The sequence below is a fragment of the Arachis ipaensis genome, chromosome B9, assembly GCF_059453495.1.
Source record: "Arachis ipaensis isolate K30076 ecotype BB chromosome B9, ASM5945349v1, whole genome shotgun sequence".
NCBI lineage: Eukaryota > Viridiplantae > Streptophyta > Magnoliopsida > Fabales > Fabaceae > Arachis > Arachis ipaensis.
Window position 1 is genome coordinate 87,535,840 of NC_142444.1, and position 72,089 is coordinate 87,607,928.

Here is a 72,089-nt window from a genome sequence, read left to right on the forward strand (position 1 = left end):
CTCCACACCAAAAGCTCTCCGAAAACTCTCTATCAAAACTAAAGTAAAAGCTCTCCAAAAACGTAAATCCTATGCTATTTATACACTTTCTTCAAATGGTCTTCAAACCTTCAATTGGGCCTTTGCTCTTGATGGAATTGGGTTGATAGAGGCCTTGGTTGATTGCTCTTGGAGTTTGGAGAAGAACCGAAGTGAACCGGGTTTAGAATCATGTAAGCTTGAGTAAAAGTTTGAGGCAAACTTTTACTCAAACTTTTCATATCAGCCACCCCATCCTTGTTGCTACCAACGTTTGAGCCAAAGTTTGGGGTCAAACTTTTGCTCAAACATTGGCTCCCCCTTGCACACTCATGGCGCCAACGTTTGCCAAAAAGTTTGAGGCAAACGTTGGCGCAAACTTTTTCTCTCCAGGGTGTGTTGTTCATGGCGCCAAAAGTTTGCCAAAAAGTTTGAGGCAAACTTTTGCTCAAGATTTTTGCCCAAAAGTTTGCCAAAAAGTTTGAGGCAAACTTTTGCTCAAGCTTTTTGCCCAAAAGTTTGCACAAAAGTTTGAGGCAAAGTTTTGGTCAAGCTTTTTGCTCCCTGGTTCGTTTTCGCTTATTCCAAAAGTTTTAGCTAAAGTTTGAGGCAAACTTTTGCTCAAACTTTTTGTCCTCTCTTCCTCCTAGCCATTCCTTCTTGCTTCAACCTTTCTCCAAGCTTTCTTCACCTATCATTAATAAACCAAACACATCAAAGCTATGCTCAAAATCATGAGATATTCATTCTTTCATAATATGTGACAATTATAGCATAAAACCTCATGAAATTGTATTAATTCATCTATGGTTGATTAAATCAAAGGAATCATGAAAATCTACCCAATTGGCTTGCTTATGGCTTAAGAAAGTGCATAATTCAATTGAAAACAAAAGAAAAAGGCTAGTGAAACTAGGCTAAGATGACTTGTCATCACAACACCAAACTTAAAGCTTGCTTGTCCCCAAGCAAGAAATGAATTTTGCTCAAAGGTTCTTTCAATTAAGACGGATTGAAAAATAAATTGTAAGGTCCTGTGAGTGAAGTGATTAAGTGTCAGTGGGGTGAACTCTAAATCATATGCTCATGCAAGGGCTTCAGTGCTCACTAGTCCTCACATATTGGGAGTCTTAGGTCTTAGGATTTTCATCCAAATGGTATCATGGAGATCTCTTTATATGTAATCACCTTGAAGCAGCTTATAGTTTCTTTGCTTTGGCCTTGACTCTAAGTGTCATGTCTCACAGCGGCTCTTTAGATAAGCTTTCAATCAATACTCCTAAACCAGTTGGTTTTAAGGTATTAGGTGTTAAAGCACCCCTAAGAATTTACTTGCTCAAGCCTCTTTCTTTGACACAACTCAACCACAAGCATTTACTAGGCTAATAACTCTTTGAGTTTTGTTTCTTCTTTCTTTTTCTGCCTAGTAATTGATGCTCAGAGCCTTGGGCCATGTTCTTTTTGCTTTTGTATTTTCTTTATTTTCTTTTGTTTTGTTTGCTGCTTCTTGGATCAATAGATTTTTGAGAATCTCCACAATACTTCTTTGAACTTCATGTCGTGCCTATGAGCTCCCATGCAAGTTTTCACAAGCATGCAACCTCAATACATAATCATACAACTAGAACCGCCACTTCTCCTAATCTTTTGCTTGCCTCAAAATTGTTTAATTCCTCAATCCTTCTTTTCAAAGAACTTTCATGTGATGCATTTTTGAAGTATTGAGTGCAAACAAGTGTGAAAAGTGTAGTGTTGTGAATAATCAAGCATCTTAATTATTGAATTACAGAAAAACTATACTATGCAGACAAGCAGGGGTATTATATCACTTTCAATCGTAGCAGTATCTGATATAAAACAATTACTGAACAATACAACCTTTTGGAATCTACTTGCTATCCTCCTCCTCATCATCTTCATTGCTGGTTTTAGCATTCCTCTTTCATTTCTTTGGGTGATGATGCTTAATCCTTCCAAAAGCTTGTATGACACTCTGCAATGATATTGAAAGTTGCTTGTTCCCCAAGCACTTGAAAAATGGTTAGCATGCATGATTTATTTGTGGGCTTTTGTACTTACTTTGGTGTGGGAACACCAAACTTAGTACCTTGCCAATGGTTCTTGTTCATCAAACTAACCAGATGTGAAACTCTTTTTTCTTTTTCGAAAGTGACAAAACTGGAAACTTAGGAAACGGCAGCATAGTTAACCAGTTTATCTAAATGCTTGAAGCTAGCATTATGCAGAAAGTGAGAATGTGTTTTATGATGAAATTTTGGTGGAACACCAAACTTAGAATCCTTCATTCAGATTGTTTTGGTGTGCAACACCAAACTTAGCTTCTTGCAATATAGATAAAATTAATTAACCTTTTTATTAAAATAGCTATGAAAAAAAAACTACCTCAGGTTGGGTTGCCTCCCAACAAGCGCTTATTTATTGTCACTAGCTTGACATCCTCCATTCTTTGATCATGGAGGCTGGAAATCATAATGCCTCAGTTTTTCTCCTCTTGCTGTAGGATTCCTTTCCTCCATGACCTGCACAATCACAAACAATCCAAATGAAAATTGGATATTCTTATGCCAGAATGTAGTCAGAGGATTAGTTGACACAATGTGTCAAACAGTTAATAGGCTTGAAAGATTAATAAAAGAAAGTTGCTTCTCTCTTATATTCAACAGGCAAAACCATAAGAATCACACAATGCCAGAGAAACCAGGAAAACTTCAATCTATTGCAAGAGTGAAGTTTTAGTTAGCTTAAGCAAAAATTCAAACAGTTAGTGGGTTAATCCAAAATTAGAGAAACAGAAAAGAAAAAGTGCTTGATCTAGATCACCACCTCACTTAATCATTGTCAATCTAATCAATCCCCGGCAACGGCACCAAAAACTTGATGTGCGGAAAATGATCCGACACAAAACTCACCGGCAAGTGCACCGGGTCGCATCAAGTAATAATAACTCATGGGAGTGAGGTCGATCCCACAGGGATTGAAGGATTGGGCAATTTTAGTTTAGTGGTTGATTTAGTCAAGCGAATCAAGATTTGGTTGAGAGATTTGTGATTTGCAGAATTTAAATTGCATGAAATTAAAGAGAACTGAAATTTAAAGTGCTGAATCTTAAAGAGCAAGAAATTAAAGAGCAGAAGCTTAGAACGCAAGAAATGTAAATTGCAGAATCTTAGAGTGCAAGAAATGTAAATGGCTTGAATTGTAAAGGGAATTGGGAATTGGATTTGAAGAAATTAAACAAGGAAAAGTAAAATTCAACACACAGAAGAGTAGAAGACGGCTTGGATTGAACTGGATCTAAAACGGAAATGTAAATGAGCTTGAAAATAGTAAACAGAAAATGTAAAATGATAATTCAGATCTCAGGACCCAAGAGACTAGATAACCAAGTCTAGATCTCAATGCCTTCCTAGATCCAACAAGAACAATTGCAAAGGAAATGTAAATTGCAGAGAAAGTAGAAGACAGAAGCAATTAACCAAATGGAAATTCAATTATGCAGTAAAATGAAACAGAAAGATCTCAGGATGAGATTGAAACAGAATTCCTTCAATTCTCCAACCCAAGATCCAAGACAATTGTAATTGAAATTGAAAGCAAGAAAACTAAGAGGAAGGGAATTCAATTCTCCTTCCCCGAGACTTAGAAATTAAATTCACTCCACACCAAAATCTCTCCGAAAACTCTCTATCAAACCTAAAGGAAAAGCTCTCCAAAAACATAAATCCTATGCTATTTATACACTTTCTTCAAATGGTCTTCAAACCATCAATTGGGCCTTTGCTCTTCAAAGTTTGAGCAAGAGGCAAACGTTGGCGCAAACTTTTGCTCTCCAGGGTGTGTTGTTCATGGCGCCAAAAGTTTGCCAAAAAGTTTGAGGCAAACTTTTGCTCAAGCTTTTTGCCCAAAAGTTTGCCAAAAAGTTTGAGGCAAACCTTTGCTCAAGCTTTTTGCCCAAAAGTTTGCACAAAAGTTTGAGGCAAACTTTTGGTCAAGCTTTTTGCTCCTTGGTTCGTTTTCGCTTATTCCAAAAGTTTGAGCTAAATTTTGAGGCAAACTTTTGCTCAAACTTTTTGTCCTCTCTTCCTCCTAGCCATTCCTTCTTGCTTCAACCTTTCTCCAAGCTTTCTTCACCTATCATTAATAAACCAAACACATCAAAGCTATGCTCAAAATCATGAGATATTCATTCTTTCATAATATGTGACAATTATAGCATAAAACCTCATGAAATTGCATTAATTCATCTATGGTTGATTAAATCAAAGGAAGCATGAAAATCTACCCAATTGGCTTGCTTATGGCTCAAGAAAGTGCATAATTCAATTGAAAACAAAAGAAAAAGGCTAGTGAAACTAGGCTAAGATGACTTGTCATCACTAATTTATTATGAATTATGGTAAAAATCGGTTGCTGAAAAGACTGATAAACAGGTAAAAACAGAGAAAGAATCTGAAGAATTTACGAAGAACACGAAGAACACTTTGAGTGTGATGAAGAACATTGAAGAACACCTTTTAGATCTTAAAAAGGGCAAAGTAGTAATTAATTTGGTGTTTGGGGGGGTTATTTAGTAATTTCTGAAAGTTAGGGTGGTAAAAGTAGAAATATTAAAAGTTACGGGTGGTAAAAAGTGAATTTTAAAGGTTAAAAGTAAAAGTAAGTTAATTTTCGAAAATTTAATGATAAAATAATAAAAAATAATAAAATATTAAAAAATAATATTTAATTAAAAATAATATTTTAATAAAAATAATAAAATAATGCGAAAAAGACAGTTTCCTGTAAAAGCTTTAGAAAGACAACTTTAAGTGCAGAATCTCATAATTACCTTCATAAAACACTTAGGGAGTGGTAATAACATGATAGTGAGGCAAAGATAAAGAAAAGATAAAAAGTTATAGAAAAGATAAAAACCAAAGAAAAAGTCTGTAAAATTTTAATGACAAAAAAACAGACAGAGACTAGTGAACGAACTAGGGCAACTTAGTTAGTACTTGAGTTGCGACTAGGGTTAGGTGTTATATGAAAAGTTAAACTGTTTCAGTATAGACTTAATGAACCTATACTTGGGACAGGCTAATTATTCATATCAAAATTTACATAAGCTTTAAATACATATGTTATGAAGAGAAATCAAAGCAGAGTAAAGAAACACAGAGATTAGAGTAACCAGAGTAGAATAAAGGGATACAGAGAAAAGAGTAATCAGAGCAAAGTAAAAAGACAAAGAGAAAAGAGTAATGTGATAAAGAGAAATGGTTTGAATTAAGATATTGTAAAAGTGAAAGATGTAAAGTTTGTACAGTATGATTGAACAGAGAAAGAAAGAGGTACTGCATAAAAATGTGAAAATGATGATGAATAATGAGAATGATGATGAATGATGATAATGAGAATGATTATGTGATGATTTGTTGCTTGAGGCAACCCAAGAGATATTTATTTGTTGCTTGAGGCAACCCAAGAGATGTGTTTATTCATTTGTTGCGTTAAGGCAACTCCAGATATACTTGTATGATCATCTGCGGCAGTGAGGCAGTCAGATAGATAATGGTGTGATCACTGAGAACGCTTTCCTACGTTACAGATCCATATTTTATTTTTGTAAGGCAGAGGGGTTATTTCCTGCTACAGAAGTACCGTGACCACCTGTTCCATTTCTATAGTGGCAGAGGGGTTATTTCCTGTATACAGAAGGTGTGTCGGCGTACATCCCTGCAGTGGCAGATGTGTTATTTCCTGCGTGCAGTGGACCCTGTGGTGGTAGAGGGGTTATTTCCTGTACACAGGGGTATAGCCAATAGGAAAGCCTTATCCAGACAGAGGTTGCTGGATAACGTCGGGAGCGGGTTAGTAACCGACAGATGAGCTCATTACCTGCACTAGGGATAGACATGCATCATACTTGGTTGCGCATTTCCTTTGTTATGTTTGTGGTATGAATGTATGCTTTCCTTGTTTGTATTCCATTCTCTGCGCTTGTGATATTTTATTGTATTCTTCTGTTTGTGTTCTGCTATCTGTTTTCTCTATCTTCTCTACTTATCTGTGTTTTTTAATTACTGTTTCCTTGTATTATGCTAATAGTCTGCTAAACAACATAGAATTAATGAACGTAACTAATAACCCCGACCCTACTAAGAACTCCCCATTTCTTACCCCTTCTCTCTCCCTTCCCCCTTCAGATGGAAGTAAGAGTACCTTACCATAGTTCGCTGATGACCGTTCGCAAGAAGAAGATTCTGCTCTAGATAGTCTTCTGAGTCTAAGGTGAATACCGTTCTCTAATTATATGTAAATACTGTGAGACCAGCCAATGTCTGCACCCCTTCGTATGCGCACTTTAACCTAAATCCTGTGTATGAGATTCCTATTTTGTGGATACTTCATGAGGTACCAGAGAGACGTCCTGTGGAATAGTCTGATCGTGCAGAGGAGTAGCAGATGATGTTCTATCATTTGATGACGTTCCACCTGACTTGAGTTGTGAAGACTTAGAACGTACTTTCCCTCGCTTTAGTAGTTTAGAGGGACTAGGTGAGTATAGAGTCTAGGCTAGCCTAGCTGCTAGCTTACGGACCTCTTGAATAGGTCAGGACCTGGGATGTTGTATGTATGTATATGTATAAAGTTATTATCTAGCTATACCTAGGGGTGTTCTAACTAAAGGTCTATACTCTAATAAAGGCTGGATAACTGAATATTGCTAGCTACTTCTGATGTATTTATGTGTGGTTGCTTATAACTGTTTTATCTGTTATCAGCTGTGAGTTAATTATAAATGATTCTGTCTATTAATCCAAATGTTTTCAAAAAAAAAGAAGTACCTCGCTAACTAACTACGCTTTTAATAACAAATCAGGCTCATATAATAAATAATAGATAATATATAGGATGACAAAGGGTAGCACTCAGTTTCTGGTATGTCCTAGGCGTACTGAAAATTGGGTCGTTACATAACGGCATTCACTCTAGACTCAGAAGACTACCTAGAGCGGAATCCTCTTTGTAGAACAGTCATCAGCAAACTACGGAAGGGTACTCATGCTTCCATCTGAAGGGGGAAGGGAGAGAGAAGGGGTAAGAACTGGGGAGTTCTTAGTAGGGCCGGGGTTATTAGTTAAGTTCATTAATTCCGTGTTGTTTAGCAGATAAATAGCAGAATACCGAGAAGCAGTGAACAGAAGAAGCAGAAAACTAGAGAAAACTGAGAAAATAGAAAGCAAAACAAAAACAAGAGAATACAAGAAAATAAAACACAGACACAGTGAATAGAATACAAACAAAGAAAGCATACATTCAAACAACAACTTATGCAGTATTTCCTTCTTTCTCTGTTCAATCATGCTATATAAACTCTACAGCTTTTACTTTTACAACAACTTAATTCAAACCATTTCTCTTTATCACATTACTCTTTTCTCTTTGTCTTTTTACTTTGCTCTGATTAATCTTTTCTCTGTATCCCTTTATTCTGCTCTGGTTACTCTGTTTTCTGTGTTTCTTTACTCTGCTCTGATTTCTCTGTTTAACGTATGTATTTAAAGCTTATGTAAATTTCGGTATGAATAGTTAGTCTGTCCCAAGTATAGGTTCATTAAGTCTATACTGAAATAGTTTAACTTTTCATATAATACCTAACCCTATTCGCAATTCCAGGACTAACTATGTTGCCCTAGTTCGTTCACTAGTATCTGTCTGTTTTTCTGTCATTAAAATTTTACAGACTTTTTCTTCGATTTTTATCTTTTCTTCAACTTTTTATATTTTATTTATCTTTGCCTCACAAATATGTTTTTACCACTCCCTAAGTGTTTTATCAAAGTAATTATGAGATTCTGTACTTAAAGTTGTCTTTCTAAAGCTTTTACAGAAAACTGCCTTTTCTGCATTATTTTATTATTTTTATTAAAATATTATTTTTAATTAAATATTATTATTTAATATTTTATTATTTTTTTATTATTTTATCATTAAATTTTCGAAAATTAACTTACTTTTATTTTTAACCTTTAAAATTCACTTTTTACCACCTGTAACTTTTAATATTTCTACTTTTACCACTCTAACTTTCAGAAATTACCAAATAACCCTCCAAACACCAAATTAATTACTTCCTTGCCCTTTTATGAATCAAAAAGGTGTTCTTCATTGTTCTTCATCACACGCAAAGTGTTCTTCATGTTCTTCAAAAATTCTTCAGATTCCTTATCTGTTTTTACCCGTCTTTTATTCTTTTCAGCAACCGATTTTTACTAGAATTCATAATAAATTAGCAGCCACTAAAATCCCATCTTTTCTACATGATTTTAACACAAATTGAACCTCAATTTAAGCTCTAGGGTTTCGTTTTCCAGCAGCCACAAGAACACACATTCATAGCTTGAATTTCATCAAATTTCATCAAATTTTCACCAAAATTTCAACAAGAATTACTCATACAAACAATCAATTTCAAGCACAGCCAAACCATATCATAATCACACAACTCAAACACACTCAATAAAGATTAAATTCGTCAAACCCTACCTTGTTTTGCTGCTCCTAATTCGGTTAGACTTTCAGGTGGTCCTTAAGCACTTTTTCCTCCTAAATCACATCAAGAACAACTTTAAATCCAAAAACCCTCAACTAACCAAATCTCACTCAGCATGTTAGGAAGTGATTTCTAACCTTATACTTCCTGTAAATTCACGTTTCTTGGCCCTCACGTCAAGTTAAGCATGATTCCTAAGTAAAAACATCAAGAAAACACATGTTTTGCATGGTTTTCCTTGAAAACCGAATTGAAGAGGGAGGGAGACAGCCATCTCACCTTATTCCCAGCCTTGATAAGTTACATGGTTATGTAGAGGAAGAAGAAAGGATCACTTTGGTGAAATCGGAGTTTTGATTTGAGTTTTAGTTCAGAAGAAATCAAGCTTTGAAGATTAAGTGTTCATGAAAGTTTCTCTCTTTTCTCTCTTGTTATTTTCGTCCAAAATGAAGAAATGAGACAGCCTTGGAGGTCTTGGGGGTGTAAGGTGAGTTGTGATTGGTTGGCTTGGAGGTGGATTAAAATAATATTAAAAAATCTCTGGTGTACAACTACTAAAACTAGGTGTATCGGAACACTCGTAAAAACATCTCTAAAAATTATTTTCTAACCTACTAGCATAAATGACACTAGTAAAATATTTATTATGATAATAGAACATGTATAATGAGGCCTTAGCATTGCTAAATTCATCAGAGAGTGCTGGTGCTAAGCTGCACCAGTAAATCGTAAATCCGGTTAAACCGATTTTCTGATTTAACTAAAACAGACCAGGTAACCTTATAATATTATTCAAGAAGCTTCTAATAATAATATAATTATAATATCATCCTATTATCTCTCTTCTCTCATAAATCGAGTCCAGTTTGTCACAATGAGACTATTTACGAAAAACCGAATCAAAACTCCTAACCGATACGGTTCAAAAACTAGGTTCTTCGTGACTGCGTTATTGAGCTTGCCTCATAAAAGGTTCTATCTTAAATATGACATAATGACAATGAGGATTGAGATACTTGATGATATATCAGAGGTTCTCCCCTTACTGATCTTCCGGAGGATTCCGTGCCTTCAAAAAATATCTCGCATACTCGAAAATCAGGGTTGTTACAGTAAGCAAGGTGAAGATGCAGCAGGTATCATGGACAGCACACATATGACAAAAGCAATAAAAACAAACATTAAATTCTAATGATTTAAACTAATGAGTAACTATTAATCAAAGGCACCTTGGGACTTCCAATTTTTTAGCAATTCAAGTATATGGAATTAAGTAACAATACAACCTTTCGGGTGATGGTTTCTAGCTGTCCCCTTGTTGTCATCATCCATAGTTTTTGCTCCTTCACTTCCTTGGATGATGGTGCACCATTTCCTCAGAAGGCTCCTGCAAAGTTATTGGAAGTTGCTTGTTCCCAAAGCACTTGAGAAATAGTTAGCTTGCATGTATGCTTGTGAATTTCTGAACTTAATTTGGTGTGTGAACACCAAACTTAGTTCCTTGCCTAGTACAACAGATTGCATACTTGCAGAGAGCCTCATACGTTGTTATTAACTAAGCAACTATTAACTAAAGACTAAACTACTCCTAAGTGGTTCCCCTGATTAGTTGGAGCTAGCATTTTGCCATTGGAGTGTAGTGTGATTCTAACTAATATCTTTGGTGGAACACTAAACTTAGAATTACACTTTCACTCTTGGATTGTTTTGGTGTGAAACACCAAACTTAGCTCCTTGTCATACAGGAAAAACAACTTGTTGTCTTTATTCAAATGACGATAAAAAAAAGAAACTACCTTAGGTTGGGTTCCCTCCCAACAAAGTGCTCTTTTAGCGTCGCTTGCTCGACGATCCCTCCATTACTTGAGATGATACTTTACTTTGGGGTTTTCCCCCATGTTGCCCATATAGTGTTTGAGCCTTTGTCCATTCATAGTGAAAGTCCTCTCAGAACTTTCATCCATGATTTCTATGTGTCCATATGGGGAGACTTTTGTGACAAGAAAGGGTCCTGACCACCTTGATTTGAGTTTTCCTGGGAACAGTCTCAATTTGGAGTTGTAGAGGAGTACTTGCTGCCCTTTTGTGAAACTCCTGGGTGCTAGATGGAGGTCATGCCTTCTTTTCGCCTTTTCTTTATAAATCTTGGCATTTTCATAGGCTTCGGATCTAAATTCCTCCATCTCTTGCAGTTGCAGAATCCTCTTTGCACCAGCAGCAATGCTGTCAAAATTTAGTATCTTGAGAGCCCAGAGAGCTTTGTGTTCCAGCTCCAGTGGTAGGTGACAAGCTTTTCTATACACCAGTTGATATGGGGACATCCCGAGTGGTATTTTGAATGCTGTTCTGTATGCCCAAAGAGCGTCATCCAGCTTCTTCAACCAATCCTTTCTTGATGCTCCCACAGTCTTTTCCAAAATCCTTTTTAGCTCTCTGTTAGATATCTCAGTTTGCCCACTTGTTTGGGGATGGTAAGGCATTGTAACCTTGTGTTTCACCCCGTATCGTAGGAGAAGAGCTTCTAGTGGTCTGTTACAAAAGTGGCTCCCTCCATCACTGATGAATGCTCGTGGGACTCCAAACCGGCTAAAGATATTTTTCCTGAGGAAGTTCATGACCACCTTGTTATCCTTTGATGGGGTTGCAATAGCCTCCACCCACTTGGAAACGTAGTCCACTGCCACCAAAATGTACTTGTTTGAATATGAGATTGGGAATGGTCCCATGAAATCGATTCCCCATACATCAAACAGTTCCAGGTTTAAGATAAAATTTTGTGGCATCTCATTTCTTCTAGGAAAGTTTCCAGCTCTTTGGCATTCATTGCAGTTCTTTACTAGTTCTTTGGCATCCTTAAAAAGGGTGGGCCAAAAGAATCCGCTTTGTAACACCTTGGCTGTAGTTCTGTCCCCTCCAATTTGGCCTCCACAGCATGAGCCATGGCAATTCCACAGGACCTCTCATCCTTCTTCATCTGAAATACATCTTCTCAAGATTCCATCTGAACACTTCTTGAAGAGATATGGCTCATCCTAGACAAAATATTTTGCATCATTTATGAGCTTTCTTTTTTGATGTTTGTTGATCTCTGGAGGTAAAGCCCCGGTTGCCTTGAAGTTGGCAATGTCTACAAACCATGGTGCTTTGTGAACTGTCATCAACTGCTCATCAGGAAAGAGCTCATTTACACTTGTATCATGTGCTCCACCTTTATCATGAGGGATTCTGGATAGGTGATCTGCTACCTTGTTCTCCACTCCTTTCTTGTCTCTAATTTCAATGTTGAATTCCTGCAATAATAGGATTCAACTTATTAGTCTTGGTTTTGATTCTTGCTTGGCAAACAAATATTTAAGTGCTGTGTGATCTGTGAAAACAATCACTTTAGCACCAATGAGGTATGATCTAAACTTGTCAAATGCAAAAACTATTGCTAGCAACTCCTTTTCAGTAGTTGTATAATTTCTTTGAGTGTCATTGAGGACTTTGCTAGCATAGTAGATCACATGAACTAAGTTATCTTTCCTCTGCCCTAACACGGCCCCAACTGCAAAATTAGATGCATCACACATCAATTCAAAAGGTAGGTTCCAATCAGGTGGGGAAATGATAAGGGCAGAGGACAACCTCTGTTTCAATTTTTCGAATGCTAGGATGCATTTTTCATCGAAGACAAATGGTGTATCAGATACAAGGAGATTGCTTAAGGGCTTGGCTATCTTTGAAAAATCTTTAATAAACCTTCTGTAAAAGCCAGCATGCCCTAAAAAACTCTTAATTTCCTTGACATCACTGGGTGGGGGAAGTTTTTCAATAAATTCCACTTTAGCTCTGTCAACCTCAATGCCTTGGTTAGAAACCTTATGGCCAAGGACTATTCCTTCAGTTACCATAAAGTGACATTTCTCCCAGTTCAGGACCAGATTTGTCTCTTGTCACCTTTTCAATACCAAGGCTAGGTGACTTAAGCAACTAGGAAAGGAATCTCCGAGTACCGAAAAATCATCCATAAAGACTTCAATGAATTTCTCTATCATATCCGAGAAGATAGATAGCATGCAGCGTTGGAAAGTTGCAGGCGCATTACATAGCCCAAATGGCATGCGCCTCCACTCCTTTCTTGTCTCTAATTTCAATGTTGAATTCCTGCAATAATAGGATTCATCTTATTAGTCTTGGTTTTGATTCTTGCTTGGCAAACAAATATTTAAGTGCTGTGTGATCTGTGAAAACAATCACTTTAGCACCAATGAGGTATGATCTAAACTTGTCAAATGCAAAAACTATTGCTAGCAACTCCTTTTCAGTAGTTGTATAATTTCTTTGAGTGTCATTGAGGACTTTGCTAGCATAGTAGATCACATGAACTAAGTTATCTTTCCTCTGCCCTATCACGGCCCCAACTGCAAAATTAGATGCATCACACATCAATTCAAAAGGTAGGTTCCAATCAGGTGGGGAAATGATAAGGGCAGAGGACAACCTCTGTTTCAAATTTTCGAATGCTAGGATGCATTTTTCATCGAAGACAAATGGTGTATCAGATACAAGGAGATTGCTTAAGGGCTTGGCTATCTTTGAAAAATCTTTAATAAACCTCCTGTAAAAGCCAGCATGCCCTAAAAAACTCCTAATTGCCTTGACATCACTGGGTGGGGGAAGTTTTTCAATAAATTCCACTTTAGCTCTGTCAACCTCAATGCCTTGGTTAGAAACCTTATGGCCAAGGACTATTCCTTCAGTTACCATAAAGTGACATTTCTCCCAGTTCAGGACCAGATTTGTCTCTTGTCACCTTTTCAATACCAAGGCTAGGTGACTTAAGCAACTAGGAAAGGAATCTCCGAGTACCGAAAAATCATCCATAAAGACTTCAATGAATTTCTCTATCATATCCGAGAAGATAGATAGCATGCAGCGTTGGAAAGTTGCAGGCGCATTACATAGCCCAAATGGCATGCGCCTGTAAGCAAACACTCTATTTGGGCAAGTAAATGAGGTTTTCTCTTGGTCTCTGGGGTCAACCACTATTTGGTTATATCCTGAATAACCGTCGAGAAAATAATAGTATGAGTGTCCTGCGAGTCTTTCCAACATCTGATCCATGAATGGAAGGGGGAAATGATCTTTTCGTGTAGCTTCATTTAGTTTTCTGTAGTCTATGCACATCCGCCATCCTGTGACGGTCCTGTTGGGGATTAGTTCGTTCCTCTCATTGGGAACTACAGTGATTCCTCCCTTTTTCGGAACAACATGTACGGGGCTGACCCAGGGGCTGTCTGAGATCGGGTAGATTACCCTTCCCTGCCACAACTTCATAACTTCCTTCTGTACCACTTCCTTCATGATTGGGTTCAGTCTCCTTTGGGATTGAATAGATGGTTTGGCATCATCTTCCAACGGTATTTTATGCACGCATATGGCCGAACTGATCCCTTTCAGGTCAGCGAGGGTCCATCCAATGGCATCTTTATGCTTTCGCAATACTTGGAGCAGTTCATTCTCTTGATCTTGGCTGAGGGATGAGTTTATGATCACAGGGTAGCTTTCATTCTCGCCTAAGTATGCATATTTGAGAGTGGGTGGCAATGCCTTGAGTTCAAGTTTTGGTGCTTCTAACTTTTCATTCTCTTCCTTTGGTGCACCATGTATATGAATTTCTGCTATTGCGGCTGATGCACGGAAAACTTGTCTCGCAACAAATTTCCTTCGGCAAGTGTACCGAATTTGTCGTCAAGTAAAAACTCACAATAGAGTGAGGTCGAATCCCACAAGGATTGATTGATCAAGCAACTTTAATTAGAGGAATGTTCTAGTTGAGCGAATTAGAATTTGAGTTGAGAATTGCAGAAAATTAAATGGCGGGAAAGTAAATAACAAAAAAGTAAATGCTAGAAATAGAGCTGAATGTAAATGACGGAAAGTAAATTGCAGAATCTTAAATGGAGATGGGTAATTGCTCATAAAAATAAATGACAAAAATTAAAGAGAATGGGTAAGATCAGAAATGGGGAGTTCATTGGTCTTAGGAGACGTTGCATTCTCCGAATCAATTTCATTTTCATCTCTTCCTCAATCAATGCACTCATTGATCTCCTTGGCAATCTTAAGTGATTGAATTACAATTTCTTGTAATTCAATCTCTCAAATTTTAATCAATAGCCAATTCCTTGGTCAATTGCTCATGAGAAGAGATGAAGTATGGTCACTGATTATACCACATGCATTTCCCAAATCAAGTGTTGAGAGGATTATAGTCACATATCCATCCAAACTCAATTTGGTCCAGCATGGGAAAGCATTTCTAGCATGATCTCTTCATTCCTCTTTCAAGGTTCAGAAGAGATCCAAGTATGAATAGCTTCTTTTCCAAGATAACTACCCAATTGGATGAAGATCGAAAGATTTCAAGTAAAATCAAGAGAAAAGATAGAAGAAGAATAATGAAAACTAGTATTGATCCATCAAATTACAACAGAGCTCCCTAACCCAATGAAAGGGGTTTAGTTGTTCATAGCTCTGGAAAATGAAAACAAAGATGGAGAATACATGATGAAACTAGAAGTGCAGAGAAAGTAAATACAGAGAGTAATTCTATGCCCAGAGGCTCCCTATAATTTCCAACTCCCTTTTTAATTCAAAGCTACTCCTATATATAATACTCTTCTGTTCTTCTAGTTGGCTCTTCAAGTCTTGGGTATGGGCCTTTGGATCTTGAGTTTGAAGCAGTTCTCTTCTTCATTGGGCTTGGCTTTGCTTGCAGAGAGAAAGTGTGAAGTGGGAAGAGACTTTAGCTCAGGACGTTAGGGGTGTTAACGTTCAGTGAAAATATGGGTTCGAGAACGTTAGTGACAATCACCTTTTTCACTAACGTTCCTCACCAAAGTAAGAGCCACGTTAACTTCAACGTTAGTGGCACAAACGTTGCCACTAATGTTGCCCTTTATCCTTCGCACACGTTATTGGGACTCACCTTTCCCAATAACATTGAGAAATCTCCCCCTTCCCTACGTTAGAGTCCATGTTAACTTAGTTAACGTGGCTCTTTTAACGTAGGCTTGCCAACCTTCGAGAACGTTAGTGACACTTACCATTGTCACTAACGTTCCAACGTGCCCCTATTTCTCACGTTAGAGTCCACGTTAACTAGGTTAACGTGGCTTCTAACGTGGCCATGCTAGCCATCTCCAACGTTAGTGACAAAGTTGAGTGTCACTAACATTGGCTCATCATTCCCTTATCCACGTTAGCTTCCACGTTAACTAAGTTAACGTGGGAGTTAACGTGGCTCATGGTGGCATGTGTGGGCTCCTTCCAACGTTAGTGACAATGTTGGGTGTCACTAACGTTGGCGTCACCTCCCTTCTTCACGTTAACAAAGTTAACGTGGGAGTTAACGTGGCTTATTGGGGCTTGTGTGGGTTCCTTCCAACGTTAGTGACAATGTTTGGTGTTACTAACGTTGTCGACCACCTTGTTTCCTCACATTAGCTTCCACGTTAACTAGGTTAACGTGGGAGTTAACGTGGCTTAATGTGACTTGGCCAACGTTAGTGATAGTGTTGAATGTCACTAACGTTGGCTTCCCCCTTTTCTTCTTAACGTTAGAGGCCACGTTAACTAAGTTAACGTGGTGACTAACGTGGCCACTTATGAGCTTGGTCCAACGTTAGTGATAATGTTAAGTGTCACTAACGTTGGCTCCATTTCCTTTCTTCCACGTTAGAGTTCACGTTAACTTAGTTAATGATGGCTTCGAGAGCGTTATTGGCAATTACTTTTCTCATTAACTTTGCAAGTTATTCCCATTCCACGTTAGTGTTAACATTAGTGTAACTAACGTAGCCACTAATGTGGTTCTTCTTTGCTTCCTTTGTCCTGAAATCAAGTAATAAAGTGCATCAAAGTTCTAGTCCAAGTCATGGGAAATGCAACATCTAATTTGTCCTTAAATTCATGTAAAAATCCTCATGAAATCATGTAAAGTGCACAATGTATGCTTGAATCATAATGTAAGTGAATATCTACCCAAAACTAGCTTATTTCCTAAGGAAATGCATGAAATTACCCTAAAAACAGTAAGGAAAAGGTCAGTGAAACTGGCCAAAATGCCCTGGCATCACAACACCAAACTTAAAGCTTGCTTGTCCCTAAGCAAGTACTAGAACAAGAGAATGATGAATGGAATGCCAAGAGAAATGAGTCATTCTTGTGGAAGTCATGTCCCTGGTTTTATGGTGGTTTCATGTATAGCAACTTAGGTTCATTCCTGGCTTTCAGACCTCTATCATGTCCTAGAATACTCACTGTGATTGCATCCCATGAGACTTTTATTCATTGATCCTTTTGTTGTCATTTCAGGGCTTATTTTTGTTCTTAGGCTAAGTGCTCTGTAAGGGGGGAACTCTTTAAAATAAGCTTTCAGCCAACACTCCCGAACCAGTTGGTTCAAGGTGCTAAGTGTTGAAGCACCCCTAAGGACTTACTTGCTCAAGTCTCTCCCCCATACATACATACCACAGGCACATAGTTTATTTATTTTCTTTTCTTGAGACCTTGGTGTCCAGCACCTCTTTGGGTTACTAAATGCTCTGTATTGAGGGTTACTCTTGATAGTGGACTTTCAGCTGATAATCCCGAGTTAGTTAACCCAAGTTACCAAGTGATAAGGCACCCCTAAGAGCTTATTCATCCAAGTAGATCCCTCACACAGGAGCACCACAGACACATGCCTCAAGATTAAAACCATTAGTGCCTAGCCTTATTGCTTACTCTTTTTCTTTCATTTTTCAACCTTTATTGTTCTTTCCCTTTTTCTTATTAGGATCTTCTTATTTAGCTAGTCTCATGAGGTGTTTTTCAAGCACAGTATTCATGACAGATAGTTGTCCTCCCACCTTTTGGTTGAACCAACTTAGCTAACTTATGATCACACCATAAACTCATGAACTCACTCCATAGTATGAACTCCTCTCTGGTCTTTAAAAACACTCATTCTCTTTTCATTTGATTTAAAGGGACAAACATACAAGTAAGCAAAGTAAGGGTGCAGTGACATAAAGACCAGCAAGTATAGAGCTCTTCAACACAAAACTTAAGAGGCAGAATTGAAAAAGGTTCCAACTACGAGTAACTATTAATCAAAAGTGCATTCGGACTTCCAATTTTCAACAATTCTGAGTATAATGGAATTAAGTAACAATGCAACCTTCGGGTGATGATTTCTAGTTGCCCTCTTTCTTTGTCATCATCCTAGTCCTTGCTACTTCACTTCCTTGGGTGAAGGTGTACTATTTCCTCATAAGATTCCTGCAAAGTTATTGAAAGTTGCTTGTTCCCAAAGCACTTGAGACATAGTTAGCTTGCATGTATGCTTGTGGCTTTTGAACTTAATTTGGTGTGTGAACACCAAACTTAGTTCCTTGCCCAGTACAAAACATTGCATATATGCAGAGAACCTCATATCTTGTTGTTAACAAAACAATTATTACTAAAGTCTAACTACATCTAAGTGGTTTCCCTTGATTGGTTGGAGCTAGCAATGTGTTTTGGGAGTTGATGCTAGGGCATTTTGGCCAGTTTTACTGACCTTTTCTTTACTATTTTTAAGGTAGTTTCATGCTTTTTCTTGGAAAATAAGCTAGTTTTGGGTAGATATTCACTTACATCTTGATTCAAGCATACATTGTGCACTTTACATGATTTCATGAGAATTTTGCATGAATTATATGATAAATTGGATGATGCATGATCCCATGATTAAGAGCAAGACTTTGATGCACTTTGTTTGATTGATTTCAGGCCAAAAGAAGAAGAGAAGAAGCCACGTTAGTGGCTACGTTAGTTACACTAATGTGGGCACTAACGTGGAAGGAAGGAAAGCCCCAACGTTAGTGAGAAAAGTTAGTGGCATTAACTTTGAATAAAGGAAATGGAGCCAACGTTAGTGACACTTAACATTATCACTAACGTTGGACCAAACTCATAAGTGGCCACGTTAGTTGCCACGTTAACTTAGTTAACGTGGCCTCTAACGTTAAGAAGTAAAGGGGAAGCCAACGTTAGTGACATTCAACTTTATCACTAACGTTGGCCAAGTCACAATAAGCCACGTTAACTCCCATGTTAACCTAGTTAACGTGGAAGCTAACGCAAAGAAACAAGGTGGTCGACAACGTTAGTGACACCAAACATTGTCACTAACATTGGAAGGAACCCACACAAGCCCCAATAAGCCACGTTAACTCCCACGTTAACCTAGTTAACGTGGAAGCTAACGTGAAGAAGAGAGGTGATCGCCAACGTTAGTGACACCCAACATTGTCACTAACGTTGGAATGAGACCACACAAGCCACTATGAGCCACGTTAACTCCCACGTTAACTTAGTTAACGTGGTAGTTAACGTGGGCAAAAGTCCCACCTGGCAGCCTGACCATGCCTTCTTCAAACACGCATAACTTGAGCCACAAAGCTCTAAATGAGGTGATTCCAGTGGCATTGGAAAGTAGGATTCCAGAGCTTTCCATGCATATATGGCACTATATGGTTGACACTAATTTGAGGGAGAAAACCTGCGCCGAAAGTGCAAAGATGAACATGGTATCAACCTGTAGTAAGGCCAGCTGACATCTTCACCTTCCAAGAAGTGTAACTCGAGTTGTAGAGCTCCAAATGATGCGCTTCCAAAGGCATTGGAAAGTAGACATCCATGGTTTTCCAACATTATATAATAGTATGGGGTTGACACTAAGTTTGAGCTTCAGAAATTGGCAATAATGAAGCCCTGATCGCTAGCGTTATTGGCACTCAAGTTTTTCATTAACGCTGGCAACTATGCCAGCGACCATGTCTACTTCAAAGGAGCATAACTTGAGCTACAAAGGTCCAATTGAGGTGATTCCAGTTGTGTTAGAAAGCTGACCTTCAGAGCTTTCCAACAATATATAATACTCTATAGTGAACATGAAATTGGAGCACAAACAAGAGGCATCTTTTAAGCCCCAAAAACACCAACTGGGCAGCAAGTGCAACGTTAGCCACAATAACTTTAGCACTAACGCCACACTTATAGCGTTAGTGTGGCTAACTTTAGCACTAAATTTAGCACCTGGACCTCAACTTGACTCACTCTCTCTCAAGTCCACTTCAAAGCTCAAGCAAGCAAGCCCACAATTGTCAACCAATCAAGACCACAAGAAGCAGCTAGAATAGGAATTTTCATTTAATTGTAATTTGCTTTTAATTTCATTTTGTAATTTAGGAGAGCCTATATAAAGGCCTTAGTTTTTACATTGAAGGCAGTCTGGGAATTCAGGAATTGGGGGATTGAAGAGGGGTCTTCGGACTCCCTGCCCTCACACACTTTTCCTTCTCTTTCTTTTAGTTGTAATTTTCATTTATGAATGTTGAATTTTCAATTTCAGTTTGAATCTTCATCTTTACTTTTCTGCACTTTCTTTCTTTTCTATTTTTGTAGAGAAATGATCAACTAACTCTTTACATTGGGTTAGAGAGCTCTATCGTGATTCAATGGATTAAGTGTAGTTCTTATTCTTCTTCTTCTTCTTTCTTTCCTCTTGATTTTACTAGAGAGCTTTCGATCTTCATCCAATTGGGTAGTTATCTTGGAAAAGAAACTATTCATACTTGGATCTCTTCTGAACCTTGAAAGAGGAATGAAGAGATCATGCTAGAAATGCTTTCTCATGATGGACCAAATTCGGTGTGGATGGATATGTGACTATAATCCTTCCAACACTTGATTTGGAAAATGCATGTGGTATAATCAGTGACCATACCTCATCTCTTCTCATGAGCAATTGACCAAAGAATTGGCTATTGATCAAGATTTGAGAGATTGAATTACAAGGAATTGTAATTTGATCACTTAAGATTGCCAAGGAGATCAATGAGCGCATTGATTGAGGAAGAGATGAGAATGAACTTGATCCCAATGTTCATTTTATTTTTAATTCTTACATTTACTTTTCTTGCCATTTTACTTTTCTGCACTTTATAGTTTTTCCTTTACATTCATGCAATTTACATTCCCTTTTTACTCATCATCCAAATCTGAATCGTCTAACTAGGATAATTAATCAACTATTGATTGCTTAATCCGTTAATCTCTGTGGGATTCGACCTCACTCTTTTGTGAGTTATTACTTGATGACAAATTCGGTACACTTGCCGAAGGAAATTTGTTATGAGACAAGTTTTCTGTGCATCAAGTTTATGGCGCCGTTGCCAGGGATTAATTGTGATTAACAAACTATCGGTTGATTAATTTACTAGATTAGACACTTTTCTTTTGTCTTTGTTTTCTTTCGTTTCTTTATTTTCTTTTGCTAACCAACTGTTTGTGATATTGCCTAACTGGGAATTTCCTCATCTGTGACAACTACAGGGAGAAGAAGCGGGGCTTCAACTTCCATTGATTCTGAACCTGAGAGGACCTTCCTTAGACTAAGGAGGGAGGCAAAAGAAAAACGTGTAGTTGGTGATGAAGAAGAAGATGAATACTTTGAGGAATACTTTGAACCAAACATGGAAGAAAACATGGAAAACCATCGTGAAGAAGAAGCTCACAACCATGGCGGAAGAGGACAAGCAAATCATGCTGGGGAGGATAGAAGAGTTTTAGGCTCTTACATCAATCCAAACCCAGGAAATTGTGGAAGTAGCATTCAAAAGCCAACCATCCATGCCAATAATTTTGAACTGAAGCCACAGCTCATCACCCTTTTTCAGAACAACTGTTCGTTCGGAGGGAGTGTCCAAGAGGACCCCAATCATCATTTAACCACCTTCCTGAGAATATATAACACAATGAAGTCTAATGGTGTTCATCCTGACGCCTATAGACTGCTCTTATTTCCATTCTCACTCAAGGATAAGGCAGCCAAGTGGCTGGAGTCTTTCCCGAAGGAGAGCTTGACAACTTGGGAAGATGTGGTGAACAAATTCTTAACAAGATTTTACCCCCCTCAACGAATCAATAGGCTGAGAGCTGAGGTCCAAACTTTCAGGCAACAAGATGGTGAGACTCTATATGAAGCATGGGAGAGGTTTAAAGACCTAACAAGGAAGTGTCCACTAGATATGTTCAATGAATGGGTGCAGCTGCACATTTTCTATGAAGGGCTCTCTTATGAGTCAAAGAAGGCCGTAGACCATTCATCCGAAGGATCTTTGAACAAGAAGAAGACCATTGAGGAGGCCATAGATGTCATTGAAACTGTAGCAGAGAATGACTACTTCTATGCTTCCGAAAGAGGGAACACAAGAGGAGTAATGGAGCTAAACAATGTAGATGCTCTGCTAGCTCAAAAAAAGCTCATTACCCGACAGCTAGCTGACCTCACCAAGAAAATGGAGAGGAACCAAGTAGCAGCAATCACCACTTTATCAACAACCCAAGAAGGAGTGAATGAAGAAGCAGAGGGAAGTCAGGAGCAAGCCAACTATATTGGGAATTCACCTAGGCAAAACCATGATCCATACTCCAAGACCTACAACCCTGGATGGAGGAATCACCCAAACTTTGGGTGGGGAAATCAACAAGACCAAAGCCTTGATCAAATACGCCCAAATCCAAACAATGCAGCCCACCAACACTTTACATCTAGACCATATAAACACTCCCATAACAACACCTCTCCACATCCACATCAAAACCAAAATAAATTACCTCATTCTTCCATATCTGATCCCAATCTACAATCATTGGATGACAGACTCTCAAAGATTGAGAATCTACTTGAAGGCATAGGTAAGGTGATTCAAGATAGTAAAGCGTTCCGAGAAGAAGTGATGTCCAATATGCAGAATCAGGATGCTGCCATCAAGAAACTAGAGACACAAATTGGCTACTTATTCAAGCAAATTCCAAGCCACAACCTTTGCAGCAAGACTAGCTCAACACAAAGGGAGGAGTGTCAGGCTATCACTCTTAGAAGTAGGAAGGAACTGAAGGAAACCCCCCAGAAACCACAAGAAAAGGACTCAGATAAAGAGGAAGAAGAGCAGGTTGGAGCTCAAGTTCCTAATCTGAGTTCACAAAAAGGGGAAGGAGTACTGAAGCCAGACATACCAAGAGTCCCATATCCTCAGCAATTAAAGAAGAAGGGGGATGACAACCAGTTTTCGAGATTTTTGGAAATCTTCAAGAAACTACCAATCAACATACCCTTTGCTGAAGCAATAGAACAAATGCCACTCTACGCCAAGTTTTTAAAGGAGCTAATGACTAAGAAAAGAAGCTGGAAGAACAACGAGACTGTGATATTAACCGAAGAATGTAGTACTATCATTCAGCACAAACTACCCCAGAAATTGAAGGATCCCGGGAGTTTTCAGATCCCTTGTATTATAGGGGAAATCACAGTGGAAAAGGCTCTTTGTGACTTAGGAGCCAGCATCAATTTAATGTCGGTAGCTATGATGAGAAAGATGAAGATTGAGGAAGCTAAACCAACAAAGATGGCCTTACAATTGGCAGACCGATCGTTCAAGTTCCCGCATGGCATCGTAGAAGATTTGCTGGTGAAAGTGGGAGATTTTATCTTCCCAGCAGACTTTGTAGTGCTGGACATGCAGGAGGAAGCCAAGGCTTCCATCATCCTGGGAAGGCCATTCTTGGCCACTGCTGGAGCTGTCATTGATATACAAAAAAGAGATCTCACCCTGAGATTACACAATGAAAAGATGACGATCAATGTGTTCAAGTCCATGAGTTACCCACAAGAACAACTAGGGGAATGTATGAGGTTGGACTCACTTGAAGAGGAGGTGCAGGAGAGTTTTGAAGAAGAAGAGTCTGAAGAACCCGAAAGAATAATAGAAGAAGAGTGTACATCAAGTGAAGAGGTTGCAACAACAGAAATTGGCATACAAGGTGCACCAAAGGAAGAGAACGAAAAGTTAGAAGCACCCAAACTTGAACTCAAAGCATTGCCACCCTCTCTCAAATATGCATACTTAGGAGAAGATGAAAATTACCCAATGATTATAAGCTCATGCCTCAGCCAAGATCAAGAGGATGAACTGCTCAAAGTACTGTGAAACCACAAAGATGCCATTGGTTGGACTCTTGCGGACTTGAAGGAGATAAGTTCGGCCATATGTATGCACAAGATACTGCTGGAAGATGATGCCAAACCATCCATTCAATCCCAAAGGAGGTTGAACCCAATCATGAAGGAAGTGGTACAGAAAGAAGTTATGAAGTTATGGCAGGGAGGAGTAATTTACCCGATCTCAGACAGCCCCTGGGTTAGCCCCGTACATGTTGTCCCGAAAAAGGGAGGAATTACCGTGGTTCCTAATGAGAAGAACGAACTAATTCCTACAAGGACAGTCACAGGATGGCAGATGTGCATAGACTACAGGAAGCTCAATGAGGCTACACGAAAAGATCATTTCCCCCTTCCATTCATGGATCAGATGTTGGAAAGACTCGCAGGGCATGCTTATTATTGTTTTCTCGACGGTTATTCAGGATATAACCAAATAGTGGTTGATCCCAGAGATCAAGAGAAAACCTCATTCACTTGCCCATATGGAGTGTTTGCCTACAGGCGCATGCCATTTGGGCTATGTAATGCACCTGCGACTTTCCAACGCTGCATGCTTTCTATCTTTTCAGATATGATAGAAAAATTCATTGAAGTTTTTATGGATGATTTCTCGGTATTCGGAGATTCCTTTCCTAGTTTCCTACATCACCTCGCCTTGATATTGAAAAGATGCCAAGAGACCAATCTGGTCTTGAACTGGGAGAAATGTCACTTTATGGTGACAGGAGGAATAGTCCTTGGTCACAAAGTTTCTAACCGAGGCATTGAGGTTGACAGAGCTAAAGTAGAACTTATTGAAAAACTGCCTCCACCCAGTGATGTCAGGGCAATTAGGAGCTTTTTAGGGCATGCTGGTTTTTACAGAAGGTTTATTAAAGATTTTTCAAAGATAGCCAAACCCTTAAGCAATCTTCTTGTATCTGATACACCATTTATCTTTGATGAAACATGTATGTTAGCCTTTGAAAATCTGAAAATGAGGTTATCCTCTGCTCCTATCATTTCCCCACCTGATTGGAATTTACCATTTGAATTAATGTGTGACGCATCTGATTTTACAGTTGGGGTAGTGTTAGGACAGAGGAAAGATAACTTAGTCCATGTGATATACTATGCGAGCAAAGTCCTTAATGATACTCAAAGAAATTATACCACTACTAAAAAGGAGTTGCTTGCAATAGTTTTTGCATTTGACAAGTTTAGATCGTACATCATTGGTGCTAAAGTGATTGTTTTTACAGATCACACAGCACTTAAATATTTGTTTGCCAAGCAAGAATCAAAGCCAAGACTAATAAGATGGATCTTATTGCTATAGGAATTCAATATTGAAATCAGAGACAAGAAAGGAGTGGAGAACAAGGTAGCAGATCACCTATCCAGGATTTCTCATGATAAAGATGGAACACCTGATACAAGTGTGAACGAGTTCTACCCTGCTGAGCAGTTGATGATAGTTCACAAAGCACCATGGTTCGCAGACATTGCCAACTTCAAGGCAACTGGGGCATTGCCTCCAGAGATCAATAAACATCAAAAAAGGAAGCTCATGAATAATGCAAAGTACTTTGTCTGGGATGAGCCATATCTATTCAAGAAGTGTTCAGATGGAATCCTTAGAAGATGTGTTTCGGAAGAAGAAGGATGAGAGGTCCTATGGAATTGCCACGGCTCATGCTATGGAGGCCACTTTGGAGGGGATAGAACTGCAGCTAAGGTGTTACAAAATGGATTCTTTTGGCCCACCCTTTTCAAGGATGCCAAAGAACTAGTAAAGAGCTGCAATGAATGCCAAAGATCTGGAAACTTGCCCAAAAGAAATGAGATGCCACAAAATTTCATCTTGGAACTGGAATTATTTGATGTGTGGGGAATCGATTTCATGGGACCATTCCCAACCTCATATGCAAATAAGTACATCTTGGTAGCAGTGGATTATGTTTCCAAGTGGGTAGAGGCTATTGCAACCCCAACGAATGATAATAGGGTAGTCATGAACTTCCTCAGGAAGAATATCTTTAGCCGGTTTGGAGTCCCACGAGCACTCATCAGTGATGGAGGGAGCCATTTTTGTAACAGACCACAAGAAGCTCTTCTCCTACGATATGGGGTAAAACACAAGGTAGCCACACCTTACCATCCCCAAACAAGTGGACAAACTGAGATATCCAACAGAGAGCTAAAGAGGATTCTGGAAAAGACTGTGGGTGCATCAAGAAAGGATTGGTCGAAGAAGCTGGATGATGCTCTTTGGGCATACAGAACAGCATTCAAAACACCACTTGGAATGTCCCCATATCAACTAGTGTATGGGAAAGCTTGTCATTTACCACTGGAGCTGGAACACAAAGCTCTCTGGGCTATCAAGATACTAAATTTTGACAGCATTGCTGCTGGTGCAAAGAGGATCTTGTAGCTGCAAGAGATGGAAGAATTCAGGTCACAAGCCTATGAAAATACCAAGATGTATAAAGAGAAAGCAAAGAGAAGACATGACCTGCATCTTGCACCCAAGAGTTTCGAAAAGGGGCAGCGAGTACTCCTTTACAATTCCAAATTGAGACTATTCCCAGGAAAACTCAAATCAAGGTGGTCCGGACCTTTTCTTGTCACAAAAGTTTTGCCATATGGACACATCGAAATCATGGATGAAGGTTCAGAGAGAACTTTTATAGTGAACGGACAAAGACTCAAGCATTATCTGAGCAACATGGGGGAAAACCCCAGAGTAAATTACCATCTCAAGTAAAGGAGGAACCATCGAGCTAGCGAAATTCCCAGTTAGGCAATATCACAAACAGTTGGTTAGCAAAAGAAAATAAAGAAACAAAAGAAAACAAAGACAAAAGAAAAGTGTCTAATCTAGTAAATCAATCAACCGGTAGTTTGTTAATCACAATTAATCCCCGGCAACGGCGCCATAAACCTGATGAACGGAAAACTTGTCTCATAACAAATTTCCTTCGGCAAGTGTACCGAATTTGTCGTCAAGTAATAACTCACAGAAGAGTGAGGTCGAATCCCACAAGGATTGATTGATCAAGCAACTTTAATTAGAGGAATGTTCTAGTTGAGCGAATCAGAATTTGAGTTGAGAATTGCAGAAAATTAAATGGGGGGAAAGTAAATAACAGAAAAGTAAATGCTAGAAATAGAGCTGAATGTAAATGACGGAAAGTAAATTGCAGAATCTTAAATGGGGATGGGCAATTGCTCATAAAAATAAATGACAGAAATTAAAGAGAATGGGTAAGATCAGAAATGGGGAGTTCAATGGGCTTAGGAGATGTTGCATTCTCCGGATCAATTTTATTTTTATCTCTTCTTCAATCAATGCACTCATTGATCTCCTTGGCAATCTTAAGTGATTGAATTACAATTTCTTGTAATTCAATCTCTCAAATCTTGATCAATAGCCAATTCCTTGGTCAATTGCTCATGAGAAGAGATGAAGTATGGTCACTGATTATACCACATGCATTTCCCAAATCAAGTGTTGAGAGGATTATAGTCACATATCCATCCAAACCCAATTTGGTCCAGCATGAGAAGGCATTTCTAGCATGATCTCTTCATTCCTCTTTCAAGGTTCAGAAGAGATCTAAGTATGAATAGCTTCTTTTCCAAGATAACTACCCAATTGGATGAAGATCAAAAGCTTTCAAGTAAAATCAAGAGAAAAAATAGAATAAGAATAATGAAAACTAGTATTGATCCATCAAATTACAACAGAGCTCCCTAACCCAATGAAAGGGGTTTAGTTGTTCATAGCTCTGGAAAATGAAAACAAAGATGGAGAATACATGATGAAACTAGAAGAGCAGAGAAAGTAAATACAGAGAGCAATTCTATGCCCAGAGGCTCCCTATAATTTCCAACTCCCTTTTTAATTCAAAGCTACTCCTATATATACTACTCTTCTGTTCTTCTAGTTGGCTCTTCAAGTCTTGGGTATGAGCCTTTGGATCTTGAGTTTGTAGCAGTTCTCTTCTTCATTGAGCTTGGCTTTGCTTGCAGAGAGAAAGTGTGAAGTGGGTAGAGACTTTAGCTCAGGACGTTAGTGGTGTTAACGTTCAGTGAAAATATGAGTTCGAGAACGTTAGTGACAATCACCTTTTTCACTAACGTTCCTCACCAAAGTAAAAGCCACGTTAACTTCTCGTTAGTGGCACAAACGTTGCCACTAACGTTGCCCCTTTATCCTTCGCACACGTTATTGGGACTCACCTTTCCCAATAACATTGAGAAATCTCCCCCTTCCCTACGTTAGGGTCCATGTTAACTTCGTTAACGTGGCTCTTTTAACGTAGGCTTGCTGATGAGCGGATAATTTATACGCTTTTTGGCATTGTTTTTAGTATGCTTTTAGTAGAATCTAGTTACTTTTAGGGATGTTTTCATTAGTTTTTATGTTAAATTCACATTTCTGGACTTTTCTATGAGTTTGTGTGTTTTTCTGTGATTTCAGGTATTTTCTGGCTGAAATTGAGGGACTTGAGCAAAAATCAGATTCAGAGGTAGAAGAAGGACTGCTGATGCTGTTGGATTCTGACCTCCCTGCACTCAAAGTGGATTTTCTGGAGCTACAGAACTCAAAATGATGCGCTTCCAATTGTGTTGAAAAGTAGACATCCAGGGCTTTCCAGCAATATATATTAGTCCATACTTTGGCCAAGTTTAGAGGACGTAAACGGGCGTTGAACGCCAGTTCTATGCTGCTGTCTGGAGTTAAACGCCAGAAACACGTCACAAACTAGAGTTGAACGCCAGAAATACGTTACAACCTAGAGTTCAACTCCAGAAAGAGCCTCTGCATGTGTAACAGTCAAGCTCAGCCCAATCACACACCAAGTGGGCCCTGGATGTGGATTTATGCATCAATTACTTACTTCTGTAAACCCTAGTAACTAGTTTAGTATAAATAGGACTGTTTACTATTGTATTAGACATCCTGGATTGTATTTTTGATCCTGTGATCACGTTTTGGGGGCTGGCCATTCGGCCATGCCTAGACCTTTCACTTATGTATTTTCATCCGGTAGAGTTTCTACACTCCATAGATTAAGCTGTGGAGCTCTGCTGTTCCTCAAAGATTAATGCAAAGTACTACTGTTTTTCTATCCAATTCAACTTATTCCGCTTCTAGGATATTCATTCGCACTTCAACCTGAATGTGATGAACGTGACAATCATCATCATTCCCTATGAACGTGTGCCTGACAACCACTTCCGTTCTACCTTAGATTGAATGAGTATCTCTTGGATCTCTTAATCAGAATCTTCGTGGTATAAGCTAGATTGATGGCGGCATTCACGAGAGTCCGGAAAGTCTAAACCTTGTCTGTGGTATTCCGAGTAGGACTCTGGGATTGAATGACTGTGACGAACTTCAAACTCGCGAGTGCTGGAAGTAGTGACAGACGCAAAAGGAGGGTGAATCCTATTCCAGTATGATCGAGAACCTCAGATGATTAGCCGTGCCGTGACAGAGCATTTGGACCATTTTCACAAGAGGATGGGATGTAGCCATTGACAACGGTGATGCCCTTACAAAAAGCTAGCCATGGAAAGGAGTAAGACTGATTGGATGAAGACAGCAGGAAAGCAGAGGTTCAGAGGAACGAAAGCATCTCTATACGCTTATCTGAAATTCTCACCAATGAATTACATAAGTGTTTCTATCCTTATTTTATGTTTACTTATTATTTAATTTCAAAAACTCCATAACCTTTTGATATCCGCCTGACTGAGATTTACAAGGTGACCATAGCTTGCTTCATACCAACAATCTCCGTGGGATCGACCCTTACTCACGTAAGGTTTATTACTTGGACGACCCAGTGCACTTGCTGGATAGTTGTATCGAAGTTGTGAATGAAAAACGATTTATTAAGACGTGTGTACAGAGTTTCTGGCGCCGTTGCCTGAGATCACAATTTCGTGCACCAAGTTTTTGGCGCCGTTGCCGGGGATTGTTCGAGTTTGGACAACTGACGGTTCATCTTGTTGCTCAGATTAGGTAATTTTGTTTTTGTTTTATTTTCAAAAATTTTTCAAAAATCTTTCAAAAATTTCTCCTTTGTTATTGAAAAAAATTTTAAAATAAAAATGTTTTCAAAAATATATTCTTCTTCAGAATTTTTAAGAATGAATTCTAGTGTTCATGAAGCATGTTGAAGCCTGGCTGGCTGTAAAGCCATGTCTAATTCTTCTGGATAGGGAATGTCAGGTGTGTCATGTCTGAGTTACGTACTAAAGCTTGGCTGGCTATTAAGCCATGCCTGACCCTTTGATTGGAGCTTTAGACTAAAGAGCATAAGATTCCTGGAATTCATATTAAAAACTTTGGAATCCTTATTTTTCTTTTTCAAAATGATTCTCGAAAAAAATTAAAAGAAAATACAAAAAAAATCATAAAATCATAAAAATCAAAAAAATATTTCATGTTTCTTGTTTGAGTCTTGAGTCAAGTTGAAAGTTTGGTGTCAATTGCATATTCATCTTGCATTTTTCGAAAAATTCATTCATTCATAGTGTTCTTCATGATCTTCAAGTTGTTCTTGGTAAGTCCTCTTGTTTGATCTTGATGTTTTCATGTTTTGTGTCTTTTCTTGTTTTTCATATGCATTCTTGCATTCATAATGTCTTGCATGTTTTCTTTACATTAAAAAATTTTTTCAAAAATATGTTCTTGATGTTCATCTTGACATTCAAAGTGTTCTTGATGTTCATCTTGACATTCATAGTGTTCTTGCATTCATCACATACTTTGATCCAAAATTTTCATGCATTGAGTCTTTTTCATGTTTTTCCCTCTCATCATTAAAAATTAAAAAATCAAAAAAATATCTTTCCCTTTTTCACTCATAAATTTCGAAAATTTGAGTTGACTTTTTCAAAACTTTTTAAAATCTAGTTGTTTTTATGAGTCAAATCAAATTTTCAATTTAAAAATCTTATCTTTTTCAAAATCTTTTTCAAAAATCAAATCTTTTTTATTTTTCTTATTTATTTTTGAAAATTTTAAAAATATTTTTCAAAAATCTTTTTCTTATCTTTATCTCCTAATTTTCGAAAATAACATCATCAATTAATGTTTTCATTCAAAAATTTCAAGTTTGTTACTTACTTGTTAAGAAAGATTCAAAATTTGAGTTCTAGAATCATATCTTGTGATTTCTTGTGAATCAAGTCATTAATTGTGATTTTAAAAATCAAATCTTTTTCAAAACTAATTTCAATCATATCTTTTCAAAAATATCTCTTTATCTTATCTTTTTCAAAATTTGATTTTAAAATATCCTTTCTAACTTCTTATCCTCTTATCTCTTCAAAATTGAATTTCAAACTTGTTTCAACTAACTAACTAACTTTTTGTTTGTTTCTTATCTTTTTCAAAACTACCTAACTAACTCCCTCTCTCTCTAATTTTCGAAAATATCTTCCTTCTTTTTCAAAAATTCTTTTTAATTAACTAATTATTTTAATTTTGATTTTAATTTTCGAAAAATTACTAACCTTTTTCAAAAATTATTTTCGAAAACTCTCTCTCTCTCTTATTGTAACGACCCAATTTTCAGTACGCCTAGGACATACCAGAAACTGAGTGCTACCAATTTGTCATCCTAATTATTATCTATTATTTATTATATGAGCCTGATTCGTTCTTAAAAGCATAGTTAGTTAGCGAGGTACTTTTTTTTTTGAAAATGTTTGAATTAATAAACAGAATCATTCATATATGCAACCAATTTTTAGCACAGCCAAATAATACAACATTCACACAACTCATATACAAATAATCAAGATTAATTTCGTGACACACTACCTTGATTTGCTGCTCCAAATTCGGTTAGACTTTCAGGTGGTCCTTAAGCACTTTTTCCTCCTAAAACACATCAAGAACAACTTTAAATCCACAAACTCTCAACTGACAAAATCTCCCTCAGCACGTTAGGAAGAGATATCTCACCTTAGACTTGCTGAAAATTAATGTTTCTTGGCCCTCAAGTCAAGTTAAGCATGATTCCTAAGGAAGAACATCAAGAAAACACATGTTTTGCATGGTTTTCCTTGAAAACCGAATTTAAATGGGAAAGGGACAGCCATCTAACCTTATTTCCAGCCTTGATAATTACATGGTTATGTAGAGGAAGAAGAGAGGATCATTTTGGTGAAATCGGAGTTTTGATTTGAGTTTTGGTTCAGAAGAAATCAAGCTTTGAAGATTAAGTGTTCATGAAAGTTTTTCTCTTTTCTCTCTTGTTATTTTCGGCCAAAATGATGAAATGAGACAGCCTTGGAGGTCTTGGGGGTGTAAGGTGAGTTGTGATTGGTTGGCTTGGAGGTGGATTAAAATAATATTAAAATATCTCTGGTGTACAACTACTAAAACTAGGTGTATCAGAACACTTGTAAAAACATCTCTAAAAATTATTTTCTGAGCTACTAGCATAAATGACACTAGTAACATATTTATTATGAGAATAGAACATGTATAATGAGGCCTCAGGATTACTAAAGTCATCAGAGAGTGCTGGTGCTAAGCTGCACCAGTAAACCGTAAACCCGGTTAAACCGATTTTCTGTTTTTAACTAAAACAGACCAGGTAACCTTATAATATCATTCAAGCATTTTCTAATACTAATATAATGATAATATTATACTATTATCTCTCTCCTCTCATGAATCGAGTCCGGTTCGTCAAACAGAGACTATTTACGAAAATCAGAATCAAAACTGCCAACCGATACAGTTCAAAAACTAGGTTCTTCGCGATTGCATTATCGAGCTTGCCTCAGAAGAGGTTCTAGCTTAAGGATGACATAATGACAATGAGGATCGAGATACTTGTTGATACAGAAGTGGTATTCCCTTTACTGATCTTTCGGAGAAATCCGTGTATTCAGAAATGATCTCGCGTACTCGAAAATTAGGGTTGTTACACTTATCTCCTTCTATTTATTTATTCATCTACTCATACAGGGAACTCTATACTGTGGTAAAAAGGACCCCTATTATTATTATTTTTCTGTTTCCTTCTTCTTCATATGAGCAGGAGCAAGGACAAGAACATTCATATTGAAGCAGATCCAGAACCTGAAAGGACTCTTAAGAGGAAACTAAGAGAAGCTAAATTACAACAGTCCAGAGACAACCTTTCAGAAATTTTCGAACAAGAAGAGGAGATGGCAGCCGAAAATAATAATAATGCAAGGAGAATGCTTGGTGACTTTACTGCACCTAATTCCAATTTACATGGAAGAAGCATCTCCATTCCTGCCATTAGAGCAAACAATTTTGAGCTGAAACCTCAATTAGTTTCTCTGATGCAGCAGAACTGCAAGTTTCATGGACTTCCATCTGAAGATTCTTTTCAGTTCTTAACTGAATTCTTGCAGATATGTGATACTGTTAAGACTAATGGAGTAGATCCTGAAATCTACAGGCTCATGCTTTTCCCTTTTGCTGTAAGAGACAGAGCTAGAGTATGGTTGGACTCTCAACCTAAGGATAGCCTGAACTCTTGGGATAAGCTGGTCAAGGCTTTCTTAGCCAAGTTCTTTCCACCTTAAAAGTTGAGTAAGCTTAGAGTGGATGTTCAGACCTTCAGACAGAAAGAAGGTGAATCCCTCTATGAAGCTTGGGAGAGATACAAAGAACTGACCAAAAAGTGTCCTTCTGACATGCTTTCAGAATGTACCATCCTGGACATATTCTATGATGGTCTATCTGAATTAGCTAAGATGTCATTGGATACTTCTGCAGGTGGATCCATTCACTTAAAGAAAACGCCTGCAGAAGCTCAAGAACTCATTGACATGGTTGCTAATAACCAGTTCATGTACATTTCTGAAAGGAATCCTGTGAATAATGGGACGCCTATGAAGAAGGGAGTTCTTGAAATTGATACTCTGAATGCTATATTGGCTCAGAATAAAATATTGACTCAGCAAGTCAATATGATTTCTCAGAGTCTGAATGGAATGCAAGCTGCATCCAACAGTACTCAAGAGGCATCTTCTGAAGAAGAAGCTTATGATCCTGAAAACCCTGCAATAGCAAAGGTAAATTATATGGGTGAACCTTATGGAAACACATATAATCCATCATGGAGAAATCACCCAAATCTCTCATGGAAGGATCAACAAAAGCCTCAACAAGGCTTTAATAATGGTGGAAGAAATATGTTTAACAATAGTAAACCTTTTCCATCATCCACTCAGCAACAGACAGAGAACTCTGAACAAAATACCTCTAATTTAGCAAACTTAGTCTCTGATCTGTCCAAGGCCACTGTAAGTTTCATGAATGAAACAAGGTCTTCCATTAGAAATTTAGAAGCACAAGTGGGCCAGCTAAGTAAAAAGATCACTGAAATCCCTCCTAGTACTCTCCCAGGTAATACAGAAGAAAATCCAAAAGGAGAGTGCAAGGCCATTGACATAACCACCATGGCCGAACCTGTAAGAGAGGTTGAGGACGTGAATCCCAGTGAGGAAGACCTCCTGGGACGTCCAGTGATCAATAAGGAGTTTCCCTCTGAGGAACCAAAGGAGTCTGAGACTCATCTAGAGACCATAGAGATTCCATTGAACCTCCTTATGCCATTCACGAGCTCTGATGAGTATTCCTCTTCTGAAGAAAATGAGGATGTTACTGAAGAACAAGCTGCCAAGTTTCTTGGTGCAATCATAAAGCTGAATGCCAAATTATTTGGTATTGAGACTTGGGAAGATGAACCTCCCTTGTTCACCAATGATCTAAGTGATCTGGATCAACCGACATTGCCTCAGAAGAAACAGGATCCTCGAAAGTTCGTAATACCTTGTACCATAGGTAACATGATCTTTGAAAAGGCTTTGTGTGACCTTGGTTCAGGGATAAACCTCATGCCCCTCTCTGTAATAGAGAAACTGGGAATCTATGGGGTACAAGCTGCTAAAATCTCATTAGAGATGGCAGATAATTCAAGAAAACAGGCTTATGGACAAGTAGAGGACGTGTTAGTAAAGGTTGAAGGCCTTTACATCCCTGCTAATTTCATAATCCTTGATACTGGGAAGGATGAGGATGAATCCATCATCCTTGGAAGACCTTTCCTAGCCACAGCAAGAGCTGTGATTGATGTTGATAGAGGTGAATTAGTCCTTCAATTGAATGAGGACTCCCTTATGTTTAAAACTCGAGGTCATCCTTCTGTAAACATAGAGAGGAAGCATAAAAAGCTTCTCTCACTGCAGAGTCAACCAGAGCCCCCACAGTCAAACTTTAAGTTTGGTGTTGGGAGGCCACAACCAAACTCTAAGTTTGGTGTTGAACTCCCATATCCAAACTCTAAGTTTGGTGTTGGGGAGTCTCAACAATGCTCTGAACATCTGTGAGGCTCCATGAGAGCCCACTGTCAAGCTATTGACATTAAAGAAGCGCTTGTTGGGAGGCAACCCAATTTTTATTTATCTAATTCTATTTTTCTTGTTCTTTCATGTTTTATTAGGTTCATGATCATGTGGAGTCACAAAATAAATATAAAAATTGAAAACGGAATAAAAAACAGTAGAAGAAAAATCGCACCCTGGAGGAAGACCTTACTGGCGTTTAAACGCCAGTAAGAAGCATCTGGCTGGCGTTCAACGCCAGAACAGAGCATGGTTCTGGCGCTGAACACCCAAAATGGGCAGCATCTGGGCGTTGGAATGCCAGAATGGCACCCTGGAGAAGAGCTGGCGCTGAACGCCCAGAACAAGCATGGTTCTGGCATTCAACGCCAGAAATGGGCAACAAATGGGCGTTCAACGCCTAGAACAAGCACCAATCTGGCGCTGAACGCCCAGAGTTGTGTGCAAGGGTATTTTGCATGCCTAATTTGGTGCAAAATTGTAAATCCTTGAACACCTCAGGATCTGTGGACCCCACAGGATCCCCACCTACCTCCACTCACTTCTTCTCACCCCTCTTTCACACAATCCCATAAACACTCTTCCCCAAAACTCTTCACCAATCACCTCAATCACTCTTCCCTATCACCACTTCACCACTCACATCCATCCACTCTTCCCCATAAACCTACCTCATAAACATCACCTACCTTCAAAATTCAAAATCAATTTTCCACCCAAACCCATCCTATATGGCCGAAACCTTACCCCCCCTCCCTTCCCTGTATATAGCCCTCCATTCCTCCTCATTTTAACACAACACAACCCTCTCTTCCCCTTCTTGGCCGAAACACATCTCTCTCTCCCTCTCCTCCATTTCTTCTTCTTCTTCATCTCTTCTTTCTTCTCTTGCTCGAGGGCGAGAAATATTTTAAGTTTGGTGTGGTAAAAGCATAAGCTTTTTGTTTTTCCATTACCATTGATGGCACCTAAGACCGGAGAATCCTCTAGAAAAGGGAAAGGGAAGACAAAAGCTTCCACCTCCGAGTCATGGGACATGGAAAGATTCATCTCCAAAGCTCATCAAGACCACTTCTATGATGTTGTGGCCAAGAAGAAGGTGATCCCCGAGGTCCCTTTCAAGCTCAAGAAGAATGAGTATCCGGAGATCCGACATGAAATCCAAAGAAGAGGTTGGGAAGTTCTAACAAACCCCATCCAACAAGTCGGCATCCTAATGGTTCAAGAGTTCTATGCCAATGCATGGATCACTAGGAACCAGGATCAAAGAAAGAACCCAAACCCAAAGAATTATATTACAATGGTTCGGGGGAAATACTTAGATTTTAGTCCGAAAAATGTGAGGTTGGCGTTTAACTTGCCTATGATGCAAGGAGATGCACGCCCCTACACTAGAAGGGTCAACTTTAATCAAAGGTTGGACCAAGTCCTCATGGACATATATGTGGAAGGAGCTCAATGGAAGATTGACTCCAAAGGCAAGCTGGTTCAATTAAGAAGACTGGACCTCAAGCCTGTGGCTAGAGGATGGTTGGAGTTCATCCAACGCTCCATCATTCCCACTAGCAACCGATCTGAAGTTACTATGTATCGGGCCGTCATGATTCATAGCATCATGATTGGAGAGGAAGTAGAAGTTCATGAAGTCATCTCCCTTGAATTCTACAAAATAGCCGAAAAGCCCTCTCCTGGGGCAAGGCTAGCTTTTCCTCATCTTATTTGCCATCTATGTTACTCAGCTGGAGCTTTCATAGAAGGAGACATTCCCATTGAGGAAGAGAAGCCCATCACTAAGAAAAGGATGGAGCAAGCAAGAGAGCCCATTCATGGATCTCAAGAGACGCATGAAGCTCATCACCATGAGATCCCGGATATGCCTCAAATGCATTTTCCTCCACAAAACTATTGGGAGCAAATCAATACCTCCCTAGGAGAATTAAGTTCCAACATGGGACAATTAAGGGTGGAACATCAAGAGCACTCCATCATCCTTCATGAAATAAGAGAAGATCAAAAAGTAATGAGGGAGGAGCAACAAAGACAAGGAAGAGACATAGAAGAGCTCAAGGACATCATTGGTTCCTCAAGAAGGAAATGCCACCATCACTAAGGTGGACTCATTCCTTGTTCTTACTTTCTTTATTTTTCGTTTTCTATGTTAAGTGCTTATCTATGTTTGTGTCTTCATTACATGATCATTAGTATTTAGTAACTTTGTCTTAAAATTATGAATGTCCTATGAATCCATCACCTCTCTTAAATGAAAACTGTTTTAATTCAAAAGAACAAGAAGTACATGAGTTTCGAATTTATCCTTGAACTTAGTTTAATTATATTGATGTGGTGACAATGCTTCTTGTTTTCTGAATGAATGCTTGAACAGTGCATATGTCTTTTGAAGTTGTTGTTTAAGAATGTTAAATATGTTGGCTCTTGAAAGAATGATGACAAGGAAACATGTTGTTTGATAATCTGAAAAATCATAAAAATGATTCTTGAAGCAAGAAAAAGCAGCAAGAAAAAAGCTTGCAGAAAAAAAAAATAGCGAAAAAAAAAGAAAGAAAAAGCAAGCAGAAAAAGCCAAAAGCTCTTAAAACCAAGAGGCAAGAGCAAAAAGCCAATAACCCTTAAAACCAAAAGGCAAGGGTAATAAAAAGGATCCCAAGGCTTTGAGCATCAGTGGATAGGAGGGCCTAAAGGAATAAAATCCTAGCCTAAGCGGCTAACCAAGCTGTCCCTAACCATGTGCTTGTGGCGTGAAGGTGTCAAGTGAAAACTTGAGACTGAGCGGTTAAAGTCAAAGTCCAAAGCAAAAGAAGAGTGTGCTTAAGAACCCTGGACACCTCTAATTGGGGACTTTAGCAAAGCTGAGTCACAATCTGAAAAGGTTCACCCAATTATGTGTCTGTGGCATTTATGTATTCGGTGGTAATACTGGAAAACATAGTGCTTAGGGCCACGGCCAAGACTCATAAAATAGCTGTGTTCAAGAATCATCATACTAAACTAGGAGAATCAATAACACTATCTGAACTCTGAGTTCCTATAGATGCCAATCATTCTGAACCTCAATGGATAAAGTGAGATGCCAAAACTATTCAAGAGGCAAAAAGCTACAAGTCCCGCTCATCTAATTGGACCTATGTTTCATTGATAGTTTGGAATTTATAGTATATTCTCTTCTTTTTATCCTATTTGATTTTCAGTTGCTTAGGGACAAGCAACAATTTAAGTTTGGTGTTGTGATGAGCGGATAATTTATACGCTTTTTGGCATTGTTTTTAGTATGTTTTTAGTAGAATCTAGTTACTTTTAGGGATGTTTTCATTATTTTTTATGTTAAATTCACATTTCTAGAATTTACTATGAGTTTGTGTGTTTTTTTGGGATTTCAGGTATTTTCTGGCTGAAATTGAGGGACTTGAGCAAAAATCAGATTCAGAGGTAGAAGAAGGACTGCTGATGCTGTTGGATTCTGACCTCCCTACACTCAAAGTGGAATTTATGGAGCTACAGAAATCAAAATGGCGTGTTTCCAATTGTGTTGGAAAGTAGACATCCGGGGCTTTCCAGCAATATATAATAGTCCATACTTTGGCCAAGTTTAGACGACGTAAAAGGGCGTTGAACGCCAGTTCTATGCTGCTGTCTGGAGTTAAACGCCAGAAACACGTCACAAACCATAGTTGAACGCCAGAAATACGTTACAACATGGCGTTCAACTCCAGAAAGAGCCTCTGCATGTGTAACATTCAAGCTCAACCCAAGCACACACCAAGTGGGCCCCGGAAGTGGATTTATGCATCAATTACTTACTTCTGTAAACCCTAGTAACTAGTTTAGTATAAATAGGATTGTTTACTATTGTATTAGACATCCTGGATTGTATTTTTGATCATGTGATCACGTTTTGGGGGCTGGCCATTCAGCCATGCCTGGACCTTTCACTTATGTATTTTCATCCGGTAGAGTTTCTACACTCCATAGATTAAGGTGTGGAGTTCTGCTGTTCCTCAAAGATTAATGCAAAGTACTATTGTTTTTCTATCCAATTCAACTTATTCCGCTTCTAAGATATTCATTCGCACTTCAACCTGAATGTGATGAACGTGACAATCATCATCATTCCCTATGAACACGTGCCTGACAACCACTTCCGTTCTACCTTAGATTGAATGAGTATCTCTTGGATCTCTTAATCAGAATCTTCGTGGTATAAGCTAGATTGATGGCGGCATTCATGAGAGTCCGGAAAGTCTAAACCTTGTCTGTGGTATTTCGACTAGGACTTTGGGATTGAATGACTGTGATGAACTTCAAACACGCGAGTGCTGGGTGTAGTGATAGACGCAAAAGGAGGGTGAATCCTCTTCCAGTATGATCAAGAACCTCAGATGATTAGCAGTGCCGTGACAGAGCATTTGGACCATTTTCACAAGAGGATGGGATGTAGCCATTGACAACGGTGATGCCCTTACAAAAAGCTAGCCATGGAAAGGAGTAAGACTGATTGGATGAAGACAGCAGGAAAGCAGAGGTTCAGAGGAACGAAAGCATCTCTATACGCTTATTTGAAATTCTCACCAATGAATTACATAAGTGTTTCTATCCTTATTTTATGTTTACTTATTATTTAATTTCGAAAACTCCATAACCTTTTGATATCCGCCTGACTGAGATTTACAAGGTGACCATAGCTTGCTTCATACCAACAATTTCCGTGGGATCGACCCTTACTCACGTAAGGTTTATTACTTGGACGACCCAGTGCACCTGCTGGTTAGTTGTATCGAAGTTGTGAACGAAAAACGATTTATTAAGACGTGCGTACAGAGTTTCTGGCGCCGTTGCCTGAGATCACAATTTCGTGCACCACTTGCTAACCTTCGAGAACGTTAGTGACACTTACCATTGTCACTAACGTTCCAATGTGCCCCTATTTCTCACGTCAGAGTCCACGTTAACTAGGTTAACGTGGCTTCTAATGTGGCCATGCTAGCCATCTCCAACGTTAGTGACAAAGTTGAGTGTCACTAACGTTGGCTCATCATTCCCTTATCCACGTTAGCTTCCACGTTAACTAAGTTAACGTGGGAGTTAACGTGGCTCATGGTGGCATGTGTGGGCTCCTTCCAACGTTAGTGACAATGTTGGGTGTCACTAAGGTTGGCGTCACCTCCCTTCTTCACGTTAACTGCCACGTTAACTAAGTTAACGTGGGAGTTAACGTGGCTTATTGGGGCTTGTGTGGGTTCCTTCCAACGTTAGTGACAATGTTTGGTGTTACTAACGTTGTCGACCACCTTGTTTCCTCACGTTAGCTTCCACGTTAACTAGGTTAACGTGGGAGTTAATGTGGCTTAATGTGACTTGGCAAACATTAGTGATAATGTTGAATGTCACTAACGTTGGCTTCCCCCCTTTCTTCTTAACGTTAGAGGCCACGTTAACTAAGTTAACGTGGTGACTAACGTGGCCACTTATGAGCTTGGTCCAACGTTAGTGATAATGTTAAGTGTCACAAACGTTGGCTCCATTTCTTTTCTTCCACATTAGAGTTTACGTTAACTTAGTTAACGTGACTCTTAACGTGGGCAATGATGGCTTCGAGATCGTTAGTGGCAATTACTTTTCTCATTAACTTTGCAAGTTATTCCCATTCCACGTTAGTGTTAACGTTAGTGTAACTAACGTAGCCACTAATGTGGTTCTTCTTGAAATCAAGCAATAAAGTGCATCAAAGTTCTAGTCCAAGTCATGGGAAATGCAAAATCCAATTTGTCCTTAAATTCATGCAAAAATCCTCATGAAATCATGTAAAGTGCACAATGTATGCTTGAATCAAGATGTAAGTGAATATCTACCCAAAACTAGCTTATTTCCTAAGGAAATGCATGAAATTACCCTAAAAACAGTAAAGAAAAGGTCAGTGAAACTGGCCAAAATGCCCTGGCATCAGTGGCCTCTTCACTAGACGTTGATTCCTCTTCTGTCAACCTTTTAGGTTCTTCTCCTTCAAAGCTCTCCTGCTCTGCATCTTCCAGTGAGTCCAACCTCACACATTCTCCCAATTGTTCTGGTGGGTAACTCATGGCCTTGAACACATTGAATGTCATCTTTTCATTGTGTAATCTCAGGGTGAGGTCACCTTTTTGGACATCAATGATAGATCCAGCAGTAGCTAAGAATGGTCTTCCCAGGATGATGGAGGCTTTGGCTTCCTCCTGCATGTCCAACACCACAAAGTCTGCTAGGAAGATGAAATCCCCCACCTTCACCAGCAAATCTTCTACTACACCATGAGGGATCTTGAACGATTGGTCTGCCAATTGTAGGGCCATTTTTGTTGGCTTAGCCTCCTTGATCTTCATTTTTCTCATCATAGCTACTGACATCAGATTTATGCTGGCTCCTAGGTCACATAGAGCTTTGTCCACTGTGATCTCCCCTATAATACAAGGGATCTGGAAGCTCCCAGGATCCTTCAATTTCTGGGGTAGTTTATGCTGAATGATAGCACTACATTCTTCGGTTAGTATCACAGTTTCGTTGCTCTTCCAACTTCTCTTCTTAGTCATCAATTCCTTCAAGAACTTGGCATAGAGCGGCATTTGCTCTATTGCTTCAGCAAAGGGTATGTTAATCTGTAATTTCTTGAAGATTTCTAAAAATTTGGAGAACTGGTTGTCATCCCCCTTCTTCTTCAGTTGTTGAGGATATGGGACTTTGGGAACATATGGCTTCAGCTTTCCTTCCTTTTTATGTGAGTTGGAGGTGGGACTTGAACTTCATCTTGTTCCTCCTTCTTTCCAACTGAATCTTTCTCTTGTGGTTGCTTGGGAGTCTCCTTCAATTCCTTTCCACTTCTGAGGGTGATAGCCTGACACTCCTCCCTTTGGTTTGAGTCAGTATCGCTGCGAGGGTTGTGGCTGGGAATTTGCTTGAATAGGTAGCCAATTTGTGTCTCAAGTTTCTTGATGGCAGCGTCTTGATTCTGCATATTGGACCGCACTTCTTCTCGGAATGCCTTACTGTCTTGAATCTCCTTGCATATGCCTTCAAGTAGTTTCTCAATTCTTGAGAGTCTGTCATCAGATGATGGTAGGTTGGGATTGCAGTGATGAGAAGGGTTGTTTTGGTTTTGGTATAGATGTTGAGAGGTGTTGTTAGGGTGATGTTGATATGATCTTTGTATGGAATTTTGGTGAGCTGCATGGTTATTGGGGTTGTGATGTCTCTGACCTTGGTTTTGATCTTGTTGATTTTCCCACCCAAAGTTTGGGTGATTCCTCCAACCAGGGTTGTAGGTCTTGGAGTATGGGTCATGATTTTGCCTAGGTGAATTCCCAATGTAGTTGGCTTGCTCCTGACTACCCTCTGCTTCTTCATCCTCTCCTTCTTGGGTTGTTGGTGAGGTGGTGATTGCTGCTACATGGTTCCTTTCCATCTTCTTGGTGAGGTCAGCTAATTGCTTGGTAATGAGCTTGTTTTGGGCCAGCAGTGTATCTACATTGTTTAGCTCCATCACTCCTCTAGTGTTGCCTCTTTCGGAGGCATAGAAGTAGTCATTCTCTGTTACAGTCTCAATAACATCTATGGCCTCCTCAATGGTCTTCTTCTTATTCAGAGATCCCCCGGATGAATGGTCTACTGCCTTCTTTGATTCATAAGAAAGGCCTTCATAGAAAATGTGTAGCTGCACCCATTCATTGAACATATCTGGTGGAGACCTTCTTGTCAGGTCCTTAAACCTCTCCCATGCTTCATATAGAGTCTCACCATCTTGCTGCCTGAAGGTTTGCACCTCAGCTCTCAGCCTGTTGATCCATTGAGGAGGATAGAATCTTGCGAAGAATTTGTTCACCACATCTTCCCAGGTTGCTAAACTCTCCTTTGGGAAGGATTCCAGCCATTTAGATGCCTTGTTCTTGAGTGAGAAAGGGAACAGAAGTAGTTTATAGGTGTCAGGATGAATACCATTAGACTTCACAGTATCACATATCCTCAGGAAGGTGGTTAGATGTTGATTGGGGTCTTCTTGGACACCTCCTCCGAATGAACAATTGTTCTGAACAAGGGTGATGAGTTGTGGCTTTAGTTCAAAGTTGTTGGCATGTATGGTTGGCCTTTGGATGCTACTTCCACAATTTTCTGGGTTTGGGTTGATGTAAGAACCCAGAACCCTTCTCTCTTGCCCAGCCTGATGTGCTGGACCTTCTCGGCCATGGTTGTGAGCTTCTTCTTCATTATGGTTCTCCATGTTCTTATCTATATCTGGTTCAAAGTACTCCTCCTCTTCCTCAGCACCAACTACTCTCTTTCCTCTTGCTTTCCTCCTTAATCTAAGGAAGGTCCTCTCAGGTTCAGAATCAAATGAGGTTGAAGCCCCGCTTCTTCTCCCTGTCATACAACCAATAAGGCACAAGCAAGGAAATAGATGCAGAAAGTAATTTCTACAGAAATACTGTTAGTGTGAGTGATGCAATATATCAAATAGTTAGTGGGTTAGTGGACTGAATTATAAACAACTAAGAAAATGGGTAGGGGAAAGGGAAGAAAATAACTGAACAGAAAGTAAATTACTCAAATGAACTTAAATCAAACAAAAGAAAAATGCTCAATCTAGTTATCCTCCAATTTAATCATTGTTGATACAAAATCAATTCCCGGCAACGGCGCCATAAACTTGATGCACGGAAACTTGTCTCTCAACAATTTTCCTTCGGCAAGTATACCGAATTGTCGTCAAGTAAAAACTCACAATAGAGTGAGGTCGAATCCCACAGGGATTGATTGGTCAAGTAAATTTAATTAGAGGAATGTTCTAGTTGAGCGAAAGTAAAGAGCTGAAAATAAATGACGGAAAGTAAATTGCAGATTCTTAAATGGGGAAGATGCTCATAAAAGTAAATTGTAGAAATTAAAGAGAATGGGTAAGATCATAAATGGGGAATTCATTGGGCTTAGGAGATGTTGCATTCTCCGGATCAAGTTCATTTTCACCTCTTCCTCAATCAATGCGTTCATTGATCTCCTTGGCAATCTTAAGTGATCAAATTACAATTCCTTGTAATTCAATCTCTCAAATCTTGATCAATAGCCAATTCCTTAGTCAATTGCTCATGAGAAGAGATAATGTATGGTCACTGATTATACCACATGCATTCCCAAATCAAGTGTTGGTAGAATTATAGTCACCATATCCTTCCAACCCCAATTTGGTCCAACATGAGAAAGCATTTCTAGCATGATCTCTTCATTCCTCTTCTAAGGTTCAGAAGAGATCCAAGTATGAATAGCTTCTTTTCCAAGATAACTATCCAATTGGATGAAGATTGAAAGCTTTCTAGTAAAATCAAGAGAAAAGATAGAAGAAGAATAATGAAAACTAATATTGATCCATCAAATTACAACATAGCTTCCTAACCCAATGAAAGGGGGTTTAGTTGTTCATAGTTCTGGAAATAGAAAACAGAGATGAAAAATACATCATGAAAAGTAAACTAGAAGTGCAGAGAAAGTAAAATTATACAGAGAGAAGTTCTCCAATTTCTAACTCCTCCCAAAAGCTTCTCTCTAATTCAAAACTACCCCTATATATACTACTCTTCTGATCTTCTAGTTGGTTCTTCAAGTCCTGGATATGGGCCTTTGGATCTTGAGTTTGAAGCAGTTATCCTCTTCAGTGGGCTTAGCTTTACTTGCAGAGAGAAAGTGTGAAGTAGGCAGGGTATTTAGCTCAGGACGTTAGTGGCGTTAACGTTAAGTGAGAGTGTGGGTTCGAGAACGTTAGTGACAATCACCTTTTTCACTAACGTTCCTAACCCAGGGATGATCCACGTTAACTTCAACGTTAGTGGTACCAACGTGACCACTAACGTTGCCTCTAGGTCCTTCGCACACGTTATAGGGACTCACCTTTTCCAATAACGTTGAGAGTCTTCCCTTCCCCCTACGTTAAAGTCCATGTTAACTTAATTAACGTGGCTCTTAACGTAGGCTTGCCAATCCTTCGAGAACGTTAGTGACACTTACCTTTGTCACTAAGGTTCCAAGATGCCCCTACTTCCCACGTTAGAATCCACGTTAACTAAGTTAACGTGGCTTCTAACGCGGTGATGATAGCCATCTCCAATGTTAGTGACAAAGGTGAATGTCACTAACGTTGGCTAATCATCCTTTCCTCCACGTTAACTGAGTTAACGTGGGAATTAACGTGGCTCATAGTGGCTCATTGTGGCTCATTCCAACGTTAGTGACAAAGGTGAGTGTCACTAATGCTGGCGATTATTTGCTTTCTCCACGTTAGCTTCCACGTTAACTAAGTTAACGTGGGAGTTAACGTGGCTCAAAGTGGCTTAGTCCAACTTTAGTGTCAAAGGTGAGTGTCACTAACGTTGGCCATTCTTTTGCTTCTCAACGTTAGAGTCCACGTTAACTAAGTTAACGTGGCCCTTAACGTGGCCAATATGAGCTTGGTCCAACGTTAGTGACAAAGGTGAGTGTCACTAACGTTGGCTCCACTTTCTTCTTCCACGTTAGAGTTCATGTTAACTTAGTTAACGTGACTCTTAACATGGGCTATGATGGCTTCGAAGACGTTATTGGCGATTACTTTTCTCATTAACGTTGCAAGCTAGCTCCCATTCCACGTTAGTGGTCACGTTAGTTTGATTAACGTGGCTGCTAACGTGGTTCTCTCTTGCTTCCTTTGTCCTGAAATCAAGCAATAAAGTGCATCAAAGTTCTAATCCTCATCATGAGACATGCATCATCCAATTTTTCATTTAATTCATGCAATATTCTCATGAAATCATGCAAAGTGCATCATGCTTGCTTGAATCAAGATGTAAGTGAAATTTTACCCAAAACTTGCTTATTTCCTAAGAAAATGCATGAAACTACCCTAAAACAGTAAAGAAAAGGTCAGTGAAACTGGCCAAAATGCCCTGGCATCATCCGTCCCCATGCGCATCCCCTCTTCCTCATCTGCACCACCAAAGTTATCCATGCAACACATAGAGGAACTCCACAAGAAGCTTGACCGTTATGAGCGGTGTAACCAACGCCGATACACTTTTGTCAAGAAGATTCTAAGTTGCCTAGCACCGCCTATGGAAGAACCAGAAATTTCCACGTCCACCGGTACCAATAATGATGAAGGAGTGGATGGATATGCGAAAGCCGATCAACCACTCTGTCTCACTCAAGGCACGGAGGACCGTGCCAACTTCTAAGTGTGGGGAGGTCGGTCAGCCGACCGGTCTCCATAGGTAACACCCGAATAAATTCCTTGAACCTCTTTTCTTAACTAGAGTAGATTGCATACTAGGTCTTTCATTCTTGGCATCTTTTGCATATTAGTATCTCTTAATAAATCTACTTGGTTAGAGCAATGACTTCTATTCTAGAAAACTAGAATTTTACGGCAAACCTACCAATTTTGAAATTTGAAAATCTTTTTATGCTTAACTTGTTTGAAGAATGTAGTTTGGAACATGGGATTTGAGCCAAGACCGCAAGCCAGTTTTGAGCCTAATAGTGTGGTCACATCTTATAAGCACTTATCTTTCCTTCTTGTGTGAAATTGTTCTCTTCCTATGATTGTGATCTTTGATTTGTTTAATTCTATATGTCCGTTATTCCTTGTATTCATGTATGTATATGATTGAGGCCATCATTACATTAGCTCACTTACCCAAATAGCCTTACCTTTTATCTCCCATTGTTAGCCACTTTGAGCCTATGATTAACCCACTTGTTCTTAATTTAGCACATTACAAGCCTTAAAGCGGAAAACAATAAATGTCCTTATTTGGATCTTTGATTGGCTTAGACTAGTGTGTGTGAGTATCATTCAAGTGTGGGAACCTTGGGACATTGGGGGAGTAAAAGGGTAGTTTTGTATTTTTATTGGAAATATTGGGAATTGGGTACATACTCATGTATTAATTGAAATGTATCGACCTTATGCATTGATGTTCTTGTATATAGTTTGAAAGAAAAAAATAAAAAAAATAAAATAAAAAGAAAAAAATATATAATAAATGTGAAAAGAATTAGAAAAAGAAAGAAAAAGAAGAAAAACAATAAAAAGGGGACAAAATGCCCCAAAGTAAGGCTCAATAAAATCAATGCATAAGTGTTGTGAAATGAAAAGGAATGCATGAGTATGTGAAAAAGTGAAAAATGGGTAGTTAGGTTAGAACTTAATTGTATAGGTTGCCATATAGGTTAGGTGGGAAGTTTAAGGTAATTAAAGATTCAAATTTCAAGCTCACTTGACCAAATATGCACCCTTACCTTGACCCTAGCCCCATTACAACCTAAAGAAAAGACCCCATGATACTTGCATGCATGCATGGAATATATGTTGATTGTTAGAAGAAAAACAAATTTTGGAAAAGGCATGAAGTAGGGAAGGATTGAGTGATCAACCCTATACACCGAGCGAATAGAGCGCAAATACTTCCGGTGAGGGGTTCGAGGCTCAATTCCTTGTTCCCGGCTCTCGTGAGCGTTCTTCATACAAGTTATGCATATTTCATTCTGATGACTAGAATAGGTAGAGTTCATACATTGCCATCATTTTTCTCTATGTGCACATACATATGTGTCTTCTAGAAAGATTGAATTACTCTTGGCCAAGTAGATAGTAGCATGTACCCTAGTTGCATTCATGTAGGTAGATCGCATCACATGAGTCCTACACCCTTGTAGTCTTTTGATCTTTTGCTTTCCCATAGCATGAGGACATGCTATACTTTAAGTGTGGGGAGGTTGATAAACCCTGTTTTTAGGGTTTAACATGCATAGAATCTAAGGGTTTAATCAATGATGTTTCACACTTATTCATATAAAACTGCATGATTTCGTGGCTCTTTCCCATTTTACCTCATAGATGAGAATATGCTTCTTTTGCATCAAAATTGAGATATTGTAGTCCTCCTTTATTACCATTAGATGCCTTGATCCGTTTGTTAAGTGATTTCAGAAGTTATAGGGCAAAAATGGCCAAGGGGAATGGAGGAAGCATGCATGAATAGAAGGAGCATGAAACAAATCAAAGAATTGAAGTTTGGAGATGTGCGCGCACGCGCACCGTGCGCGTACGCGTGGATGCGCTCATCCAGAGCCAGCATAGTGGAGCCAAACGAGGAGCCGGCGAGCTTATATGGCTAGGCCATATCCCTTATGACGCTCGCACGCATCATACGCCTGCGCGCAGATCGCAAAAGAGCCCAAGGACGCGTACGCGCGCAGTGCGCATACGCGTCGATATGCGCACATGATTTTTTTAAATGAAACACGTGCCCAGCGATTTCAAGGGGTTTCCAGGCCCTGTTTTGGAGTAGATATTGGAGGGAAAAGCTTAAGAAGACCAAGGCTTAGGGGTGTTAGGGAGGAGATTCATAATTCTAGATATTTTTAGGAAGTTAGTTACATTTTGTTTTTAGAGAGAGAAACTCCAACTTCTCTCTAGGTTTTCATCCTCCATTGCAAGTTTCCTTTGAATTCTTGGTGAGATCTATTGCTAATTGACTTTTTGTTTTGCTACAAGTGTAGATCTACTCTTCTTCTACTCTTAATTGATGTTCTTTTGGTTCAATTCCTTAGATCTAGATTTGGTTCACTTTGTTACTTTGAATGTTGATTAATGAATTGAGGTTTCATTCAATTGTGTGATTGTTGATGATTGTTTGGAATAGATAGCTTTAATTCGATTCTCTTCTCTCAATTGCCTCATGTTTTCTATAATTGCCTACCAATTGTTTGTGATAATGACAACCTTAGCTATTGGAGACACTTGAATAGTGGATATCAATTGTAGATTATGAATTGAGAATTGCTAATTGGCTTGGAGTGCGCTAAAGCTAGACTTCCCTAGGGTGAGACTAGGACTTGTGACTCAAGTTAGTTACTCTCACTTAACTTTCCTCCATTGTTAGGGGGTTAACTAAGTGAAGCAATAATCAACTCTTATCATAACTGAAGGAAACTATAATGATGGAACTTCCGATGCTTACCTTTAGCCAAGGCTTTTATTTCCATTAATTGTTGATTGCTTGCTAGTTTGAATTCTTGCACTAAATCTCAAAACCATAAAAGCTTTCCTAATCAATGATGCACATTCTAAAGCAATTCCTAGGGAGAACAACCCGAGATCAATACTCTCGGTCATAGATTTTAGAATTGTTTGATGCGGTATTCGTATGTTGGTTAGACTATACTCACGATCAGATTTATCACTAGTTTTTAATCGGCATAAGAATATTTACGTTCATCAAAATGGCGCCATTGCGGGAGATTTGCTTATGTGTGCCATTCTATTGGTTATTGTGAATATGTTGATATGTGAGTACTTGCATTTCTCTCTTAATTGATTGTTTGCTTGTTTGATTGTTAGTTAGGATTAGTCTTTGTTTAGATGCCGATTGATGTCATGAGTTTCTTATCTCCTTCATTGTATGACGCATTCACTACCAAATCCGAGCTTAACACCCTTTGATTCGGAAATTGAAAGAACCTTGCTTCATATTAGGCAAGCTCGGAGGCGGTTGGTCTTTGAGAAAGGTGAAAAGGTTCTTACCAATTTACCAACCATATCATCGTCATCCAATGAAGGAACCAATTACTCTTCCTAAGTCTTCGACCACTTCTTCCTCTTCAACGATTACCGCTTCCTCCAATTATTCCAATACAAAGTCATGCTGCTCACTGTCCACCGGAGTTTCTAGCTTCTCCTTCATGCTGCGTTATTCAGTAGATTCTCCACATGAAGCCATGGGAGTTCTTTGAGTGTCTGAACGTTTGGAAGCTAATCGAATTATTGCTTGCTCCAATTGATGAAGGGTTACATGAAATTGATCTACTGTTTCCTTGAGACGATCCTTTGATTATTGTAACGCTCGGCTATCATAAGTAGGTTCATACTGCTCTTGGATTGATGGATATGGACATGGTGTATATGGAGGTGGTGGTTCTTGGGAGTAATTGGGTTGGAGTTGGGGTGGCTCTATGTATGGTTCATAGGGTGGTTGGTATGGTAGATATGGGTTAGGGTCATATGGAGGTGAATGGTGTAAAGGGGCTTGCGAGTATGGTGGTTCAGAGCTATGTTGAGGAGGGGGTTCATAAGCATAGGGTGGGGCCTGTTAGGAACTACAAGGGGGTCCACCATATTCAGAGCTATGTTGAGGAGGGGGTTCATAACCATAGTAATTTGGTGGAGGTGGTTTGTCATGAAAGGGTCCACCATAACTATTGTCTTGGTATGCATCACAGAATGGTTGTTGGTTATAGCGCATTGGAGGGGGTTGTTGCCAAGAGGGTTGATCAAATCCTTGTGGCTCCTCCCATCTTTGATTCTTCCAACCTTGATGCCTGTTCTCATTATAGCTTCCATTCCTTACAACAACATTGGAATCAAACTTAAAGCCAGAGGAGTGAGAATTCATAGTAGCAAATGGAATAAAAACTAATAGAAATTAATGAAAATAAACTCCTAAAACTAGAAACACTAACAAAGAAACGAAAAAAGTAAATATTTACAATAACCAATAATAAGGCACACATTTGCAACTCCCTGGCAACGGCGCCATTTTGACGAACGGTTTTCTACTAGTAAAGAATTTCACAGTAAAGTTCTCGTTGAAAGTATAGTTTCTAAACCAACAAAGAATCCTTTCGTACAAAACTTGTTTGTCACTAAAGCAAACCCAATAAAAATAATAACCGAAGTATTTAAACCTCGGGTCGTCTCTCAAGGAATTACAGGGAGGCGTATTTATTATTGGTTATGGAAGATTATCTTTTTGGGGTTTTTGAATAATGAACAGGAAAAGTAAATTGCAAGAGTTAAAGTAATAACTAATAAAACTCTTAGCAAGGTATGAGAACTGAAAATCCTCTCCTAGTTACCCTTATCAATTGTGATGAGAATTGTTCATTACTCCCACTTAGTTAACCCTTACTAAATAAAGGAAAGTCAAGTGGACTAATCAATTTGATTCCTCAAGTCCTAGTCAACTCCTAAGGAAAGACTAGCTTTAGAGGGATCCAAATGAACTAGCAAATTCCAATTATCAATCAACAAAGGAGTTTGAGAACTCAAGTGTCACCAATTACTCAACCAAAGCCAAAAGGAGAGAAATCTAAATATTGAAAGCATCAATCACATAAATTGAAGAAAGCAACCATAAATATGAAATACCTCAAATTGTATTAAATAAAGAAATCAAATCTAACATGGAGTTCTGATGCACGGAAACTTGTCTCTCAACAAATTCCCCTTCGGCAAGTATACCGAATTGTCGTCAAGTAATAACTCACAAAAGAGTGAGGTCGAATCCCACTGAGATTAACGGATTAAGCAATCAATGGTTAATTGATTATCCTAGTCAGACGGTTCAGATTTGGATGATGAGCAGCAGGAATTGTAAATTAACAGAAAAGAAAGGAAAAGCAATAAAGTGCAGAAAAGTAAAATGGCAAGAAAAGTAAATGTAAGAACTAAAAATAAAATGAACATTGGGATCAAGAGATATTGTAATCCTCCGGATCAAGTTCATTCTCATCTCTTCCTCAATCAATGCTTTCATTGATCTCCTTGGCAATCTTAAGTGATTAGATCCCAATTCCTTGGCAATCCAATCTCTCTAAGTTTGAACAATTTCCCAATTCCTTAATTTAATTGCTCATGGGAAGAGATGAAGTTTGGTCACTTATTATACCACACACATTCATAGATCAAAGTATTGGTAAGATTAAATGTCACAATATCCATCCAACCCCCAACCTAATCCAATGTGAGAGAGCCTTTCTAGCATGATTTCCTCATTCCTCTTCCAAGGTTCAGAGGAATTCCAAGTATGAGCAATTTCTCTTCCGAGACAATTACCCAATTAGATGAAGATCGAAAGCTCTCTAGTAAAATCAAGAGAAAAGAAAGAAGAAGAAGAATAAGAACTACAATTGATCCATTGAATCACAATAGAGCTCTCTAACCCAATGAAAAGAGTTAGTTGATCATTGCTCTACCAAAATAGAAAAGAAAGAAAGTAAAAAAAAGTAAAGATGAAGATTAAAACTGAAATTGAAACTTCAAAATTCATAAATGAAAATTACAACCAAAAGAAAGAGAAGGAAAAGTGTGTGAGGGGAGGGAGTCCGAAGACCCCTCTTCAATCCCCCAATTCCAGAATGTCAGCCTCGCTTGAATGTAAAAACTAAGGCCTTTATATAGGCTCTCCTAAATTACAAAATGAAATTAAAAGCAAATTACAATGAAATGAAAAATTCTATTCTAGATGCTTCTTGTGGCCTTGATTGGTTGACACTTGTGGGCTTGCTTGCTTGAGCTTTGAAGAGGCCTTGAGAGAGAGGTGAATCAAATTGAGGTCCAGGGTGACCTGGCATTATTGCTGCCGTTAGCCATACTAACGCTACAAGTGTGGCGTTAGTGCTAAAGTTAGTGTGGCTAACGTCACACTTGCTACCCAGTTGGTGTTTTGGGACTTAAAAGATACCTCTGGTTTGTGCTCTAATTTCATGCCCACTATAGAGTATTATATATCGTTGGAAAGCTCTGAATGTCAGCTTTCTAACGCAACTGGAATCACCTCAATTGAACCTCTGTAACTCAAGTTATGCCCCTTTGAAGTGGACAAGGTCGCTGGCATAGTCGCTAGCGTTACTGGAAAACGTGAGTCACAAAAACATTAGCGATCAGGGGATGAATATTGCCAGGTTCTGAAGTTCAAACATACTGTCCACCCCATAGTATTATATATTGTTGGAAAAATCTGGATGTCTACTTTCCAACGCCTTTGGAAGCGCATCATTTGGAGCTCTACAGCTCGAGTTACATTTCTTGGAAGGTGAAGAGGTCAGCTGGCCTTACTACAGGTTGATACCATGTTCATCTTTGCACTTTCGGGGCAGGTTTTCTCCCTCAAATTTCGTGTCCACCATGTAGTGCCATATATGTTTGGAAAGCTCTGGAATCCTACTTTCCAATGCCACTAGAATCACCTCATTTGGAGCGTTATGGCTCAAGTTATTCTTGTTTGAAGAAGGCATGGTCAGGCTACCGGGTGAGATTTTTGCCTACGTTAATGTCCACATTAGTGTAACTAACGTGGCCATTAACGTGCGTCCTTCTTTGCTTCACAAACGTTAGTGGCATTCACTTTTTTCACTAACGTTGGCATTTCCCTTTCCTTCCACGTTAGTTCCCACGTTAATGTAACTAACGTGGAAGCTAACGTGGGTGTTCTTGCCCGTCGCTAATGTTAGTGGTGTTTACTTTTACCACTAACGTTCCATGCTCTCCTTCTTCAAAGTTAATGCCACTAACTTTCTCACTAACGTTAGGGCTTCTCTTTTCTTCCACGTTAATGGCCACGTTAGTGGCACTAACGTAGCCACTAACGTGGCTCTTCTCTGCTTCTTGTTACCTAAAATCAATCAAACAAAGTGCATCAAAGTCTTGCTCTTAATCATGGGATCATGCATCATCCATTTTATCATTCAATTCATGCATAATTCTCATGAAATCATTCAAAATTCACAATGTTTGCTTGAATCATGGTGTGAATGCATTTTCAACCAAATACTTGCTTATTTCCTAAGAAAATGCTTGAAACCAACCTAAAGCATACAAAAAATGGCTAGTAAAACTAGCCATGATGCCCTGGAATCAAGTTCATAAACCAAATTGGGAAAATAATCACACTAAAGTAGTACAATAAATAAAAGTAGAAGAAAAACTAAATTAAAGGAACATTGAACCTGGAATGGAGAAGAAGTAAACCTAACCTAAGAGAAATCCTAAATCCTAAAAGCTAGAGAAAGGAGAAAGCCTCTCTCTCTAGAAACTATATCTAGAACCTCAAATTTTTAATTGTGGAGTTTTGCGAATGAATGAATGGATTCCCCCACTTTATAGCCTCTAATCTGTATTTTTTGGGCCAAAAACTGGGTCAGAAACAGCCCAGAAATCGCTGGGGGCGAATTCAGAAACATACAGGTCGCTGGATTTGCGCAGATCCACGCGTGCGCGTGGTTTCACTCGTGCGCATCACTTATCTGCAAAGCAACTATAGCAAATTATATATCATTTTGAAGCCCCTAATGTTAGCTTTCCAACATAACTAGAACCGCCTCATTTGGACCTCTGTAGCTCAAGTTATGGTCAGTTAAGTACGAAGAGGTCAGGCTGGACAGCTTAGCAATTTCTTCAACTTCTTGTATTCCATCCACTTTTGCATGCTTCCTTTCTATCCTCTAAGCCATTCCTGCCTTATAAATCCTGAAATCACTTAACACACATATTAAGACATCGAATGGTAATAAGAGAGGATTAAAATTAGCAATTTAAAGGCCCAGGAAACATGTTTTCAATCAAAGCACAAGATTAGGAAGGAAAATGTAAAACCATGCAATTAGTATGAATAAGTGTACAAAGACTTGATAAAAACCACTCAATTGAGTACAAGATAAACAATAAAATAGTGGTTTATCATGCTTCCTTTCCTTTTTGGTCATCCATTCTTGCCTCTAAGGCCTGAAATTATGATGCCAGGGCATCTTGGCTAGTTTTACTAGCCATTTTTTGTATGCTTTAGGTTGGTTTCATACATTTTCTTAGGAAATAAGCAAGTATTTGGTTGAAAATGCATTCATACCATGATTCAAGCAAACATTGTGAATTTTGAATGATTTCATGAGAATTATGCATGAATTGAATAATAAAATGGATGATGCATGATCCCTTGATTAAGAGCAAGACTTTGATGCACTTTGTTTGATTGATTTCAGGTAACAAAAAGCAGAGAAGAGCCACGTTAGTGGCTACGTTAGTTACACTAACGTGGGCACTAACGTGGAAGGAAGGAAACTTGGAACGTTAGTGGGAACATTAATGGCATCAACTTTGAAGAAGGAGCAACGTTAGTGGCAAAAGTGAGTGCCAATAACGCTAGCGAAGGTGCAAGAAGACCCACGTTAGCTTCCACGTTAACTACATTAACGTGGGAACTAACGTGGAAGGAAAGGGAGATGCCAACGTTAGTGGAAAAGGTGATCTCCACTAACGTTTGCGAAGCAAAAAGACCCACGTTAGCTTCCACGTTAACTACATTAACGTGGGAACTAACGTGGAAGGAAAGGGAGAGGCCAAAGTTAGTGGAAAAGGTGATCTCCACTAACGTTTGCGAAGCAAAAAGACCCACGTTAGCTTCCACGTTAACTACATTAACGAGGTAGTTAACGTGGGCAAAATTCTCACCCAGCAGCCTGACCATGCCTTCTTCAAACAAGAATAACTTGAGCCACAAAGCTCCAAATGAGGTGATTCCAGTGGCATTGGAAAGTAGGATTCTAGAGCTTTCCAAGCATATATGGCACTACATGGTGGAAACTAAATTTGAGGGAGAAAACCTGCCCCGAAAGTGCAAAGATGAATATGGTATCAACCTGTAGTAAGACCAGCTGACCTATTCACGTTCCAAGAAGTGTAACTCGAGCTGCAGATCTCCAAATGATGCGCTTCCAAAGGCGTTGAAAATTAGATATCCAGGGCTTTCTAACAATATATAATAGTATGGGTGAAAATTAAGTTTGAGCTCCAGAACCTGGCAATTTTCATCCCCTGAACGCGGACGTTATTGGCACTCACGTTTTCCAATAACGCCAGCAACTAGGCCAGCGACCTTGTCCACTTCAAATGAGCATAACTTTTGTTACAGAGGTCCAATTGAGGTGATTCGAGTTGCGTTAGAAAGCTGACATTCAGAGCTTTCCAACGATATATAATACTCTATATTGGGCATGAAATTAGAGCACAAACCAGAGGCATTTTTTAAGCCCCAAAAATACCAACTGGGTAGCAAGTGTGACGTTAGCCACACTAACTTTAGCACTAACGCCACACATGTAGCGTTAGTGTGGCTAACGTTAGCACTGACATTAGCACCTGGACCTCAACTTGATTCTCTTTCAAGGACCACCCAACCTCAAGGAAGCAAGCCCACAAGTGTCAACCAATCAAGGCCACAAGAAGCATCTAGAATAGGAATTTTCATTTAATTGTAAATTGCTTTTAATTTCATTTTGTAATTTAGGAGAGCCTATATAAGGGCCTTAGCTTTTACATTCAAGGGGACTAAAATTCGGGAATGAGGGATTGAAGAGGGGTCTTCGGACTCCCTCCCCTCACACACTTTTCCTTCTCTTTCTTTTCTTTGTACTTTTCATTTATGAATTTTGAAGTTTCAATTTCAGTTTTAATCTTCATCTTTATTTTTCTGCATTTCTTTCTTTTCTATTTTGGTAGAGCAATGATCAACTAACTCTTTTCAATGGGTTAGAGAGCTCTATTGTGATTCAATGGATCAATCGTAGTTCTTATTCTTCTTCTTCTATCTTTTCTCTAGAAAACTTTCAATCTTCATCCAATTGGGTAGTTATCTTGGAAAAGAAGCTATTCATACTTGGATCTCTTCTGAACCGTGGAAGAGGAATGAAGAGATCATGCTAGAAATGCTTTCTCATGTTGGACCAAATTGGGGTTGGATGGGTATGTGACTATAACCCTACCAACACTTGATTTGGGAAAGCATGTGGTATAATCAGTGACCATACTTCATCTCTTCTCATGAGCAATTGACCAAGGAATTGGCTATTGATCAAGATTTGAGAGATTGAATTACAAGGAATTGTAATTCGATCACTTAAGATTGCCAAGGAGATCAATGAACACATTGATTGAGGAAGAGATGAGAATGAACTTGTTCCCGAGGATTGCAATATCTCTTGATCCCCATGTTCATTTTATTTTTTTGTTCTTACATTTACTTTTCTTGCCATTTTACTTTTCTGCACTTTATTGCTTTCTTTACTTTTATGCCATTTAAATTTTCTTGTTGCTTATCACTCCAATCTGATTCGTCTAACTAGGATAATCTATTAACCATTGATTACTTAATCCGTTAATCTCTGTGGGATTCGACCTCACGCTTTTGTGAGTTATTACTTGATGACAATTCGGTATACTTGCCGAAGGGGAATTTGTTGAGATACAAGTTTTCCATGCATCAAGTTTATGGCGCTGTTGCCGGGGATTAATTGTGATTAACAAACTACCGGTTGATTGATTTACTAGATTAGACACTTTTCTTTTGTCTTTATTTTCTTTTGCTTCTTTATTTTCTTTTGCTAACTAACTGTTTGTGATATTGCCTCACTGAGAATTTCTTCATCTGTGACAATGGAGATTCCAATTTCTTTTGGTGATTATTGTTTGAGACAGAGCTTTCTGCAGGAAAGAAAGGAGCATCCATTATATTTTAGTCAATCAAATTTCATGGGAAACTCTCCACCACTACAGAATGATTCACTTTACTATGCTCATGGTGGATGGGAGTATCAAGAACATGAAATGGGGTACTTTCCAGAGCCACAAAATGGTCCATATTTTGGTGAAATTCATCACCACTCAAGTTGTGGCTGGGAAGATCAAAATCAAGGAGATTTCACTCATCCATACCCCATTCATCAAGAGCCATCACCTCTCAATTATACAACCTCACCTCCAAGTTTTACATGCCTAAATTCTTCATCATTTGAGTATGCCTCAGCACAAAAGTCTATCCCAAATTCATACAATTCATTTTACCATCCACAAAACTCAATCCACTACCCACAAGAGTCATACCACTTTCAGAACACACAACCACAAAACAACCAATTCCATTCACAAGCCAACCCCGACCAACCATTAATACCTACCCCACCACCTTTAGATAGACTTGCTAGGATGGAACTCATCATGGAAGAACTCAAAAAAAAAGTTGAGAAGAAGAGATACTCGCTAGGATAGAACTCCTCCTTGAAGAAATAATAAAGACAAACGAAGAGGAGAAAATAGCAAAAAGTGACCATGAAGAAAAATTGAGACAGAATGCACAACTCTATTCTGAAGAACAATTCACTGAAGAGATGAGATTACAAAGAGAGACCACTTCACGCTTTCCAGAAATAGAGGAGTTCATTCAAAGGTCAAGAACAAGGGAGGAATCAGAAGAACAAGAAAAAGAGGCAGTCATACCAAGTGAGATTCATATGAAGAAGGAGGAGGCTGTGATAGTATATAAGCCCAAAGCTCCATACCCACAGAGGCTACTAAGGGTGACAAAAGAAAATGCAAACTCACTCCCAAAAGGCTCAATGCAATATCATGCAGAAGAAAGGGAGGAAGTCAATCAAGGGAGTCCACACTACTCCAATGAAACAGAGAGTTGCATAAAGGATGAGTTCATTGAACTACCAATTCAAGAAGCACTTGATGAAGAGGATGCTCCACCCATCATACAATACCCAAATCCTAAAAGCAAGGTGGTAAAGGCAATCAACATGAGCACTAAAAAGAGGATGGTGACCAAGAAAAGAAGGATAATATCCATGAAGAAGAAAAGGTCAACTAAAAGCCATCCCACTCCTACCCCAACAAGCAAGTTTACTCAAGCTAACAACAGAAGAAGGCTTGCTGGGGAGAGGCACTCAAAACAAGGGGCATTAACTGGCTCCTCTTTCCTCTTGAGGTCATTCCTCTTAACAAACCGGAAGAAGAGGAAGAAATTCATGAATAACATGTCAAGCTAATGGCATTAAAAGAGCGCTTGTTGGGAGGCAACCCAACCGTAGGTAACATTTTCTTTCCTTGCTTAGTTTACTTTCAATAATTTGACATATGATTGCATTCTAAGTTTGGTGTTGCCATGCAACAAAATGATTTTCAATCTTCACTAAGTATTTGCATCATTCTAAAATGACAGTGTCACACTAAGTTTGGTGTTGCCACTTAACTTTCATGCAAAGTACCATGCCAACACCACTTATTAATGCCATCATAATGTTTCTATTTTTAGTTCTTGTGCCTTTATTGTGATCCTTAATCTTGCTTGCTGAAACACATGCATACTCACACTTCATTCTAAGACATTCATGATCCATCATAGACCCCATCACCACTGTTTTACTTGTTGCTTGAGGATAAGCAATCATTCTAAGTTTGGTATGGGAAGGGGAAGAATAGGAGGAAAAGGACAACAATAATGAAGATAAAATACAAGGTGGTAAAGTTCCTTTCTCCTCTTACTTATTTCCAGCACTTTAATTTGCATGATTGTCTTCTATTTTCTTTGTATGCATGTGTGATTACTCCTTGTGAAATAAGCATAGTTGATATTTGATTTGTAACATGTTGCTCTGATATCATGATTATCATCTTGAATTTTGCTTGCACCCATTACACTTAAAATGCAAATTATTCTTCTGAAAGGAAAGTGCTGAAGAATTTTATAAATCTTGGGGCAAGCAAAAGATTAAGAGGAGTGGAGGTTCTGATTGTATGATTGTGTATTGAGGTTGCATGTTTGTGAAAACTTGCATGAGAGCTCATAGACAGGAAATGAAGTTTAGAGAAGTATTATGAAATTTCTCAAACATCTATTGATCCAAGAAGCAGTAACAAAAGAAAAACAAAAAAAAAATAAAAACAAAGAACAAGCCCAAGGCTCTGAGCATCAATTACTAGGAAGAAAAAGAAAGAAACAAGAACTCAAAGAGTTATTGTCCTAGTTAAATGCTTATGGTGAATTTGTATCAAAGAGAGAGGCTTGAGCAAGTAAATCCTAAGGGGTGCTTCAACACCTAATACCTTAGACCAACTGGTTTGGGAGTATTGATTGAAAGCTTATCTTAAAAAGCCGCTTTGATACATGACACCTAGAGTCGAGGCCGAATTCCAAAAAAAAAAAAAAAAGAAAGAAAAATGCTAGAAAAAAGTGCTGCTTCAAGGTGACAATCTATAAAGAGATTTCCATAATATCATTTGAATGAAAGTCCAAAGATCTATGACTTCCAAAATGTAAGGACTAATGAGCACTGGAATCCTTGCATAAGCATACAAATTAGAGTTAACCCCACTGTCACTTATTCACTTCACCAACAAAGGCATCATAAGCAATTCTTCAATGCATTCAAATTAAGAGAATTCTTTGTGCATAGTTTTTTTTTTCTTTTCTTGCTTGGGGACAAGCAAGATTTAAGTTTGGTGTTGTGATGCCAGGGCATCTTGGCTAGTTTTACTAGCCATTTTTTTTATGCTTTAGGTTGGTTTCATGCATTTTCTTAGGAAATAAGCAAGTATTTGGTTGAAAATGCATTCATACCATGATTCAAGCAAACATTGTGAATTTTGAATGATTTCATGAGAATTATGCATGAATTGAATAATAAAATGGATGATGCATGATCCCATGATTAAGAGCAAGACTTTGATGCACTTTGTTTGATTGATTTCAGGTAACAAGAAGCAAAGAAGAGCCACGTTAGCGGCTACGTTAGTTACACTAACGTGGAAGGAAGGAAAGTTGGAACGTTAGTGGGAACGTTAATGGCATCAACTTTGAAGAAAGAGTAGCGTTAGTGGCAAAAGTGAGTGCCAATAACGCTAGCGAAGGTGCAAGAAGACCCACATTAGCTTCCACGTTAACTACATTAACGTGGGAAGTAACGTGGAAGGAAAGGGAGATGCCAACGTTAGTGGAAAAGGTGATCTCCACTAACGTTTGCGAAGCAAAAAGACCCACGTTAGCTTCCACGTTAACTACATTAACATGGGAACTAACGTGGAAGGAAAGGGAGAGGCCAAAATTAGTGGAAAAGGTGATCTCCACTAACGTTTGCGAAGCAAAAAGACCCACGTTAGCTTCCACGTTAACTACATTAACGTGGTAGTTAACGTGGGCAAAATTCTCACCCAGCAGCCTGACCATGCCTTCTTCAAACAAAAATAACTTGAGCCACAAAGCTCCAAATGAGGTGATTCCAGTGGCATTGGAAAGTAGGATTCCAGAGCTTTCCAAGAATATATGGCACTACATGGTGGACACTAAATTTAAGGGAGAAAACCAGCCCCGAAAATGCAAAGATGAACATGGTATCAACCTGTAGTAAGACCAGCTGACCTCTTCACCTTCCAAGAAGTGTAACTCGAGCTGTAGATCTCCAAACGATGCGCTTCTAAAGGCGTTGGAAAGTAGACATCCAGGGCTTTCAAACAATATATAATAGTATGGGGTGGACATTAAGTTTGAGCTCCAGAACCTGGCAATTTTCATCCCCTGATCGCGGAGGTTATTGGCACTCACGTTTTCCAATAACGCCAGTAACTAGGCTAGCAACCTTGTCCACTTCAAATGAGCATAACTTGAGTTGCAGAGGTCTAATTGAGATGATTCCAGTTGAGTTAGAAAGCTGACATTCAGAGCTTTCCAACGATATATAATACTCTATAGTGGGCATGAAATTGGAGCAAAAACCAGAGGCATCTTGTAAGCCCCAAAAACACCAACTGGGTAGCAAGTGTGAGGTTAGCCACACTAACTTTAGCACTAACGCCACACATGTAGCGTTAGTGTGGCTAACGTTAGCACTGACATTAGCACCTGGACCTCAATTTGATTCTCTTTCAAGGACCACCCAACCTCAAGGAAGTAAGCCCACAAGTGTCAACCAATCAAGGCCACAAGAAGCATCTAGAATAGGAATTTTCATTTAATTGTAAATTGCTTTTAATTTCATTTTGTAATCTAGGAGAGCCTATATAAGGGCCTTAGCTTTTACATTCAAGGGGACTGAAATTCGGGAATGAGGGATTGAAGAGGGGTCTTCGGACACCCTCCCCTCACACACTTTTCCTTCTCTTTCTTTTCTTTGTACTTTTCATTTATGAATTTTGAAGTTTCAATTTCAGTTTTAATCTTCATCTTTATTTTTCTGCATTTCTTTCTTTTCTATTTTGGTAGAGCAATGATCAACTAACTCTTTTCATTGGGTTAGAGAGCTCTATTGTAATTCAATGGATCAATCGTAGTTCTTATTCTTCTTCTTCTTCTATCTTTTCTCTTGATTTTAGTAGAAAGCTTTCAATCTTCATCCAATTGGGTAGTTATCTTGGAAAAAAAGCTATTCATACTTGGATCTCTTCTGAACCTTGAAAGTGGAATGAAGAGATCATGCTAGAAATGCTTTCTCATGTTGGACCAAATTGGGGTTGGATGGGTATGTGACTATAACCCTACCAACACTTGATTTGGGAAAGCATGTAGTATAATCAGTGACCATACTTCATCTCTTCTCATGAGCAATTGACCAAGGAATTGGCTATTGATCAAGATTTGAGAGATTGAATTACAAGGAATTGTAATTCGATCACTTAAGATTGCTAAGGAGATCAATGAACGCATTGATTGAGGAAGAGATGAGAATGAACTTGATCCGGAGGATTGCAATATCTCTTCATCCCAATGTTCATTTTATTTTTTTGTTCTTACATTTACTTTTCTTGCCATTTTACTTTTTTGCACTTTATTGCTTTCTTTACTTTTATGCCATTTAAATTTTCTTGTTGCTTATCACTCCAATCTGTTTCGTCTATCTAGGATAATCAATTAACCATTGATTGCTTAATCCGTTAATCTCTGTGGGATTCGACCTCACTCTTTTGTGAGTTATTACTTGACGACAATTCGGTATACTTGCCGAAGAGGAATTTATTGAGAGACGAGTTTTCCGTGCATCAAATTACTCACAAACCATATCACGGCATTGAATGACATAAAAGTGGGATTAAAAATCAATAATATAAGCATTAAAACGCATGTTTTCACATTCAGAATCAAATTAGGGATCAAACACAAAAGTATGCTATTTTTGTGCTTAAGTGTGAGTTCATATTCTAGAATCCCTTGAAATTAAGTCAAAATACATTGGAAAATATGGACTCATCACTAATGCCTAAGAGCACACAATTTTGGTTGTGAGAAGCAAAAGGTTTCAATGATTGAAGTAAACAAATAAAGAGATAAAAGAACAATCAAAATTGAAATTAATAAACTAATGAAGGAATAAAATAACTATGTATGTAATATCGACAAGACTCAAAATTGATGAGAATGTGTTTCAAAACATAAATGGAGCCTTGACTTGGGAAGAGTTATGGAATTCCTTCCTTGCCGTAACTACAAATATGATTATTATGATGTATTAATCTCACTAAGTCAATCCTTAACATCGAAGGATAGGTCAAGTGAGTATAATTGTTATTAATCTACAAATCCTAGCTAACTTACTAATTACCTTTGTAAGAAGCTAGCGTTAGTAAAAATAATAACAACTAAAAACCCAAGAATTATCACAAAATATTAGACACTATGGCTCTATTAATCCATATACTCACTTCCTCCAAGCCAAGGGGTGGAAATTTACCCCATAATCAAAATTGGCATTTCATCAAACACATAGATGGCATAATCATAAAACATTACAAAATTGGAAAAATGATAAAATCTATGAACCACAAAAGAAAAAAATCAACAATGGCAATCTAATAAACATATAAAAACCATCAAACATCAAATTCATGAACCAAAACTCAAAATTGCAAAACTATGCATATATTGACAAATGAATTGAAAATATACGAAAGTGTAGAACAAGTAATGTAATAAAAGAGGAATTAAAGAAATACTTACAATGAGATAGAAAAATCCAAGACCAAAATTGTAGTATAAAATGCTACAAACCCTAATTAAACCTAAGAAAATTTAAGAGAAAACCTAAACTAAACTACCCTAAAACTACTCCTAAAATGTATTCTATGAAGTATGGTAATGTACGGTGTGATATGGTGTTGCTTTCCCCTTCATATATGCTCCGAAGCCTTCAAAAATGGGCCAAAAAGCCCCTTAAATTGCGAGCCACGTGACTTTTTAATGAAGTCATGCACTGGTACCTGTGCGTACGCACACATGCTGATTTTCCTCCTGTGCGTACGCACAGAAGTTGTGCATCGGCACACTTGCTGATTTCCGTTTTGTGCATGAGCACATACCTATGCGTGGGCACAAGTACTGATTTTGACCCTTGTGCGTGGGCATAGAAGGTGTGCGTGGGCACAACCTGAAATGCTTCTCTTTTTTGATTTCTTCATGTTTTCTCCCAATTCCATACTTTTCTTCTACTCTCATCAAGCCATTCCTACCTATTACACCTGAAATTACTCATCAAACATATCAAGGCATCAAATGGAATGAAAGTGGAATAAAATTGACTAAATTAAGCACAAAATTGCATGTTTTTACAATTAGGCTCAATTTAGGGAGAGAACACAAAAGAAAGCTATTTTGATGAATAAATGTGGGTTTATATGATGAAATCCACTTAAATCAAACTAAAATATATCGTCAAATATGGAATCATCAATTCCCCCTCACTTAAAAAATAGCATGTCCTTATTGATGACAAGTCATCCTAGCCTATATTAGCTAGTCTTTTTCTTTAGTTTTCATTAGAATTATGCACTTTCTTGAGCTACAAGCAAGCTAATTGAGTAGATTTTCATGTTTCCCTTGATTGAACCAACCATATATGAATTTATGCCATTTCATGAGGTTTTATGCTATATTTGTTGCATATTATGAAAGAATGAATATCTCATGATTTTGAGCATAGCTTTGATAAGTTTGGTTGATTAATGATAGGTGAAGAAAGCTTGGAGAAAGGTTGAAGCGAAGAGGAATGGCTAGAAGTGAAGAGAGGACAATGGAATAAGTGAAATTGAACCAGGAGGCATGAAGTTAGCCCCAACGTTAGCCCCCTAACTTGGAGGCTAACGTTAGGCATGAAGATTACTGCCTGGGCTCCCCACGTTTGAGCCAACGTTAGCCCCCTAACTTGGAGGCTAACGTTGGCAAGAAAAACTTCTTCCCTGGGCACCAACGTTTGCGCCAACGTTAGACCCCTAACTTGGGGGCTAACGTTGGCACATGAACATTCAAGGAAGAGGCAAAAGTTAGCCCCAACGTTAGCCCCCTAATTTGGAGGCTAACGTTGGAACTTGAGAGTTTCTCCCCTGGGCACCAACGTTTGCGCCAACGTTAGCCCCCTAACTTGGAGGCTAACGTTGGCACATAAATTACAAAGGGGGAAGGGCCAACGTTTGCGCCAACGTTAGCCCCCTAACTTGGAGGCTAACGTTGGCGCCACTAGCATATAAGCAAGGCCAACGTTAGGGTCAAAGTTAGACCCCTAACGTTGGCACCAACGTGCATACCAGTAAATTTTGCTTGCTGCTAAGAAAAGTTGGAGCCAAAGTTAGACCCCTAACTTTGGCTCAAACTTTAGGTCCAACTTTGGCTAACCTCAAACCCGGTTCAATTGGTTCACTTTGGTTCTTCTTCAAACTTCAAGAGCAATCAACCAAGGCCTCTTTCAACCCAATTCCACCAAGAACAAAGGCCCAACTCAAGGCTTGAAGATCATTTTTGGAAAGTGTATAAATAGGATAGAATTCAAGTTATTAAGGGAGCTTTCCTTTTAGAATTTTCATAATAGTTTTCGGAGAGCTTTTGAACTTGAGTGAACTTTAATTTCTTTGTTTCCATTGCTTTTAATTTCATTTTACTTTTGTCTTGGATCTTGGATTGGAGAATTGAAGAAATTCTTTTCAATCTCAATCTTGGATCTCTCTGTTTCTTTACTGTTAATTGAATTGGCATTTCCGTTTCTGTTACTTGATCTTCATCTCTTTTCTTTGCAATTTACAATTTCCTGGCAATTGTTCTTGTTGGATCTAGGAAGGCATTGAGATCTAGACTTGGTTTTCTAGTCTCTGGGTCCTGAGATCTAAATTTCCCATTTCAATTCCCTGTTTACTGCTTCTTCTGTTCATTTACTTTTCTGCTTCATATCCGGTTCAATCCCAATTCCCTTTTACTCTTCTGTTTCATGCAATTTAATTTTTCCTTGTTTAAATTTCTGCAAATCCACATCCCAATCCCCTTTACATTTCAAGCAATTTACATTCCTTGCACTTTAAGATTCCGTAATTTACATTTCTTGCACTTTAAGTTTCTGCCATTTAATTTCTTGTTCTTTAAGTTTCAGCAATTTATTTCTTGTTCTCTTTACTTCAATGCAATTTAATTCTGCAAGTCACAAAACCATCAACCAAATCTTAATTCGCTTGACTAAATCAACCACTAAACTAAAATTGCTCAATCCTTCAATCCCTGTGGGATCGACCTCACTCCCGTTAGTTTTTATTACTTGATACGACCCGGTACACTTGCCGGTTAGATTTGTGTGTTTTGGGAGAAATTTATTTTTCCTCCAAAATATCTCATCAAGTTTTTGTCGCCGTTGCCGGGGATTGATTAGATTGACAATGATTAAGTGAAGTGGTAATCTAGATCAAGCACTTTTTCTTTAATTTTTGAATAACCCACTAACTGTTTGAATATTTGCTTGAACTAAATTTCATTCTAGCAATAGATTGAAGTGATCTTGCTGGTGTTTCTTTTGTCTTGTTTGTATGTCAGATACAGGGAGATCCGTTCCTATTTTATCTGAAGCTGATCAGAGAACTCTTAGAAGGATAAGAAGAGCCGAAAGAGGGAAAAATATTGTTGGAGAAGAAGAATCTGAGGAAGAATACCACGAGATGGAAGGAGATACATCTAATCCAGGAGGAGGAGTTAATAATCAACCACAACAAAGGAGAGTATTGGCTTCCTATACCTTTGCAAATGCTAGACATTGTGGAAGCAGCATTCTCACCCCTAATGTCAATGCAAATAACTTTGAACTGAAGCCACAACTCATCACATTGGTCCAAAACAACTGCTCATTTGGGAGAGGACCATTGGAGGATCCAAATCAACATCTATCTACCTTCTTAAGGATCTGTGACACTGTTAAATCCAATGGCGTGAATCCTGAAACCTACAAGCTTCTGCTGTTCCCGTTCTCATTAAGGGATAAGGCTGCACAATGGCTTGAAACTTTTCCCCAAGGAAGTATCACTAGTTGGGATGACTTGGTGACTAAATTTCTAGCCAAATTCTATCCACCCCAAAGAGTCATCAGGCTGAAAACTGAGGTGCAGACATTCACACAATTAGATGCCGAATCCTTGTATGAAGCATGGGAGAGGTATAAAGCCTTAATCAGAAAGTGTCCTCCAGAGATGTTCAATGAATGGGACGTGCTGCAAAATTTCTATGAAGGTCTGACATTGAAATCTCAGGAGGCATTAGATCATTCTGCTGGAGGTTCACTACAACTGATGAAAACTGCTGAGGAAGCTCAGAATCTTGTGGACATGGTGGCCAACAACCAATATTTCTTCGCTCACCAAAGAAGCCGCCAACCATCACAAAGGAGAGGAGTAATGGAGCTAGAAGGAGTGGATTCAATCCTAGCTCAAAACAAGATGATGCAGCAGCAAATTCAACAAAAATTTGAGCAAATGGCCAAGAGGATTGATAGTCTCCAAGTTGCAGCAGTTAACACTAGCCAACCATCAACCACATGGGGACAGAGTGAAGAAACTCAAGAAGAACAACAACAAGAGCAAGTGCAGTATATGCACAATCAAGGACCAAATGAAGTGTATGGTGATACATACAATCCATCCTGGAAAAACCACCCAAACCTCAGATGGGGAGATAACCATACCCAAAACCAACAACCATGGCAGAGGAACTCAAACCAACACAACCCAAGAAGCAACCAAAATCACAACCAGCAGCAGACTAACCAAAACCCCTACAGAAAACCTCAAAATAACTACCCCAACCTCAACCAATACCAATCTAATAACCAATCCACCAACCAAAATGCCTACCATCCACCACCCACATCTCATAACCCACCTCAAATATCACCTGAAGCCCAACGAATCACTCACTTGGAGACCATGATAGACAAAATGTTGAAACACCAAGAAATGGTAGCCAAGAATCAGGAAGCCTCTATGAAGAGCCTAGAGAGACAGATGGGGCAACTCTCCAAGCAAGTATCTGTTGAGAGACCTTCAAACTCACTGCCCAGTGACACAATTCCAAATCCCAAGGAAGAATGCAAGGCAATACAATTAAGGAGTGGAAGAGCATTGATAAGCAACAATGACACTACAAGGAAGCAAGCAGAGAACATCAAAGAACCAACGGAGGATGAGAAGCAAACAAAGGCAGATGAGGCTAATAAGCAAGTTGTGATGCCAAACAAAGGCACTGAGAAACTCAAAGAGAAGGACAACCAGCCACATAGCTTAAAGGAAGTAGCTCAGAGGCAGCAGCAAATAGGAAAAAGCATCACACCTCCACTGCCATATCCTCAGAGGTTCAACAAAGAGGTTAAAGACCAGCATTTTCACAAATTCCTTGAAATTTTTAAGAAGCTGGAAATCAATATTCCCTTGGCTGAAGCACTTGAACAGATGCCTCTATATTCCAAGTTTCTGAAGGATCTTATCAACAAGAAAAGAAGCTGGGATGAGAAAGAAACCATAATGATTGCTGAGGAATGCAGGGCCTTGATTCAAAGGGGGCTTCCTCCCAAGCTTGAGGACCCAGGAAGCTTCCTGTTGCCTTGCACCATTGGGAAATTGACAATCACTAAAGCAATGTGTGATCTCGGAGCAAGTATTAACTTAATATCATCCTCCTTGGTGAAAAAGCTGCATATAGAGGAGGTCAAACCAACACAAATGTCTCTGGAGCTGGTAGACAAGTCAATGGTATATCCCAAGGGTATAATTGAAAATCTTTTGGTCAAGGTGGACAGTTTTATATACCCTGCTGATTTTGTGGTTCTAGAATCAAACAATGAGGATGGTGATTCTGTTATACTGGAAAGGCCATTCTTGGCCACTGCTAGAGCTATCATAGACGTAGAGGAAGGGGAATTAACTCTCAGGATGCATGACCAGAGCATCACTCTGAAGGTATTACCAGAGGCACAATTCAGCAAGGAGAAGAAAGACTATATGAAGAGTGATCAGGAAAGTCACAGCAACATCCCAATGTTAAGGACTGTGCAGACTGATGAAAAAGCCCAAAAAGATGTTAGAGTACTGGCCACTGAGAAGAGAGGTCCCCAAGGAAAGCCTGCAGCCAGAAAAGAAAGATCAACAAAAGGAAAGATGAAGCGCAGGAACAAAGCAAAAAGGGGCTGGAAGAATAGAAAGATTCCAACAGAGGGGCTTTCTAAAGGTGACAAAGTGAAACTGATATATCAACAGCTGGAGGCAAATCAACAAACCGAGAATTACTACACTGTCAGCAACATACTATCATTAGAACATGCTGAAATTGAACACCAGAGAACAAAGAAGAGGATCACGGTCAGGGGAGACAAATTGAGGCCCTACAAGCACCAACCACCATAAAAGAAAGCCTCAATGTCAAGCTAGTGACAATAAAAGAGCGCTCCATGGGAGGCAACCCATGATTTAAGATTCATGTCATTTTAAATTCAATAAGTTATGATCACTTGATGCATGAATTCTTTTTTTACGAACGTGTCCATTTATTGCATGCACTATTTTGAAACATATGCTAAGTTTGGTGTGTCTTCAAGCACACTTAACCAATATTACAAAGGATTTTGTTTCACATGCTTAAAATGTTTTGATAGAGCATATGGCCGAACACTAAGTTTGGTGTCCACATAGCTTCATGAAAATTTGAAACTCATGCATCAATAATCATACATGTGTTATTTTCCAAAACCTTATAAATAGAAAAATTCTTATTCGATAATGAAGGCATTAATTGTGATGTATCCTTTGACAAAAAAAAAACAAGTTTGGTGTTCATCAAACCTTGATGCACCGATTTAAGGATACAATTAATCCTTCATGAAAAAAAAAGAGAGAAAAAGAAAGTATGATGAAAACAATTCTTATGAACATTTAACATTTGGACTTCACCAATTGGAGGAAGAAACTCATTTTCTTTATACATTACAAAATACTAAGTTTGGTGTCCTCCAAAGAGAGTGTCACGGTTCACATGAGATAAGAATTGATGGTTCACATATTTTTATTAAAAAGAACAATAGTGCTACGGTTGGATAAGACTAATGTATGTTGTCTTGTTGTGATGACTAGGAGGTCAAAGAATCTTCAATGAAAAAGACAAGACAAAGGAAAGCATAGCATAAGGACAAAATCCTATCACATGCTTCAAGGAAGAAATCTGCCACTCCTTGAGAATGATCACGGCAAAGGAAAGGGAAGGAGCAAATTTTGTCTTCATTCATCCTCACATGCATACCTTTGATCTCCATAGTGTCTAATTGCATCCTAGCCCTTCATTGCTCATTTAAAAGCATACCACCTTCAAGCCATGCACATAACCGAATCACTCCTCAACATAACAAGCCTTGTGCAACCTTTCTTCTACTCTAAACTCCAACCACTTAAACTTCTCTTCATAACTTCTTGTCATAGCAAGTCTGGACCTCATCTCTTTTTCCTCCAAACACACATCAAACTCTCCAACATTCTTCACATCACCTCTCAACCAACTAAGTAATCATGGCATCCTCCTCAAGAACCAAACGACGAAAAGGAAAAGATCCAATAGTAGAGGAAGAAACACATGAGTATGACCAATGGAGGTTCAAGTCTTGGTCTCATCAAATGCAAATTCAATGGATGAACGAGAAATAAAGAACAAAGAACAAAATCCGGAAGAGGAGATGGGAGGAACTTACATCACCAGCCACCCGAGTTAATACCAATATCATAAGAGAGTTCTATGCAAATGTCCCAAGGATTGACATGCGTGAACCCCCAACGTACAAGAGCTATGTGCGTGGGGTGGAAGTAGACTTTAGCCCGGAGGCAATCAAGAAAGTCTTGAAACTAAAGTCAGTCCGCTTTGATGAATCGGGATACCAACAAAGATTGACTGAGGATCAAGATTATGAGGAGATTGCAAGAGACATTTTTTTTGAGAACTCAGAATGGGAAGGAGACAACAAGAACAGATACAAGTTCCTGAAGAGATGTAACCTCATTCCGGAAGCAAAAGGATGGTATGAATTGATGAAAAGATCAATTCTGGGGACAGTGAACACCTCAGAAGTTAACAGGGAGAGAGCCTTAATGCTGCATTGTATCATGGTGGGTGGAGAAATAAGAGTTCACGAGATCCTTGCAAGAGACATTCAAAAGATAGCTGAAAAGAATTCGGCCGGATCTTGGTTGTACTATCCGAGCACCATTTGGAAGTTGTGTGCAAAGGCTAAAGTTCCATTGGAAGAAGAGAATCCAATGTGGTTAAGCCAAGGCATGCCCATAACCATTGAACGAATGATGATGCCCCTTGAAGCACATCAAGGCCGAAGACCACATGGAGGAAGGGAAAGAGAAGAGCCAATGGAAGAAGATGAGCCACACATAGAAGAAGAGCCACAAGAGGAGGAGGAGCAGCCACACTTTTTCCCACATGGCAATATGGATATGACTCAAATGCAAGAAGCAATAGGGAGGTTGTCTCAACAGTACACGAGAATCCAAGCAAGGCAAGAGGAATATCATTCTCTGTACATGCAAAACCAACAAGCACAAGAAGAAAGAGAGCTAAGAATAATAAACAAACAAAATGAATTCGAGTCAAGATTCCTTGTAATGCAAGAAGAACATGCCTTTCAATCTCATGAATCTTTTGGGAAGTTGGAACAAATGCAAGCTGAAAGTTTGAAGGCTTTCAAGGAGTTCACAACACTCCAAGAAGCAAGGTATGAAGTGCAAGCCGATTACAATGTCAATAGCCAAATCAAACTAAACTATATTGGAGAACATATGCACAACATGGATCCGGCATTCCCAACTTTTGATGAATTTTTCAAAATGAGAAGTGAGGTAGAAGTAAACAGGGCTATGAGACTTGAAGATAGAGTGGAGAAGGCTATGAATAATGCTGGCTTTTGGCAAGATCAACAGGCACCAAACAAGGATGGTGGGAACACTAGCAGCCAAGTGTATGAAAGGAGAAAGAAGAGGCATGACAAATGAAAGGTGGACTTGCTCCTTGCTCCTAACTTTGCATTGTGTTTGTTTCTTTCAAAATAAGTAGGCTAGTTTTTATGTTTGCTTGTGTGTTCATTTTCACT

General features: G+C 38.8%; 2 non-coding genes across 2 annotated transcripts; both read right to left on the reverse strand.

Annotated features, from left to right (window-relative positions):
• Window positions 1-21,576: 21,576 nt before the first annotated feature.
• On the reverse strand, window positions 21,577-21,683 carry LOC148545348 (small nucleolar RNA R71). Its single transcript, XR_015901045.1, has one exon. It is a non-coding gene; the product is annotated as a small nucleolar RNA R71 (small nucleolar RNA).
• An 11,556-nt stretch (window positions 21,684-33,239) lies between these two features.
• LOC148545349 (small nucleolar RNA R71) lies at window positions 33,240-33,347 on the reverse strand. Its single transcript, XR_015900219.1, has one exon. It is a non-coding gene; the product is annotated as a small nucleolar RNA R71 (small nucleolar RNA).
• Between the last annotated feature and the right edge of the window lie 38,742 nt (window positions 33,348-72,089).